General features: G+C 32.1%; 4 protein-coding genes across 6 annotated transcripts; 3 read left to right on the top strand and 1 right to left on the bottom strand.

Annotated features, from left to right (window-relative positions):
• The first annotated feature begins 18,122 nt into the window (after nt 1-18,122).
• Nucleotides 18,123-19,825, top strand: LOC108991505 (protein FAR1-RELATED SEQUENCE 5-like). The gene is made up of 3 exons (XM_018965777.2): nt 18,123-18,763; nt 18,881-19,197; nt 19,641-19,825. The coding sequence occupies exons 1-3, from the start codon at nt 18,123-18,125 to the stop codon at nt 19,823-19,825; spliced, it is 1,143 nt and encodes a 380-aa protein (XP_018821322.2).
• A 16,953-nt stretch (nt 19,826-36,778) lies between these two features.
• LOC108991500 lies at nt 36,779-38,126 on the top strand. The gene is made up of 2 exons (XM_035684369.1): nt 36,779-37,141; nt 37,317-38,126. Exons 1-2 carry the CDS (start codon nt 36,779-36,781, stop codon nt 38,124-38,126), a joined length of 1,173 nt encoding a protein of 390 aa, XP_035540262.1.
• A 13,086-nt stretch (nt 38,127-51,212) lies between these two features.
• LOC108991659 (proteasome subunit beta type-7-B-like) lies at nt 51,213-55,385 on the top strand. Of its 3 annotated transcripts, none has more exons than XM_018966009.2 (9): nt 51,213-52,411; nt 52,646-52,808; nt 53,474-53,615; nt 53,771-53,867; nt 53,970-54,039; nt 54,133-54,237; nt 54,535-54,633; nt 54,747-54,834; nt 55,133-55,385. In XM_018966009.2, exons 2-9 carry the CDS (start codon nt 52,665-52,667, stop codon nt 55,168-55,170), a joined length of 783 nt encoding a protein of 260 aa, XP_018821554.2. In that variant the 5' UTR covers nt 51,213-52,411; nt 52,646-52,664; the 3' UTR covers nt 55,171-55,385. The 3 variants fall into 3 exon arrangements, with proteins under 3 accessions (XP_018821554.2, XP_018821546.1, XP_018821543.1); XM_018966001.2 differs by having other exon boundaries at nt 51,214-51,618; nt 55,159-55,385; XM_018965998.2 differs by having other exon boundaries at nt 51,214-52,411; nt 55,159-55,385.
• A 329-nt stretch (nt 55,386-55,714) lies between these two features.
• Nucleotides 55,715-58,920, bottom strand: LOC108991649 (glycosyl hydrolase 5 family protein-like). The gene is made up of 4 exons (XM_018965977.2): nt 58,405-58,920; nt 57,178-57,425; nt 56,536-57,056; nt 55,715-56,396 (listed from the first exon to the last, which is right to left on the bottom strand). The coding sequence occupies exons 1-4, from the start codon at nt 58,825-58,827 to the stop codon at nt 55,951-55,953; spliced, it is 1,638 nt and encodes a 545-aa protein (XP_018821522.1). The 5' UTR covers nt 58,828-58,920; the 3' UTR covers nt 55,715-55,950.
• Nucleotides 58,921-72,089: the final 13,169 nt, after the last annotated feature.

The following is a 72,089-nucleotide window of genomic DNA, read 5'->3' as shown; positions in this document are numbered from 1 at the left end:
TTCTAATTGACTCTTGTAAAGAAAATCTTCTGTAAGTTGTGGTTGGTTTGTTTGAAAATTCAGATGATGCCCTTGTGTTTGTTTCTTACTTGTTGGTTTGTTTGGAGTTACGATGCCCTTGTGTTTGTTTCTTTTTTCAAGTCTATTGTTTACTACTCTTTCTAGAGTAATTTTGATACAGATGCTTGGTTCTGCTGCCTGATGAGATATATTCAGAAACTAACTTCTTCAAACATAATATCCCTCAAAAAGTTGTCCCCTTAGAATATAGTTGTCAATAATAATGTTAATTATTGAAGTCTGATGCAATAGTTGTTAATTAATCATCACTGAATTAATCATCACTGAATTAATAATCATCACTGATGCAGCAACTTTGGCTACTTGTGATATGATATAGAGTAATTAATGGACTGTATTGGCTACTTGTGATCTGATATGGAGTAATTAGTTGACTGTATTGGCTATTTGTGAACTTTTTTGGGATAATTTGTGGACTGTTTTAGCTCATTTGTGGAGTGTTATGGGATAATTTGTAGACTGTATTGGGTATTTGTGATCTGTTTTGGATAATTTATGGACTGTTTTAGCAATTTTTGAACTGTTTTGAGGTAATTAGTGGACTGCTTTGGCAATTTGTGGATTATTTTAGAATTTTCTGGACTGTTTTGGATAATTTATGGACTGTTTTAGCAATTAGTGAACTATTTTGAGGTAATTAGTGGACTGCTCTGGCAATTTGTGGACTGTTTTGGATATTTGTGATCTGTTTTGGATAATTTATAGACTGTTTTAGCAATTTGTGAACTGTTTTGAGGTAATTAGTGGATTGCTTTGGCAATTTGTGGACTGTTTTGGGTATTTGTGATCTGTTTTGGATAATTTATGGACTGTTTTAGCAATTTGTGAATTGTTTTGAGGTAATTAATGGACTGCTTTGGCAATTTGTGGATTGTTTTGTGGACTGTTTTAGCAATTTGTGAACTGTTTTGGATAATTTATGAACTATTTTGGCATGTTTTTTGGATTCAACCACAATTCTAAATGTAAATGTTGGGTAGAAGAAATGTTGGTATGTTTGTATATGTGATTGTTGGGTGAATGGTTGACAAAATATATTTAGTGAATAATTAGGTTGAGAGAAAAAATAGTTGAAAAATAATGATTTTATTTATTAATAAAGTTATTAATTAATATATCAAATGTATTTGTAAAATATAAAAAAAAATATATTATTAAAATATATAATATTTTATTATTATTTAGATTTTAAGATAGCTAGTCCAATGTGGACTAATCTAACTACAAGTCCATATTATAGCCAAAATCTAACATTCAATTAAATTTTAGACTTGACAATGATTAGGCCATTACCAATGCTCTAATGTTTGGTGAACATCTTAGTAGAGAGATAACAGAAATATAATCACGTGATGTCACATTTATTGAGAATGATTTTTCCAATATTGGTGAAGTAAAGAATGATCTTGAACTTTCTAAGTTGCAAGAACTTGAGGGAGTTACACTATCTTTTAGAGAGGGTGGAGAATTATCACATTCTAGAATCGCAAAAGATAGTGGGAGTGAATTGGCTCCTAGTGTGAGTGTACCACTAGAAAGTAACTTGCAAGAGTCTCAGTTACGTAGAAGCGAACGTAGAACCATTTCTCATTGTCATTTTGAGATTGAAGGGGAATCTTTCATGTGTGCTCCGTGTGACTTTGGTGAACCTTTTTCTTATAAGGAAACACTAAGTTCACCTGCTTCAAATAAATGGTTAGCTGCTATGAGATATGAGATGAGTTATATGTCAAAGAACCAAAGTTGGGAGTCAGTTGACCTTCCAATTGGGCTCAAATCTATTGGAAACAAATGAATTTTAGAAATTAAGCACCAGATAGATGAATCAATTGACAAGTATAAGGCCCGACTTGTGGCGAATGGTCATACCCAAAAAGAGGGTATAGATCATGAATAAATATTCTCTCATGTAGTGAAATTTACTTTCATTCGTCTCATTCTAGCTATAATTGCACATCTAAATTTGGAACTTTTCCAAATGAATATGAAAACTGCATTTCTCAATAAAGAACTAGATGAGGAGATCTATATGGATTAACTTGTTGGTTTTGAGGTTGAGGGACAAGAGTGCAAAGTATGCCAACTGAAACGTTCCATTACTTCAATTGGCTTTGAGATGCTAGAAGAAGACCATTGTGTGTATGTCAAACGTACAAGGAAGAGTTTTCTAATTTTGTATTTGTACATGAATGACATCTTATTAGTTGAAAATAATATGGAAATAATTGTCACCACAAAAGAGTGGTTGTCCTCTACTTTTAAGATGAAGGACATGAGTGAAGCAAAGTATGTGCTGGGAGTTAAAATTTTAAGAGATCGATTCGGGAAGCTTATTATTTTTTTTTAAGAGACTTACATTAAAAAAATTCTAGAACGATTTCGTATTCACAACTCCAAACCCATAGGCACTCCAATTGAGAATGGTTATACTTTGAGTCTAGAACATTACCGTAAGAATGGAATGATGAGGAAAAAAAAATAACCAGAATTCCTTATGCAAGTACAATTGGAAGTTATGTTGTGTATATGACCTAACATTTGTTTTGCAGTTGGATTGGTTAGTCATTATCAGAGTAACCTAGGATCTGTTCATTGGCAAGCAGTTAAAAGGATTTTTCGATACCTTTGTGGGACAGCAGATCTCGTTCTTTGCTATCAAAGTAGAGATAAGAGACTGAAGGGCTATAACAATGTTGATTGAGCTAGTGACAAATATGAGAAAAAATCCACGACAGGTTATGCTTTTATGCTTAGTGGAGAGCCATTTCTTGGTCAAGAAACAATCATGCGTTGCCTTGTCCACGATGGAGTCAGTGCACACTACTTGTTCATCAGTTGTACAAGAGGTTGTTTGGTTGAGAAGAATTTTTCAGCACCAAGAGGTTACGACTATTGTAGATGAAACTGTTAAGATATACAATGATAGTATGACAATTTTGACATATGCCAAGGATCTCAAATACCATGACAGAACCAAACACATAGATATTTGTTTTCACTACATTCGAGATGCTGTTGCGCGAAGAGAGGTGATCCTACAACATATCTCTACTAACAAGATAGTAGTTAATCCTCTTACTAAGGCTACTAGTAGAAATATTTTCCAAACTCATGCTAGAAGTTTGGGACTTCATCGGATTTGATATATATTGTATTGAGGATAACTTATACTTTATTATACATTTGATATTGTTAGTATCTATTGCAGTGAGATTATTGTGTTTATCTCATATTATTAATTAATTGATACTAAGTGAAAAGCACACATTATAAAGATGTCACCAGGCAAAGATCAGTCCACTCACATAGATGATCATCTTGGCACTTGAATAGCGAGCAAAATACGACAAATTGATTACTTTTGGAGCTTGGAAAGCGAGCTAGTAAATATTTTAATGCTTTCGGAGAATTTAAGATAAATTTAAAGAATGTTGCCTTAGTTTGGCTAAAATTAGACTTACAAGAATCGTATATAAAGTATTTGCACAATTTCATGAAGCCTAATTAAAGTGGAATGTGATATCTTAGGTAGGTGCTAGATGAGTGATTGTGCTAAGAAACTCAAATTAGAGTGCATTTGTGGTGACTAAACTAAGATTCCTATGGTGTTCGAACGTGACAAACCCAATTAAGTGGGAGTTTCACCGTAACATACATTTCATACTATATGTACTATAGACGACCATATGAGGGAGTGATTGGATGGGTCCCTGCTCCATTACTATATGAGTCCTACTGGATCAACAAATGATCTATTTCTATGTCATTGAGTCTTAAACTATGTCATGAGATGAAAACTTGATGTTGATACTTTAACATGTTTTCTTAGGGCCACAAATGATACGGTCTCGCGGAGCATGTCTAGGAGAGCAGTCAAGTCTAATTGAATTGACATAATTAGTGTCTATGGAAGATTGTTTAGATTCCTACTTATTATTTTATGTCTCATAGCCCAGGCGATTATGTCGTTTTGACTCGATATAATCATGAGCATATTATATAATGTGAGGTCAAAAATAAATTGCTTTGAGTTATAAACTCGTGAGGGATTAAGGACACTTGACATAGTGAGATCAAATAGTTTGGGGCATAGATGAGATATTATGAGTGATGTACTATATTAGTATGATAGTGACTTAATATAGTACTCCTACCATTTGCTTTCTCATCAAGTCGCATGCTTCATTTTCTGTATGAGAGATAATTGGTTGAGAGATCATGAGGAGATTGTTAATGAGCATGGCACCTATTTTGAAAAAGTGGGAGATATTAGTAGTGGGTAACTCCATCATCTATGTTGCGTTCACGTGGGTGGAGAGGTTATTAATTAAATCTCATTCACTACCACTTAACTTCAAGGAAGTTAATTAACCGCCCACGAGAAAACTCTTTAAATAAGAGTTTTACGTACATTAAATGAAGAAGAGTGAAAAAGTGAACATACAAAAGAAAAACTCTCATCTCTCTCTACATTTTCCTAAAGAAACCATATAAATCTCTTGATTTTGAAGTGTTAAATTTTTTAAGAGATTCTAGTAGTATCCTAAGCGACATAGAGGTGCAAACAACAATGTGATATGGGTTGTAAGACAAGCAAAGATCCGAGTTTGTGGAAATTTCACTTTTTGAGGTAATTCGAATTAACCTTATTTAACAATGTACAATGTGTCTAAGCTATTTCGAATAATAATTAAAATAAACGTCAAAATTTCCATTTACAAGTTTCGGTACTTAGAGCACCTAAAATCTAAATATATATTTACACGACAAATAGTCCAACAAAATTTACAAGTAACTAAAAATATGGTTTCAACTAAAATTCTCTTTACAATCAAAAGTTATCATCGTAAAGCAACAAAATATAAACTGATGACCATCAAGCCACTAGACCTCAAACTCGTTTAATCTCGAAATTTGTTGATATTGGAGAACTCCATTCATCAACAACAATATGCCTGATACACACCCACAAGAAGCTAGGCATTCTTATTGGTTTGGCAAAGACTTAACCCCCTTTAAAGTAGAGCAGTACGAACTTCTCAAAATTCAATGATGAGAGAGAGAGAGAGGTGAGAGATCAGGTAAAGAGAGATCAAGGGGGGATTGGTTTACGCCCCACGCATCCATGATGCTTCTCTTGAGGTTTGATTCTTTCATGCAAAGAGCTTTCACAAATTTTATTATTTTTTTAGTGTAATACTTGTTCGTTGATCTACAGTTTGGGATCTCTTCATATGATAAATCTTCTTGAATTTGCAATGATTCATATATAATCCAACATATATGAAAGATCAAAAATATATTTTAACTTAGAAACACATAAAACATCGATCATGTATCCTAAAAAGAGCGACGCTAGTGCAACTTGATAAGCAACTTGACCGACCTTTTACAAAATCTCAAACGATTTAACGTAAATGATAACCCAACTTTTCTTGCTTGCCAAGTCTTATAATACACTTTATTGATGTAACTCGTAGAAATACTTTTATCTTTGATCTCAAACTTCTTCATTTTCCTCCATACGTCTATACAGCTCTTTTGTCTATTTTAAAATCTATCATGCTAGCTCTCAGCATATCCTTTAGGACTTGAAAAGTCCTTTTCAATTGTCCATGATCTATAGTTGTGCTAAAAGTCAAGTTTTATACCTAAGGCTCGTTGTAATTTATCCCAAAAGTTTGAGGTAAAATGTAGATCTCTATTAAAAATTATAGTTATTCATACACTATTTAACCTCATAACCACTTCTTAGGGTGGATGGCTGGTCACCTAGACCCACTATGCCAGCTCCAACTACTTGTCTCGTTAGAACATTCTCATTGGTTTGACCAAATTCATATTTAAAATTTAGTTAATATCATACTTTTTTACATATGCTTATTCCATTTAAATTCAATATCTACATTAGATTAGTCATTTACTCTCTATATAATAATAAAATATTATTAATTTAATAATTTTTTTATTTAATTTATTTGTATCACATTTTATAATTCTACCAATTTAATATTAATAATAATTATATTCTAATTAAATTAAATTACTATTTATTACATTTATTAAAAATTAAATTAACATTAAATATTAATAATTATTATTATATTATATTTAAAATAATATTAATATTTATCAAATTTATTAAATATTAAATTAATATTAAATATTAATATTAATAATAATTAGATTATAATTAACTTATCATTATAATTAACTTAATAATTAATATTCTAATTAATATTAACTAATTAATTTATTTTTATCACATTTTATATTTAATAATAATAAATCGAACCAAATTTCTTAATTACAAAAAATATCTACATATTTTGTAAGAGAAGTGAGAATTGAATATTTTAATGTTTGGCTAACCTACTGTTCACCAACAAATTTGGAGAATCACTGTAGCAGAAGTCTAAAATTTTATAGAGATGCCCAATCCAATGTGGTGATTTTTTTGTATATATTGGCTAAAGTTTAGCTATCATTGGACTTTGGCCAAGCTAGTGAGAATACTCTAAGAGCACTCTCATTAGATTAGTCAAAGTTAAAGAACAGTTTTGATGAATGTAAGAGAATTTTGACTTTTGACTATTTCATTCATATAAATCTCCACATTGGAATAGCTATTTTTTCATTATATAATAATAAAATAATATAAGATGAATTTTATTTTAATTATTCACATTAAATCTTCACATTAGATTATATATTTATTCATTATATGGTAATGAATAATTAATAATTTCAAAAATATTTAATTTTTTTAATTATTAATTTATTTAATTTTATCTTATTTTACTATTCTACTTATTATATGTTAGTTAATAATCATGTTCTTATTAAATTAATATATCACTAAGTCAAATTAATATATTAATTATGATAAAATATGTGATAGAAAGAAAGGAAGAGATAAATAATTAATAAAATATGTATTTGATGTATGTACAGTAACCTTCAAATTTGGAAAAACTTTTGAAAATCACTAAAACTAAATTCCAAATATTTGGAATTTGACTAATCCAATGTGAATATATTTTACTCTTTAATAGCTAAATACTCATTAGATTTAAGAGCATCATCATTGGCTTGGCCAAATGAGGAGATTAACTAAAATTTAAATAATTCGTATAAAAAAGACTCTACATTGGATTGGTCATCTCTAAAATAATTTAGATTTCTACTATAGTGATTGGTCAAATATAGAGAATCACAATTGGTTCACCAAATATTAAAATAATAATTTTTCACTTCAACTAGAATATTAAATTATTATTAATATTAAATTGGTAAAATTATAAAATGTGATATAAATAAATTAAATAAAAAATTATTATATAGAGAATGAATGGCTAATCTAATGTGGAGATTGAATTTAAATAAAATAAATAAATATAAAAAAGTGTGATATTGACTAAATTTTAAAGATAGATTTAATCAATCTAATAAAGATGCTCTAAGGGACAACATGCAACTAGGTGCGTGCGCGAGCGGATATATACTATATAAATTAAAACCCAAGCGAGTGGGTAGCAAGTAGGCTACCCATCCACATGAGTTTTTCATTCGCTTGGGAATGTATTCTAAAATAAAATCCTAGAATTCTTCATATTTCTCACAAATTTTTAACGGTCAACCCCCTTCCCTCTCCTTTTCGTATCCTCTTCTTGTTCATGTCTCACCCAAGCCCATGACCTCGATGGCCCGTCTGTGGGCTAGATGAATGTTTATTGCACTCTTTGGATCTTTGTATTCTTTTTTGTTCTATCTATGTAATAGTTTTATAGATATATAAAACTAATAGTAGTAAAATAGTAGTAAAATAGTATATTCAACTTTTTTGTTCTATGTATTCTTTTTTGCTCATTTGGTGAGTGAGATGATATGAAAATTTTACAAATAGTAGTAAAATAATTTATAAATAGTAATGAGATAGTTTGAGTTAAGTATTTTTTAGATTTTGGAAAAGGATATAGAAAATATTGAATAAAAAATCTTCTAAAGTTAAAATATTATTAAAATATTATTTTATAATATTATTTTTGTTTGAGGATTTAAAAAAGTTGAATTATTTTTTATTTTTTGTTTGAAAGTTTGGAAAAATTGTAATGATTAGTTTGAAAATTTTGTATTTAAATTATGTTAGAGAATGAGATGAGATAAGATAAAATTGAGAATTTGGGATAAGATTATTTCCAAACCAGCCCTAGTGCTCGTTTGGATACTTAGAATATTTCAGAATTCTATAAATAATAGTGAAATTATCTGTAAATAGTATTGAAATAGTTTCAATTAAGATATTTTATTGGGTTATTGGAAAAGCACACAAAAAAATTGAATAAAAATATCATAAAGTAAAAAAATTGATTGAATATAATTTTTATTTTTATTTTGAAGTTTGAAAAAATTGTATTGATTTTTGTATTTTGTTTTAAAGTTTATAAAAGTTGTAATGATTAGATGAAAAGATTGAAAATATGAAAATATGAAAATTTGAAAATGAAAGTATTTTGTGTTTAAGTGATGTTTGAGAAGGAAATTATGAGAAGTTTTGAAAATTTCTCATTTCATTATCTAAATAAGATCTTTAACTTTGTATTTGCAGGTTTTGGTGTTGGCTATGCTGATTTGGGGTTGGGAGGTCTGAATGGTGTAGGCTAGAGGCTGGACAATGGGCAAGCAAGGGAAAAGTGGAGGGATTACGTGAATAGGACTGTTCATCCGGGTTCCGGCCCGGGAATCCGGGTATACCCTGACCGGAACCCGAATTTCAAACCCGAGCCGAAACCCAAACCAGGTTAGCCTGGGTTAGACCCTAGCCGAAACTCGTATGAATCCAAATTTTAAACCCGGAACCCAGGTTTACAATTCGATACCCTTTTTTTTTTTTCTTACTTTGAATGTTTTGATATTTTTTTTATTGTATATTTGTATAACATCATGTCATCATCAACCCTCACATCTTCAAGAGGCTTGGCTATGATGATTGCGTTGTCAATGACGGCAAGCCCTTGCTCTATGGTTCTATCCTCGCTTTCCAGTATGCCAATACCTTCCCCTACCCACTTTCCGCCTCCACTGTTGTCTACGTTTAACTCATGTACATGCAATTATTTATAGTTTTTGAGTTTTTTTTTCTCTCATAAACTCACTACATATATAATAGTTGTTGATGATACTCATGGATACACTCGGACACCCAGTTTTGCTTGTGTGGTTTTGGTTGGGGTTTATACGTTTGTTTGTTGGTTTAAAAAACATTCAAATTGAAGGAGGAAAAAAAATCGGGTTTCGGGTTTAAAACCTGGAATCCAGATTGGGTGTACTCGGGTTCCGACCAGGATGAACAGTCCTATACGTGAAAGGAAAATATTTTAACCACACAGGAATTACACAAAAGTAAACCTACAAATTGATGTGGCTTGATGTGATACGTCAGATTGTAAAGTTACTTTTTATTATAAAATAGATCTAACGAATTTCATGAAATTACGTAAATTTTTGAATTTATTTTATATAATCTTTTTGTATTTATAGCACTTCTCTACGTGAAAGTGTAAGAAGATTGTTTTTTGTTTAATTTTTTTTAAGACATGGACCGGATCGAGCCTTGAGAGAGTGGGTTGGGCTATTACAAATAAAGTAGATGTAAAAAGGTTTATGTCTGACGGTGATAGTGCCAATAAAATCTCCAACTTTCTGTTCTAATATTTGAATAAGGATGAGTCAATGTTTTATCAAAGAATGTGGAGGTGAGAGACAAATAGACTGATGATATGTCAGTATCTTCGCATGAATTGTAATTTTAAACACTTTTGTGTTTGGATGTTGAAGTGAGTTGAGTTGAATTGAGTTGAGATGATAAAATATTATTAGAATATTATTTTTTAATATTATTATTATTTTGATATTTGAAAAAGTTGAATTGTTTATTATATTTTGTGTTGGAATTTAAAAAAGTTATAATGATGAGTTGAGATGAATTGAGAGGAATTTGATAACCAAACGAAACCTAAAACCAACTTAACAAAGTCGTAACTTGATTGGAAAAAACAACCTCATCAATCTGTCCTTAAAAATGAACATTATAAAACCTAAGCATTTATATCATTTAAATATGCTAATACTTGTTCTTAATTTGTTTTAATAAGGTTTAAAATAACTAGAAACTCATCAATATATTTAGTGAAGATTTGACCCAATCGACTATTTTAACTTGCGTTGGAAAGATGGTTGATCGTCCGATAATTAAGAGTTCTGCTACACAATTTCTACCACACTCTATATTTTATATTTTTTTTATATTTTTAATTTTTTTTTTTGAGTTTATTTTTTTTAATTATTTCAAATTTTCTATTCATTATTCATATAATAAGTATTTGATAAAAGAAAAAAATTAAAAATTAAAAAAAATGTAGAATATAAAGTGTGAAGAAATTGTGAAGATTTATTCAAAATTGAAATATTGTTTCGTCTGTCAAAATTATAAAGAAAAACAAAGTGATAGCTATTGTCACCCATAGTGTATGGAGCAAATGTATTACTCCAATAAACAATGGAAAGAAATCATTATTAACGTGTCCTATAAACTAAATGAAATGTCTATAAATCACTTAGTTCAATTCATTTAGAAAATAAGAAAATCTAATTAACAAGAATATTTAGGGCATGTTAATATAAGAATTTTCAAAATCTCTCGTAATTTTATTATCAAATATTAATTAAATATAGAATACTTTTCAATTTTAAATTTTAAAATTTTTTATCTTATTATTACCTAATCATTATTTTAATATAAAAATCAATACAACTTTTATAAATTTCAAAATAAAACATAAAAATTAATACAACTTTTGCAAACTTCAAAATAGAAATAATATTTTACATTCAAACAATTTTATAATTTTATCTATTCACTTTTACGAATTTCAATATAATACTTATTTTTAAATATATTTTTCTCAGATTTTTTTTTTCAAAATCTAATAAAACATTTTTATTGAAATTATTTCACTACTATTTACAAGATTTTTAAATATTTTAAGAATCCAAACATACCTAAATGCACTTAGTTTGTATAAATTCGACTCGAGTTGCAAAAGTTTATACAAGTTTTCTTATTTTCTTAATGAAAAAATATTTTAGTACTCGCGACTAAGGGTGCAAATCGGTTGGTTCGGTCTGGTCCCATCATTTTTTTGGACCGGATCGGACCGAACACCCACAGGGACTGAACCGGACCGGCAGCTATCGGTCCGTTCGGTTCGGCTTAATTTTTTTTAATCAATTAATAAAAAAAATTATTTAAAATACTAAATTAAAATTAAGTGACTTATTAATGTGGATTACGTAAATAACTTAATAAAAAATATTTTATATGGTCAATGAAAATTACATTATTAATTTATATTATTACTATATAATTAGCTAATTGATATTATATATTAGTTAATTGATAGAATATAAAAGTTAATAACATATTTAAAATTTTATATTGAAAATGGTGATAGGGTAGATAAAAATTACATAATAAATTGTGTAATTATTATATAAATAATATATATAATATATTTTTTATTTTTATTTTTCACTCGATCCGGTTCGGGGTGAAAAACCTTGGACTAGGACCAGAGCAAAACTTTTTGGCCTTCTAAAATATGGATCGAGACCGACCGGTCTCAATCTCAGTCTGGCCCGATCCAGACCGAAACAATCAATTCGATCGATTTCTCCAATCCGGACCATCCGTTTATCACCCCTACTTGCGACTTCAAATATGGCGAGCTGCATGCACATATGTCTTGCACATGCCATCCTCACTAGTTTAAATGTAAAAGAGCAGATTCAACAATATATATATATATATATATATATTTATATATATATCTGCCTAGATCTTAAAAGTGCCTATAACATCTACAGTAATGAACAATTTCAAATACTAATTCAGCGTCGTCTTCTTCTTCTGTCGTTCATTTCCTTTCTATTTCTTTCATTTCGGTCACATTTTTACATCTTAATTGAATGTTAAACGTCTGGCTAGCTTTTCTTCTGACAGTCCAAAATATCTAGCCTTGATAGAAAGGATGGAATGCAAAATATTTTCTACAATCTGCAGAAGTTTCATACTCAAGTGAAGGAAGAAATATTTCTTGCCGTGTTGTTTGAGAGTTTTCTTCTCACCGTTTGGTTTGCAAAAATTTCTATTTTCATTTCTGCATCTTGTTTTTCATCTTCTCTTTCTCGCATATTTATTTTCTTTCTACAGCTCAATCGGATTTTCTTTCTTCGGCTCAACAACATAGGTGTATTTCTTCTTCTTCTTCGTTTCCCTTCTTCCCCGTATGATTTCTTTCTTCATTTCAGATGTATTTTTGCATCTCTGTTTTGTTTCTTCTGTGTTTCTTTTTGGTTTGACGAGAGGAAGAGAGAGTTGCCGTGTGCATCTGAATGGTAGTGTGCGACGGAGAGGGAAAGAGAAGTTCGTGGTGGCCGGGTTTGGTAGAGATTGTCGCCGGTGTGAAGTGGTGGAGGTGTGGTGGCGTGGGTGGCCGCCTACGGCTGTGCTGGTTGAGAGAAATGGGAGAAACCCATTTCGGATGGGTTTCCGTGGGGGACAGATAGGGCTGCGCATGGTGGACATCGGCGGTGGCTGGATTGGTCGCCGGCGTGAGGGGGAGTCACCTGTGGTGGTCGTGACGGTAGGTGGCCGCGTACGGCGGCGTCGGTTGAGAGAAATGGGAGAAACCTATTTCGGATGGGTTTCCGCGGGGGAGACCTAGGGCTGCGCGTGGAGGACATCGATGGTGCCTCTGTTGGTCGTCGGCGTTAGAGGGACTCCCCGATGGTGGCGGTGACATTGGCCGGCGCACGGCGGCGCTGGGCTGGGCTGAAGGAGAACGGACGTGAGGAAGATTCATGCCACAGAGAGAGACAACGTGAGGAAAAAAAATAAAAAATAAAATCATTATAAATTCACTACAAAAAATAATATATTTTCAAAAATATCTATTTATTTGTTATTAATAAATATAGTCAATTCTTTTTTTTTTGCATAAAACTAAATATATAATATAATGTAAATAGGAATGTTTAGATAAAAAATAGCTCTAGATGGAAAAGTCAGTAATATCCCTAATAACATCAGTATTATAGTAAAAATCATTATAAATTCACTACAAAAAAAATAATATATGTTGAAAAATATCTAATTATTTGTTATTAATAAATAATAGTCAATTCTTTTTTTTTTTTTTTTTTGTATAAAACTGAATATATAATATAATGTAGGTAGGAATGTTTTGATAGAAAATACCTCTAGATGGAAAAGTCAGTAATGTCCCCTAACAACATCAATATCATAGTAAAAATCATTATAAATTCACTACAAAAAAATAATCTATGTTGAAAAATATCTAATTATTTGTTATAAATAAATAATAGTCAATTCTTTTTTTTTTTTGCATAAAACTGAATATATAATATAATGTAAGCAGGAATGTTTAGATAGAAAATAGCTCTAGATGGAAAATTCAGTAATGTCCCTAATAACATCAGTATCATAGTAGACAAATAAATATAAAATAATTATCTGCATGTCAACTATTTTGAAACAAATAAAATTTCCAGCATGCTCATCTTAAATGGATTCATTTCCAATAGCCAAAAAAAAAAAAAACATAATGACGTCAAACCCAATGTATTTAACCATCAGTAGATAATGTGCAAGGATTGGTAGAATTACTCTATGGTATCAAAAATTATTAATTATAAGCTATTGTATATTTAATATGAATAATGCAAAAAAATAATTTAAAGCACACATAAGTGTTCAAAAAGCATACGTCAGAATGAATTGTAACACTTTCAATTCTTCAGGTATGTTTCGGTTACTACCAAAAGAGAGATAATAATAAAATAATAAATAAGATAATATTGGACTGGGCTTTTGGGTGGACTTGGACTTTTAGCTCGTACAAGATGGCTTGGCTTCTTGTATGTATCAGTGTCACTGGTGTTGGACTTGGATCTGCCCACAAGAGAGTTTATCAATCCCAATTAATATATATGTTGAAGAACATTGACAGTAACTTGAAGGTAGATTCAAGATAGATTGGAAACTATTATTTACTTTTAGAAAATAAAATGGTATATATTAATGTCTTTGTGTGGTATAATTTTTAATTTTTCAATTTAGTTCCAATCTTTCTTTCTTTTTTTTTTTAAAAAAAAAAGAAAAGAACCAAATATAAAAGAAAATGACCATGAGTGTGGTACTAGTGTAAAACTTTTTCGAGAAAAAAAAAAAGGCTCGAAGGAAAGGGGTAGTTGCTGATCAGCAGGTTAAATTTGTCGTTAGGATAGCTTAAATAAATATGTATTCTTGATTTTTTTTAATTATTTTTAACATTTGTATTTTTTTTAAAAATACACAAGAAATGCATTAAAAAAAAACATAATACACCATTCGGTATCAAATGTTGGTAGGAATACCACTCCCCTTAAGAACATATTTGGGTAATGAAATGAGATGAAAATTGGGTGAATAATAATGAAATGGTTTGTAAATAGAGTGGAAAATATTTGCGTTAAAATTTTTTATTAGATTTTGAAAAATAAGAAAGAAATAGTTGAATAAAAATATTATAAAGTTAAAAAATTATTTGAATAAATATGATTTTTATTTTGAAATTTGAAAAAATTGTATTTTATATTTAAATAGTATTTAAAAAAATAATTAAAAAATGTTGAGATTTTCTTATCTCGTCTAACTTTCCTAACAAGCCCAAAAACAAAATGAGCTGAAATCAGGGGCTAAAACAAAAAAAGAAAGCCCAAGCCTAAGCAATAAAAAAGGGGCTTTCTTAGTTGAGACAGGGTTAGAGTGGGTTGTGAACAAAGTGAAATAGTATAGAATAATGTACGTCAAACTGGCCTACGTTTATGTTTATTCAATTATTGGTTTTAAAATACATTACTCTTCTATTATCAAAATTTCTTATTTCTATTGATAAGTGATGTTAATATGATTAATTATTTAATGATTCAAATGAACATATAGTAGTATATATATAAGAGTCTGCAGACAAAATATAACATTCTAAAAAATTTCAAAATTTGTTGCTCCCTCTTATTTGTTTAAATAGTTGATTTGGTTGTGAGTTTTTTATTTATACATTCTTCGTCTGCAATTCATACTATAAAAGTCATATAATTTTTGTTGGTGGTGCATTTCTAATTATTATTCTCCATTTTTTGCTGCTTGGTTGAGTTTGTTGAGTTGGTTGGATTTCTTTCGTCTATTTCTAATAGTACCAAGGTAACCAACAATGCTCTAAATGTATATATTTCAATGGTTGTTTTTTGCTTGTTCAAACATATATTTTGATTGAAAATGTTTATGACCTTGCATCATCATGAGCATATAGTGATGTATATATAAAAGTCTACAAATAAAATATAACATTCTCATGGATTTCAAAATTTATTGTTTCCTTCTGTTCGTTTAAAGAGTTGATTTCATTGTAAGTTTTTGGTTTTGACCTTCTTCGTCTTGAATTCATACTAAAAAATTCATAGTTTTTATATTTGTTGGTAGTACATTCTTAATTTTCATTCTCCATTCTTTTTAGCTTGGTTAAATTTGCCAAGTTAGTTAGAGTTCTTTCGTCTACTTCCAATAGCTTCAATGTAACTAACAATGCTCGAAATATATTTATTTCAATTGTTGGTTTTATTCTGTTGGAACATATATTTAGATTGAAAAGGTTTTTGACCTTGTATCATTATGAGTTTTTCTTCTATCCAGTTGTCAACAAGAATTGCTTCATTGCATGTATAAATGAAAAGTGGTAAGCTTACATTGATATATCAGTACAAATTTATCATCATATAATTAATTAGTTCTTTTCTATTCTTATAACTTTAGTCCTTGTTTAAAATATTTCCCAAGGTGTTGGAAAACCGTCTAGGATAAACAATTTGTATAGGGCTCTTTCTTTAGAAGAAGAAGAACATATATACAAACAGAAACGCTGCTGAACGGTGTCACCTATAATTGGGGATTAACGGAAACCAATAGGAAGTTGACACGTAGGCATTCCTCAGGTGTTATTGTGGAGCTGCACGCAGGGTGTGAACGCACGGATTCAGCCCCAAATCCGATTTTCTCTCTCTCTCCCGAATTCGATTTTCTCTCTCTCTCTCCCCCGAATCCGAACTTCTCTCGCGCTCTCTCTCTCTCCTCTGAATCTGATTTTCTCTCTCCTTCGGTATTTTCTTCTCTCCTTCGATCAACTATCCCTCTCTCCTTCGATCGACACTCCCTCTCTCATTCGATCGACTGAACCCGAAATCAACTCTCTCTCAACAACAAAATCGCGCGACTCTCTCTCTCTCTTCTTCCCTCTCTCTCCTTCGATCTCGCACGGTAATTTCTTCTCTCCCTCGGTCGGTTCTCTCTCTCCTTCCCTCTCGCTCCTTCGAGTCACTCCGATCCATCGATCTCCCTCAAGAAAACACTCACACTGTAGCACTCCGAAAGGTACTGTTTTTTCCCTTTTTTTTTTTTATTTTTTATTTTTAATCCAGAATGTTTTATTTGTAATCCCTAAATTCTAATAGTGTGTGTTTTGTTTTGTTGTAGGATTTTCAGGACATTTCGGTGTTAATTTCTCACTGTCTGCACAAAACAAGCAATTCACATGGTCAGTATTTTTTTGCAATTGCATTTCACATGTCAGTGTTTCTTTACAATTGCATGTCATTTTCCAAACTAATAGTAGAAAACTTGAGATAAGTAAGTTGATTTGTGCAGACTTAGTGTGTTGGTAATGCTTGTTTTGGTTGTGCATTTTTTTTCTAAGGCAATTATGTGAATTTGTATAGTTGAATTGTAATTTGATAATATTGGAAATTTTTTAGTGATTGAATTCTATACTGATGATATTGTTTTATGTTGGTATGAAGGATTTTGGGTGGAGTTCGGATAGTGATGATGTTGAAATACTTACGAGTACAAATTGTCCACAGGGTGTATATGAAACTATTGAAGATGAAACTGTAGAAGATCAATGTAATGTGAATGTGGGAGATTGTGTGAATTTGGGAGACCTTGATGATAATAGAGTGAATGTGGAAAATGGAGATGGAGATGGAGATGGAGTCAATTTCATTTCCACTTCTAGTAGTGGAGTTTTAGAACCGTTCATTGGGAAAGAATTTGATGAAGTTGAGGACGCTCAAGCATTTTACAAGGCGTATGCAAGACGAAAAGGTTTTGCAATGAGGACCAACCATACGCAATTATCGAGGGGGGAAAAAAATTAATTGGAGTTCACTATGTTTGTACAAGGGAGGGATTTAGGCGTGAAAGTCTCAAACAAAAAGAAAGACAAATTCCCGAAACTGCTGAAACAAAGATTGGGTGTAAAACTACTATGTGTATAAAAAAGGATGGTGATCGGTGGAAAGTATGCAAATTCGTGCCTGAACACAATCATGAGCTACTCACACCAAGAAGTACGAGTATGCTTCGTGGACATAGAGGAGTGACACGTGTGCAAAAAAATCTCATTCTCACTTTGAATGAGTCTGGTGTACCGACAAGGAAGATAATGTCGGTATTAAGCAAAGAAGCAGGTGGTGATTTTAAAATTGGTTGTATTGGAAAGGATGTAGAAAATTTTTTGGGAAATAAAAGAATAAAGTTGTTTGAAGAGGGAGATGCACAGAGGTTGTATGCATACTTTCTTGATCGACAGTGTAAAGAACCTGGGTTTGTGTACTCTATGCAGGTTGATGAGAATGGGTGTATGGGAAGCTGTTTTTGGGCAGATGTAAGATCAAGGTCTGCATATCAATATTTTGGAGATGTTGTCACGTTTGATGCGACGTACTTGACAAATATTTATAAGATGCTATTTGTGCCGTTCTCAGGAGTTAATCATCATCACCAAACCATAATGTTTGGTTGTGCGTTATTAGTCAATGAGACAGCTGAATCATATGTTTGGTTGCTAAGAACATAGCAAGAAGCAATGCTTGGGCGTGCCCCTTCAACTATTATTACTGATGATGACAAAGCTATGGCTAAGGCCATTGCAGAGGTACTCCCAAATACAACTCACCGGTTATGCTTGTGGCATATTTTACAAAAATTTCCAGAACATTTGGCACAAGTCTATAACAAGTTTCCAGACTTTCAAAAAGAGTTCCATCATTGTATCCATGATACAATAACAGTTGATGAGTTTGAGGAGGAATGGGTTACCATACTAGTGAAGTATGGTCTAGTAGGTAATGATTGGCTGCAAAATCTTTACAACCGACGAGAGAAGTGGGTTCCAGCTTATTTGCGAACCACATTTTGTGCCGGTATGTCAACCACACAAAGGAGCGAGAGCATGAATAAATTTTTCAAGGATTACGTGCGATCAAGCACGATGGTGAGTGACTTTGTGCATCAGTACGAGAAAGCATTAGATGCACGCTATTTTAAGGAGAAAGAGAAGGATGTAAGAACAAAATCGAGTAGGCCGGTTTTGAAAACATGTTGGGGAATTGAAGAAGAAGCAGTCAAAGTGTATACAAGGAAGTCCTTCAGTATCTTTCAAGCTGAGCTATTCAATTGCCAACGGTACAAAGCAACAAAAGTTCAGACTGAGGGTGAAAGTAAGATGTATGAGGTGGCACCTAAGGGCAATGACAAACGTATTTATTATGTGAGTGTGGACTGTAGATCATCAACAGCAATATGTATATGTCATATGTTTGAGTTTCTGGGTATTCTTTGTAGGCATATCCTATGTGTCTTCATGAAGAAATCAAATTTAGATTGTTTGCCACCTAACTATGTTCTTGAAAGATGGACCATAAACGCTAAGAGTCGAGCTATCCGTGAAATATCAAATTATGAGGGCCATATTTCAAATGGAGAAGATCAGATAATGCGAAAAAGTCATTTGATGATGCAGTTTTATGACATTGCAGAACTTGGCTCACAATCAAGGTTTCAAATGGAACATCTTTCTCTTGCCTTGGACAAGGTACACAAGGAGTTGCTTTTGATGGATACCATGGGAGAACAAAATCTAGAAGCCGGAGACATGTCATGTAATGAATCCCCTGCATTAAGATCACAAGTAATATCAAATTTCTCACAAACTTTACAAGATCCTCAACGGGTGCCAACGAAAGGAAGACTAAAATCTTTGCGAGCAAACAATCCGAGAGAGACAGCATTAGTTAAGAAAAGGCGTTGTAGCATTTGTAAGATTGAGGGTCATACCAAGAACAATTGTCCTTCGTTGGGGTATAGTACAACAGATCCTTTTTTTCTTGTGTTTTAATTTAATAACTTCATTTTTATCAAATTTTTTATCTTTCATGTAGGGATGCTGGAATTACGACATTGCACAACATGTCACAAAGGGTGGATCTTGAAAGGGAAACATGAGGTAGGTGTTAAACTTGGGCGTGCAACTTCTTTGTATGGTACATGCTACTCTAATTACGTGCAAAACTGACTTTTTATTTTATTTTTTATTATGTCACAGGCTATGGAAAGATATCGATTCACCAACCCCATTCCTCTGGAAATTCAACCACTGGTGGTGGCTTATTGGCCAGTGTTGCTGTTGCTGCTGTTGGACTTACATATCAATCCGTTAATGATGTGTTATTTTATCTGAATTTTTTCATAGGAGACTCCCAAATATTGCATAATACTCCTGTAGTTTGAAGTGTGTTGGGTTTCAATTGCATGTATTGAATTAGTTTGAAGTGTGTTGGGTTTCATGGTTTGGAAAGAACGATTTAGTTTGTTTTGGCAAACTTGTATCACTGTTAATTATCCAAGGACATGATACTAGTTTGTTTTGGAAAGAACCGATATAGCTTATTGTGCCTAAAAATATGTTTCTTTCTTTTTAAATGTATTATTTTCGGTCTTTGATCAATAGCAGGTATCAAAGTTATTTTTAAATATTCTCAAAGTTATGTAAACATGTATATATATATATATATATATATTGTTTTAGTTGAACAATATATATATGTATTATTTTCGGTCTTGGCTCACTGGTATTACTTATCTTTCTTCTTTGGGCCCCTTTTAACACTGAATGCATTGAAAGTTATTGAAAGTTACAAATTAATGCTAGTGTCTGGACGGTCCAAACTGGTATTATAAGTAGTATCTTAGTCGGTCCAAACTGGTCGTTGCATTGAAAGTTACAAGTTACAAATTAATAAAACTTTACAACAATTACAACACAAGTTAATAATCCTTAATACATGATTACCGTTCAAAAGTTAAAGCAATTACAACACAAAGCAAAACAATACAAAGCCATGACAATAATAAAAATTTTAATGTTTCATTGTACTTCTTTTCCATAGCATTGAATTTTTTTTCTTCAGCGATCCTATGTTCTTGATTGATTCTGTCGTTCCTTCTCTGAGCTAACTCCAATGTCATTTTGCAACAACTGTTTTGTTCCATTTCAAAATCAAGCCATTGAAAAAATCCGCATTGTTTGTCCATCTTATATTTTGGACAATTGAAAAACCGTTTACCAAAAGTAGTATCTTTCGCAGAAATCCTTAACTTTGATGGGAGACCACAGTGACAAAGTGGTCTCTCCAACCAACCTTCATCCATTCTTCTTGTAGTCGAAGAACTTGAACTAGAACTGCTATTAAACTTGAAAGGCAAGAACAACGAGCTCAAAAAACAATTAATAACACAGTCTTGATTATATTACAGAGTATCATCATTGTACTAATTTTCTAAGATGCAATATTTTGTATCCTTATATTACATACAAAATCTCAAGCACGTACTGTAGCAGAATATATTACAGAGTATCATCAGTGTAAGATCGGTTTGTAGCAGAATATAAATTGGGCAGGAAGGGCATCGTTGACAGACTTTTTTGTGTTGAATATGAGATGATGATTTCACTGCCAAAGAGATTCAAAATTGGGGTATGAGTTGCTGTGCTATAAGAAGCTTGGTATATAGGCAACTCGAAATTTATCTCTCCACTGGCAGCTGGAAACTATGGATTAAAACTCGGGATGCCATTGATAAAATCATATTTGAATTGAATAATTGGACGAAGCATATCCTATGTGATTGCTAGTCAGGACATGCTCTCAAATTTTCTGAGGTTTGTGAGATATTAAACTTAAATCCATTTAAACTCAGTTTCTATCATACAAACTCAGTTTCTATCACAATTTCACTAACATTTAAACTCAGTTTCACCAACATATATACTCTTAAATATTTATTCACCAACATTTAAACTCAGTTTCACCAACATATATACTCTTAAATATTTATTCACCAACATTTAAACTCAGTTTCTATCATACAAACTCAGTTTCTATCACAATTTCACCAACATTTAAACTCAGTTTCTATCACAATTTCACCAACATTTAAACTCAGTTTCACCAACATATATACTCTTAAATATTTATTCACCAACATTTAAACTCAGTTTCACCAACATATATACTCTTAAATATTTATTCACAACATTTAAACTCAGTTTCTATCATACAAACTCAGTTTCTATCACAATTTCACCAACATTTAAACTCAGTTTCACCAACATATATACTCTTAAATATTTATTCACCAACATTTAAACTCAGTTTCTATCATACAAACTCAGTTTCTATCACAATTTCACCAACATTTAAACTCAGTTTCTATCACAATTTCACCAACATTTAAACTCAGTTTCACCAACATATATACTCTTAAATATTTATTCACCAACATTTAAACTCAGTTTCTATCATACAAACTCAGTTTCTATCACAATTTCACCAACATTTAAACTCATTTTCTATCACAATTTCACCAACATTTAAACTCAGTTTCACCAACATATATACTCTTAAATATTTATTCACCAACATTTAAACTCAGTTTCACCAACATATATACTCTTAAATATTCTGTATATAGAAATATGCAAACTCAGTTTCTATCGGAATTTGCTTCAAAATATTGCACAACGGTACCTTCATTCTCACTGAATAGTAGGGGTTCTATCCAACTCATATTTCTATCCAAATCTACCATCAAAATCTATCCAACTAAATTTCTATCCAAATCTAATATCAAAATCTATCCAACTAAAGCACTTGATTCCAGCTACGTACCTTCATTATTCAGTGCAGTCGAGGGAGGGTTAGGGTTTTGAAGTTTTTTCAAGCAAGCAATGTAAAATCCTACAAAATTAAAATTTCAAAAATTAGGAATTTCAGAAAAATAAAATCATGAGAAAACATGAACAACAAAATCTAAAATATAATTACCAAAAAATCTGAGTTTTGTTTTCGGATCGAGAGACTCACCGTGACCCAAAGTTTGGGTTTCTGTATCTCGAGAATCTGGGTGGCTTCTACGTTCTTCAGTGAGGGCTTGGTGGCTTTCTTTCGGAGATTTGATATGGAGGGAAGTGAGAGACTCCACAGATTTTGAGGACCATGCCTTTCGGATGGCACTTTTGGAGATGGAGAGAGAGAGAGAGAGAGCAAAATCAAGAGGGAGCACTTTCGATGATGAACTAATAAAACACAGAGAGAGATCGCAGAGAGAGAACAAGCAGATTCTTCGGCTGTTATTGTGGAGATCTCGATTCGGAGAGTGGCGACTTGTTTCTCCTTCGACAGAGTGAGAGAGTAGAGCGAGGGCTTCCTTCGACAGAGTGAGAGAGCAGAGAGAGGGCTTCCTCAGAGTCGAAAGGCACGTGGGGAAGAGTAATCTGCTGTTTACGGTGCGGTATTAGTTCATGAGCTCCAATAGGTGTCAGTGGGTTATTGGTTTCCGTTAAACTCAGTTTGTAGGTCTCACAGGTGTGAAGTTATTCTCATATCCAAAATATTGCAAAATTATGTTCAAGCAAAAAATAGATCATACAATTGGGTGCAGATTTAGATCAACTCTAAAAATAGCGTCACAAAAACTTAAGTGTTCTCTCCATAGATGCTGTGAATGAGGAGAACACACCACCCACTACAAAAAAAGTAAGAATTGCCGGCGTTTAGATTACCGGCGGTTGTTTATGCGCCGGTAAAAATATAATATTGCCGGCGCTTATTGTTTACGCCGGTAAATAATTGAATTTATCGGCGTTTATATTTTTACGCCGGTAATAATATATAGCTTCGGCGGCGTTTACAAAAACGTCGAAAATATATCAATTTTACGCCGATAAATTAGTGGTTTCCCGGCATTTATATTTTTACGCCGGTAATAATATAGCTTTGGCGGCATTTAAAAAAACGCCGAAAAGTGATCAAATTTACACCGGTAAATTATTTAGTTTTCTGGCGTTTATATTGTTACATCAGAAATAATATATAGCTTTTTCGGTGTTTAACAAAACGCCGACAATTGATCAATTTTACGCCGGTAAATTATTAAGTTTTTCGGCGTTTATATTGTTTAAAAAAAGGCCTATAATTGATCAATTTTACGCTGGTAATAATATATAGCTTTGACGGCATTTAAAAATATTCCAACAATTGATCAACAGACTTCAATAATAATTTTTCTTTATAAATCACTGATTGATCGTTCAAAGAATGGGTTATGAACCAAACTAGTAAAAGACATCTTACTAAGAATCACAATTTCCAAAAAGAGTAGTAAAATTCTTTATCAACAAAAATAAAAAAGTAGTAAAATTAATGCATAATCCACCACTTCACCTAACACCTTGACTTCAAAATTTTTACAATCTGTTTCAATTCCAACTTAGCAAAATGGAGCAAACGTCGATATATGACATAACCATAAATATTACCTCAATACATAGCCTCCAAACTTTACTTTCAGTAACAAAAAAAACAATTATGTAATATTTAGTCGTTTAAAAAACAAACTGTAATTTGAATTAGTTTGTCTTCCAAACTTACTTGAACCTATAGTTTGTTTAAACTTATTACTATTTAAATTAGTAGTTTCTAATTAGAATAATCCATATTATTCTCATAGACCTTATCATTAAATTATCTTCTTCTACACTATATGTTTATATTTTAGAACAATTAAATACAGGGCAAACGTGCCACGCACGTAACTTTACCGCTAGTATATCTGCCTATATTACTTAAAAGCATCTATAAGTATACTGTTCATTACTGTTCATCAACAATAATGAACAGTAAATCAGTTTTTTTTTTTCATATCCTATTACTATTCATCAATAATATGATAAACAGTAATGAATCGTAAAGAGTTTTTTTTTTTTTTTTTGTGTCCGTGTGAATGCCAATGTGCGGCGTAATACCGCAATCGTGCGTAGGGAATGAGAGAGAGGAAGAAAGAAAAAGTGGAAAAAAAATGTTGATTTTTGAGTTTTAAATGAATAAGAAAGAAGCTGTTTTTTTTTCTTTGCATGTTTTTTTCGCATATCTTATTACTGTTTATTATATCATACATTAAAAATCAACTTTAATTTATAAAATACTAATTTTTTATCATTAAATAAATGATGAAATTTAACTATACATTGTTAAGAGAAAAAAACTATCTAATTAATTTGAATTTTTAATATAATTTAAATTTCATAATAAATGATGAACATAAATAAATAATAATTTTATTCTTATACATTAGACTATTTTAATATTCGAAATTACACTTTATTTTTTTCTTCAATTTGACAGATGTGGCAAACATGCTTTTTTTTTATCAATTAGAAAATCTTACGCCATACAGGATTTTACACAAGTACCACTAATTTCAAAATAACCAAGTTTGATCAAATGGTAAAAATTTAAATACTGATTTAAATTAATTTAAAATAGATAATTAACATATAAATATCATATCATAAATAAATTATCAAATTTAATTTATAAAATATTAATATTTCATCATTAAATAAATGATCAAATTTTGTTAAATATTTTTAAAAAAGTATAACTATATAAATAATTAGAGTTTTAACATAATTTAAATATGATAATATTCTTAATTAACTAAAAAGAACTACTACAATTAACGAAAAAGTAGTCCGAAAATATGTCATGAATGTATATTTCATTTTTTTATTTTTATTTTCTATTTTTTCATGTATTTTTTTAATCATCATAAATATTTTTAAAAAAATAAAAAATTTACAATATCATTAAAAAAATATTCCCTCGATCACTAGATAAAAAAAAATAAAAAAGAAAATTAGGCAAACGTTCTTGGACGTTGCCTACTGCTAGTATATATCTTCCTATTACTTAAAAGAGCCTAAATAGTTACTGTTTATTACTGTTCATCAACACTAATAAACAGTAAAGACGCATCTTTTCTTTTTTTTTGAATGGTTTTTTTCGCATATCTTTTACTGTTAATGTTACTGTTCATAAACAGTAATTATGAACAGTAAATAGTTTTTTTGTTTTTTTTTTTTTTTTCTTCTGTTTCTTTTAAGGTTTATCCGTGTGAATGCCAATGTGCGACGTAATACCACAATCGTGCGTGAGGAATGAGAGAGAGGGAGAAAGGAAAAGTAGGAAAAAATTCTGGTTTTTAGGTTTTAAATTCCAATCCTTCATCTTTAATCTTCAGATTTAATCTAACGGTAGAAGTTTAAATATTGATTTAAACTAACATAAAATAGATAATTAAAATTTAAATATTATATCATACACTTAAAATTAACTTCAATTTATAAAATACTAATTTTTCATCATTAAATAAAAGAAAAAGTTTTACTGAATATTTTTAAAAGAATAATATTATATCATATACTAAAAATCAACTTTAATTTATAAAATACTAATTTTTCATCATTAAATAAATGATAAAATTTTATTGTACTTTTTTAAGAGAAAAAAACTACCTAATTAATTTGAATTTTTAATATAATTTAAATTTCATAATAAATGATGAACATAAATAAATAATAATTTTATTCTTATACATTAGACTATTTTAATATTTGAAATTATATTTTATTTTTTTCTTCAATTTGACAAATGTGGCAAACGTGCTTTTTTTTATCAATTAAAAAATCTTACGCCATATATGATTTTACACAAGTATCACTAATTTCAATGTAACCATGCACATTCTAGGATTTAAATTTGATCAAATGGTAAAAATTTAAAGACTGATTTAAATTAATTTAAAATAGATAATTAACATACAAATATCATATCATAAATAAATTATCAAATTTAATGTATAAAATACTAATATTTCATTATTAAATAAATGATGAAATTTTGTTAAATATTTTTAAAAAGTATGATTATATAAATAATTAGAGTTTTAACATAATTTAAATATAATAATATTCTTAATTAACTAAAAAGAACTGCTACAACGAAGAAGTAGCCTGAAAATATGTCCTGAATGTGTATTTCACTTTTTTATTTTTCTTTTCTTTTTTTTCATGTATTTTTTTAATCATCATAAATATTTTTAAAAAAATAAAAAATTTACAACATCATGAAAAAAATCTTTCCTCAATCACTAGATAAAAAAAGATAAAAAAGAAAATTAGGCAAACGTTCTTGGATGTTGCCTACTGCTAGTATATATCTGCCTATTACTTAAAAGAGCCTAAACAGTTACTGTTCATTATTGTTCATCAACAGTAATAAACAGTAAAGACGCCTCTTTTTTTTTCGAATAGTTTTTTTTGCATATCTTTTACTATTAATGTTACTGTTCATAAACAGTAATTATGAACAGTAAATAGTTTTTTTTTTTTTTTTTTTTTAGGGTTTATCCGTGTGAATGCCAATGTGCGACGTAATACCACAATCGTGCGTAGGGAATGAGAGAGAGGAAGAAAGCAAAAGTGAAAAAAATATTAATTTTTGAGTTTTAAATGATCAATAAAGAAGCTGTTTTTTTTTTTTTACATATTTTTTTCGCATATCCTATTACTGTTTATTATATCATACATTAAAAATCAAATTTAATTTATAAAATACTAATTTTTTATTATTAAATAAATGATGAAATTTTACTGTACATTTTTAAGAGAAAAAAACTATCTAATTAATTTGAATTTTTAATATAATATAATTTTTTTTTTTTTGTCCGTGTGAATGCCAATGTGCGACATAATACCGCAATCATGCGTAGGGAATGAGAGAGAGGAAGAAAGAAAAAGTGGAAAAAATATTGATTTTTGAGTTTTAAATGATTAATAAAGAAGCTATTTTTTTTTCTTCGCATGTTTTTTTCACATATCATATTACTGTTTATTATATCATACACTAAAAATCAACTTTAATTTATAAAATATTAATTTTTTATCATTAAATAAATGATGAAATTTTTCAATACATTTTTAAGAGAAAAAAATTATCTAATTAATTTGAATTTTTAATATAATTTAAATTTCATAATAAATAATGAATATAAATAAATAATAATTTTATTCTTATACATTATACTATTTTAATATTTGAAATTATACTTTATTTTTTTCTTCAATTTGACAGATATGGCAAATGTGCTTTTTTTTATCAATTAGAAAATCTTACGCCATACAGGATTTTACACAAGTACCACTAATTTCAAAATAACCAAGCCATTTATAAAATATTAATATTTCATCATTAAATAAATAATGAAATTTTGTTAAATATTTTTAAAAAAGTATAACTATATAAATAATTAGGGTTTTAACATAATTTAAATATGATAATATTTTTAATTAACTAAAGAGAACTGCTACAACTAATAAAAAAGCAACCTGAAAATATGTCATGAATATGTATTTCATTTTTTTATTTTTCTTTTCTTTTTTTCATGTATTTTTTTAATCATCATAAACATTTTTAAAAAAATAAAAAATTTACAACATCATTGGATCAGGAGGGAATTGACAATCTATCTCTTCCCAAACAAAATTATTGAGTTCGAGGAAGAGATTAATAGATTCTTAGGTTTTCAGAAACTTTTATATATTTTTTAAAATATTATTTAAATATAAAATATTTTTTAATTTGTTAATCTAATTATTACAATTTTCTTAAATATAAATTTTTTAAATTTTAAAACAAAAACTACATTAAAAAATTATATTTCAATAATATTTTAACTTTTATAATATTTTTATTTTAACTTTTTTTCTCTCATTTTCTAAAATCAAATAAAACATCTTAATCCAAATAATTTTATATATTACTATTCACAAACCATGTCACCACTATTAATACATCGATCCAAATCATATCTAAGGATATGATGTTTACATTTGTTTTTTTTTTAAGGACGAGGCTGCTGCTGGTACATTAAAAATTTTAAGATTTAAATCCAACCCTTCATTTTACCACTTCTCATTTTTTTTTCTTCGGTTGGATTGCTTCGATTTATGCAGTGAAGTACTATCACTATCACAAAAATTCTCCATATCTCTTTTCACTTATTAAGTGCAGAAATTGAGTTCATAAAAAATTTTCTATATATTACTTATTTTACTTATGATTACGTTTTTTCTTTTTAACTCAAAACATATTTATATTTTATAAAATAAATTATTTTTCAACCGGGCAAATGTGCCTCACACATTGCCCAACCGCTAGTATATCTTCCTAATACTTAAAAGCGTGTATAAGATGAACAGTAGTGAATAGTGCCGTCCAGCACTTTCTTTTCTTCTCCTTGCTTCTTCTCGTTGCCTTCTGTGAAATTCCTTTATTCTCAATTCGATTTTTACTCTTCTCCGTTCAGTTAGCATTTTCTCGTTCAACACATAAAATATCTCACCTTTACATACAACAGATGGATTTCATCATTTCCAGATTCACATTTACAGAACAATTTACAAACTCAACTCAAGGAAGAAAAAAAATTTCCCGTGCTCTTCAGATTTGTTCTCGCCGTTGGTACGCAATTCTCTACAGATTTACAAACTCATCTCTACCTTCTGCATTTTTTTTTTTCTTTTTCTCGCATGTTTTTTTTCTTTGTACACCTCAAATGGGTTTCTGGGTGGAAATCAGTGTGCGACGGAGAGGGAAACAGAACCTCGTGGTGGCTGGGTCTCCTAGAGGTTGTCGTCGGTGTCAACTGGTGGAGCTGCGGTGGCCTCGGTGGCTGCCTACGGCCACAGATTCGGTGAAACAAATGGGTGAAACCCATTTCGGTTCACTTTCCGTGGGGGAGAGGAAGGGCTGCGCGTGGGGGACTTCCACGGCGGCTGGGTTGGTCACCGCCTTGAGGGGGACTCCTCGGTGGCGGTCGTGAGCTTCGGTGGCCACGTACGGCGGCGTAAGATGGCACAAATGGGTCGAAACCCATTTCGGTTCCATTTCCGTAGGGGAGAGGGAGGGCTGCGCGTGGGGGACTTCAACGGTGGCTGGGTTGGTCGCCGCCTTCAGGGGGACTCCTCGGTGGCGGTCGTGAGCTTCAGTGGCCGCGCACGGCGGCGCGAGATTACATAAATGGGAGAAACCCATTTTCTTTCTCTTTCCGCGGGGGAGAACCATGGCTGCACGTGGGGAACGATGGAGGTGGCAGCGATGCTCGTCGGCGTGAGGGGAACACGCCGGTGGTGGCGGTGATCATGGCCGGGGCTCGGCGGCGCCGGGCTGCGCTGGAGGAGAAATGGCCGTGCGGGAGAATCGGCTAGAAGAGAGAGAAAAATTAGCAAAAAATATTTTTTTCCTACAAATTTACTTAAAAAAATATATATATGTTCCTGTAATTTACAATTTCTGATCTGAAAAATATTAAATATTAGTAAATTCTTTTTTTTTTTTTTTACAGCTTTGCTTTTATCTTTACTAGAATATTACATTGATGAATTTTTTACATAGGTTGAGCTCCGTGAAGTTGAAAGTCGAAACAAGATATTCCAACAACTAGCTATTATAAAAAGTGTCGAAAGTATGAATCCTTTAACTTTTTAGTTCTATATTGTGAATTAATAACTCAAATAATATTTTTTGCTTCTCTGATTTTAGCACCTTTTAAGTCATTTATTTAATGTCATTTATTTAATAATTATTTTGCATGAACTTTGAGCTGTTTTAATTTATAATTTCGAATTAATTTAAAAATAATACTACATTTTAAGAAGACTTTTCCTGAAATCTTGCACTGTAGATTATTTAAAGTCTTTTAGAAATATAGCAACTTTTATATAAAAGAGAATCTATTACATTTATCTTTAAAAAAAAAAAATTACCTCATCTCACATTTACATCTAAACATATTCTAAGATAAATCATATAAAAATAATACTATATTTTATTTAATAAAATAAAATTGCTTAAAACATTCACTAACAATATTTTATTTAATTAATTCCACCTGTCTTAATTCACTCTAAATTATAAGTTTGTTTCTTTTATAATTCCAAAATAAACAAAATACATTTACCATTTGAAAAACTACATCAATATTTACAGTTTAGTTATATAATTATACGTAATCATTTATTGAAATATTGAAAATTTTAAAAATTGAAATTTGAATTAAATAATTTGATAAAATAGAGTACATAATCAATAAAAATAATATTATATATAAACTTATACTCTAAAAGATGCTTGAAAAATAAAATGAAATAAAAATTTTGTGAATATTAATAAGAAAGTTTGTAAATAATAGAAATGTAATTTTGGATTAAATAATTATTAAATTTTAAAAAATAAGACATAACAGTTGAATAAAAAATATTATAAAATTAAAATATTTTTAAATTATAATTCAGTAATTATACCTCTTTTACTACTATTTTAGTACTAAATAATTTTTTTTCTTTTCTTATTTATATTTGAATTAAAAACCTCATAATTTATTCTTATTGCATAACATGTTCCACTCAATGATTTCATTTGCCCTGTACAGTTATTTTACTTCAACTACATAATACCATTCCAAAATTTTCAACACTTTCTGTATACTTGATTCAATTTTTTTTTTTTATAGGTAAAATTAATAAAACGGTAAGATTCAATTTAAAGCATACCTTCCGGTAAAAAGAAATATGAGCAGGTTGCCAAATGAGGCAGCTTTGTATAATCCTTCTATACGTTGTATCACCATCCAACGTGCCCAAACGTATTGACCACCAACGGGGGCAACACAATACCAAATCTTCTGAGCCACAGTCAGTCCCCATCCTTCCACACCTGTTCTGACCCAAGCCCGTGATAGCCATGTAGTAATAGAAATGCTGGAGACGGTGATTTATAAGCCCAACAGATAACATATGGACTGCCCAACATTTTACTTTGTTTATATTGGAACAGACAATAACATAGCTTGGTAACACAACTGGCCGCATAGTTTGGATCTATTCAATGTTCTCTCCATAAATGCTATGAATGAGGAGAACACACCACTTTGAATCCATAACCCGGACACTTTACTTTCAGTAACAAAAGAAACACTTATATAATATTTAGTTCTTTCAGACTTTACTTTCAGTAACAAAAGAAACAATTATATAATATTTAGTCGTTTTAGACTTTACTTTCAGTAACGAAAAAAATAATTATGTAATATTCACTTTCCAGACTTACTTAAACGTATAGTTTGTTTAAATCTATTATTAGAGACCTTAAACAATTATAGTTTGCTTAAATAATTAGTTATATTATCTTCATAGACCTTATCATTAAATTCTCTTCTTCTACACTAGATGTTTATATTTTAGAATAATCTAATACAGGGCAAATGTGCATCGCACGTAAATTCACTGCTAGTATATCTTCCTATTCTTAAAAGCGTGTATAAGATGAACAGTAGTGAATAGTAACAGTAACAGCATTTTCTTTTTCTCGTTGCTTCTTCCGATTCCATTCTGATATTCAGTTCAGATTTTAGTCATCTTCCTCGTTCAGTTAGCATGTAAAATATCTAATCTTCTCTACATATATCTAATCTTCTCTACACTTAGATCTCAAATTTACAGAACATTTCTCAAACTCAACTCAACGAAGAAAAAATTTTCACGTACTCTTCAGATTTGTTCCAGCCGTTGGTATGCATTTCTCATCTAATCTCACCTCTAACTTCTCCATTTTGTTTTTTTTTTTTTTCCTGTTTCTCGCATATTTTTTTCTTCTTTCTCCGTGTGCGTTTCTGTGGGGGAGACGGAGAGCTGCGCGTGGGGGACTCCGAAGGTGGGTGCGATGGTCGCCGCCTTGAAGGCGACTCCTCGGTGGTGGTCGTGAGGTTCGGTGGTCACGTACGGCGGCGTAACGTGAAACAAATGGGTGAAATCCATTTCCGTTCGGTCTCCGTGGGGGAGATGAAGGGCTGCGCGTGGCCCACTTCGAAGGTGGCTGGGATGGTCGCCGCCTTGAGGGGGACTCCTCCGTCGTGGTCGTGACCGTCAGTGTCGGCGTACGGCGGCGGAAACTCAAAAAAAACAAAGAAACCCATTTCGGTTCTCCTTCCACGGAGGAGATCTATGGCTGCGCGTGGGGAAGATTGAAACTGCCAGGGATGCTCGCCGGCGTGAGGAGAACACGCCGATGTTGGCCGTGACGATAGCCGGGACTCGGCGGCGCCGGGCAGCGCTGGAGGAGAACCAGCCGTGCTCCGGAATCGCCTAGGAGAGAGAGAGAGTTTACGAAAAAATAATTGTGTCAAATACGTTGAATAACTATTTATAGGTCCTATTATTCTACAATTTGCCATCCGAAAATGTTCAATAATATTAATTTTTTTTTCTTTTCTTCACAACTATACTTTTGTTTTTACTATAATATTACATTGTTGAATTTTTTACATAGGTTGAACTCCGTGAAGTTGAAAGTGGAAACAAGATATCCCAACAACAAGCTACTTATAAAAGTATCAAAAGTATGGATCCTTTAACTTTTTAATTTCATACTGTAAATTAATAACTGAAATAATTTATTTTGCTTCATTGATTTTAGAATTTTTTAAGTCAATTATTTAATGTCATTTATTCAATATTTATTCTGCATAAACTTTGAACTGTTTCAAATTATAATTTCGAATTAGTTTAAAAATTATTTGAAGGTTTTTACACTATATATTAATTATATGACATAATTTAATTTAAAAAATAAATTTTTAAAATTTAAATCTCATGTATTCAAGATAATATAACTAGCAGCAAAAATTATATTAAAAATTGTAACACAGTCAATTACATTAATAAAATGTACAAATAAAACATAAAAGTGGCTACATATAGAATTTTTATATAGGAAAACTTTATCAACAAATTTATTTCTATATGTAAATACTTATATCAATATTTATAGTTTTACCTATATAATTATACAGAATCAATTATCGAAATATTAAAAATTTTAAAAATTGAAATTTAAATTAAAGATTTTGATAAAATAGAGTATGTACTTATTAAAAATAAAATTGTATATAAACTTATACTCTAAAAGATGCTTGAAAAATAAAAGAAAATAATAATTTGTGAATATTCAATGATAAATTATCTCGGCTATATGCAACAATAATAAACAGTACCACAATAATAAATGAATTTTACTACACAACTTCTTTCACATTTTACATTTTATATTTTTTTAAATTTTTTAAATTTTTAATATTTTTTTTAAAATTTTTTTTGAGTTTATTCTTTTTAAATTATTTCAAATTTTCTATTTATTATTCATATAATAAATATTTGATAAAAAAATAATAAAAATTAAAAATAATATAGAGTGTAGAGTGTTAGAAGGTTTTGAAGATTTTTTTATAATAAATACTACTAACCAGTATAAATAGTAATTAACAGTGCTATCGTATGTGATACAATAATAAACAGTACTGAACATTACTCGTGAACAATAATAAACAATTACAGTAATAAACAGTTCTAAACAGTAAAATAAATGATAGAATTTTATTAAATATTTAAAAAAATTAAAATCATGTAAATAATTAAAGTTTTTAATATAATTTAAATCTCATAATATTTTTAATTAACTAAAATCATTTTATCTAAATGATTTTCTATCATTATAATATCTTTAGAATTTTCAAAATAGAAGAGATTTACTTTAATAATGAAAAATGTGAGAATAATATAAAAATAAAATATTCTGAATTTTTTCAATGCTCCTTAGGTCATTGCATATTATGGTTGAATTTTACACAATTCATATATTTTGCTAAGAAAATTATTGTTAAAATATTCAAAATCTTTTAGTTTTCATATTATTCAAATTACTGTAACACTTTGTTATCATAATAATGCTTGTTAAAATTTATTTTCCTTTTCCTGTACATTAAATTATTAACTAATTAATTTTTTTTTAAAAAAAATATTATTTTTTAAATACATTATTTTTAATTAAACAAATGGGCAAACGTGCTTCGTTAAATTTTAAACTTGCAAACAAAATATAACATTCTCATGAATTTCAAAATTTGTTGTTTCCTTTTATTTGTTTAAATATTTAATTTAATTGTAAGTTTTTTATTTCTACTTTCTTCATCTGCAATTCATGCTATAACAGTTATAAAATTTCTATATCTATTAGTGGTTTATTTCTAATTTTCATTATCCATTTTTTACAGCTTCGTTAAATTTGCTGAGTTGATTGAGTTTTTTTAGTCTTTTTTCAAGACTACCAGGGTAACCGACGATGTTATAAATATATCTTTTTCAATATGTGGTATTATTCTATTGGAATACATACTTAGATTAAAAAAGTTTTTGAATTTGCATCATTATGAGTTTCTCTTTTATCCAGTTATCAACAAGAGTTATTTCATTCCAAGTATAAATGAAAAGTGGTAAGCTTATATTAATAAATTAGTACAAATTTATCATTATATGATTAATTAGTTCTTTGAAATTCTTATAATTTTGATTCTTGTTTAAAATGATTCCCAAGGTACTACAAAACATCCTAAGATAAACAATTTATATGAGGCTCTTTCTTTAGAAGAAAGAGAACATATACGACAAAAAAAGAAAGAAAGATATCTACAACAAAGGAATTCTACGAATGATACTACTCAACATGAAGAACAATTTTTCTCCCAACCAATCGTTCACGATGAAACAAATGTGTTGGGAGATCATATAGAATCCATACACAATAATGAAGAAGTCAGGCCATATTGTACAAAAAGACAACGCACTTTTCGTGCCGAAGCTGGAACCAGTGATATATCCTCCGTTGAACAATTCGAATATAGTTCTAATATTGGTAGTTCTGGAGCACTCTATCAGGAAATAAACACAGTTGAAATTACGTCAACAAAATCTCTCTTTCGGGATAAGAAAGATGTATAAAATTAAATCGTATTTCTTTTCATTTTTTTTCTTTCTTATATACAATTTCATTCAATGATACCACCATTGGAAACTATAGCAACTTTAAAAATTTACCTCATTTTTATGATTCATTTTTCCTCCATAGGAAATCAACATCAACAATCAGCTGGTCATAGGAAAATATTACAAACAGTGTCATTTGAGGCAACTCTCTTACCATCAGTACCATTCTGTAGATTCTGTGAAGCAAAAAGATTTCAACATGAAACGAAAGGTTTTTGTTGTGTCGATGGAACAATCTCTTTAACTACAAATGATGTTCCAGAACAACTTTACCATTTGTTTACTTCTAACACAGTTGAATCAACCAACTTCCTTACGTATGTTCGCACACACAACAACAAATTTGCTTTCACATCATTTGGAGTTAAATTTGATAGAGATTTGTGTAGAAGGAACAGAGGTATTTACACATTTCGAGCTCAAGGTCAAATTTATCATTACATTAATGACTTAGTTCCTTTGGATGGACATCATTCATATCTACAACTATATTTTTATGATACCGAACATGAATTGGACAATCGTGTTTATGACATTGGAAGATTGGATTCATCAACTGTTGCTCAACTTATGGATATTTTTCATGTTAATCCATACTTAACATTCTTTCGAACTCTTGGAGATCTGCCCAATTTAGAAAATCACAAAATTCATATTAGATCAGATGTGGGTTTGGATCAGCGTGTTTTTAACACTCCGTCAGCTTCTCAAGTAGCAGTCATTTGGATTGAAGATGATGATTCAGAACATTTGAAAGGACGAAATATTGTGGTATTCAATCATGCAGGTGGAAGTCATATAGTCCAATACTATTTTGCTGTTATGATCCACTGCAATATCCATTGTTATTTCCATTTGGTGATACTGGTTGGCACCAAGGAATATTAAGAATAAAGAAAGGTGATAGACTACCACAACAAGTAACAAGAGCATCAGTCGACCCTCAACAATCAGTATCAGCAGAACAACTGCTTATAAAGGAACAAGAAGGTTAAAATAATTATTATTCTTTTAACTTTTAATTGTTCTAATATAACAATGTTATATTTCTAATTTATTAAATTTATTATCTTACAGTGCTGAAAAAAAATAGAAAACAACAGGTTGTCTCATGTCGCGAGTACTATTGCTACAAACTTCAAATTAGGAAAAATACAAAATCTAATTTACTATTCTCGGGCCGTTTACTGCAGCAGTTTGTTGTTGATATGTACGTAAAAATTGAGACGTCAAGATTGGATTATTTTCGTAATAAGCAACAAGAGATTCGATCTGAAGTATATCAAGGAATAGTTGACAGTCTATCAATTGGACAAAACAATGCTTCTAAAGTTGGTAAACGCATCATTCTGCCTTCTTCTTTTATTGGAGGTCCAAGAGATATGCGCAAAATATATATAGAAGCAATGGCTTTAGTCCAACGCTTTGGAAAACCGGACATCTTTTTAACCATGACAAGCAACCCAAGTTGGAAAGAAATCTTAGATGAATTGGGTTCACAAGAAGAAGCACAAAATCGTCCTGATTTGATTGCACGTATCTTTAGAGCAAAATTAGAAGAACTGAAGGATGAATTATTCAAACGGGAGATATTTGGGAAAGTTTCAGCATATGTATACGTCATTGAACATCAAAAAAGAGGATTACCACATGCACATTTCTTGATCATACTACAAAGAGATTGGAAAATCTATGCTCCAGAATCTTTTGATGAAATTGTATCAGCAGAAATACCTGACAGAGAAAGAAATCTACATTTGCACAAGACAGTAAAAAGACATATGATGCATGGCCCCTGTGGAGTACTGAATCCGAACAATGTGTGTATGAAAGCAAATGACAGTTGTAAAAACCACTTTCCAAAAGGTTTTGTACCTAACACAACCGTTGGAATCGATTGTTTCCCACAGTACAAACGTTGTGATAATGGAATGACTGTCAAAGTCAGAGGATAAAGATTTAGATAACCGTTGGGTTGTTCCACATAATCCATATCTCCTCGCAAAATTTGATTGTCACTTGAATGTAGAAATTTGCTCAACAATCAAAGCAGTCAAATACCTTTATAAGTACATTTATAAAGGTCATGATCGTGTTGCTTTCAACTTGATTCCTGGACAAAACATCCAAGATATAGATGAAATCCAACAATTTCAATCAGCCAGATGGATTGCTCCACCAGAAGCTATGTGGAGAATATACGGTTTTATTCTTAATGAAATGCATCCATCAGTTTACAGTTTACATCTACATCTAGAAGATCAACATCTGGTAGCTTTTCATGCACATGACAACCTTAACAATGTTCTGAGATCTGATTTTACGGCAAAATCAATGTTGACTGAATTCTTTTCAACAAATCAAGCTAATGAAAATGCACGAAAACTACTGTACAAAGAATTTCCTGAAACTTTTGTTTGGAACCAGCAACACAAAATATGGACTCCAAGAAAGAAGAAAACTGTTATAGGCCGCATTGTTACAGCAAGTCCATTCGAAGGTGAAAGGTATTACTTACGGATATTGTTAAATCATATAAGAGGCCCTTTATCATTTGACCACATCAAAACAGTTGGCAATGTCACTGCACCAACCTTTCGTGAAGCAGCTACATTACATGGTTTGTTACAAAGAGACACCAGTTTGCAAGATTGTATGCAAGAGGCTTCCTTATACCAAATACCACACAGTTTAAGACGGTTATTTGCAACAATTTTAGTATACTGTAATCCAACAAATCCTAGAGAACTTTAGGAATATTTTGAATAAGATATGTCAAGTAATTTCCAAACAAGTGTTGCAACATCAGCAGATATTAGGACAAAAGTCTTACGAAGCATCTCTTCTACACTTGAATCGATGGGAAAAGACATAAACATGTTTCATTTAATAGAACATGATGTCTCTTTTGATCAGAACGAAACTAAAGCTAGAGAAATAAATGATGAATTTGCAGTTCTAATACCAGAAGAAGATCTTATGGCTTCGATGAGTCTTAATTCTGAACAACAACACGCATATGAATCAATTTTGCAGAAAGTCCTTCTAAATGAATCTGCTGCATTTTTCATTGATGGTCCGGGCGGAACAGGGAAAACATTCTTATATAAAGCACTTCTCGCTACAGTAAGATCAAGAAACTTAATTGCTCTTGCAACTGCATCGTCCGGTGTTGCTGCATCTATTTTACCTGGAGGTCGAACAGCCCATTCACGCTTCAAAATTCCATTAGATCTTGACAAAAATAGTACTTGTTGTGTAAGCAAACAATGTGCTCTTGCCAAATTGTTACGTCTTGCAAAACTAATCATATGGGATGAAGCACTTATGTCTAGAAAAGAATGTATGCAAGCATTGGATAAAATGTTACGAGACATAACTGATTCAAGATTACCATTTGGTGGAAAAATTATCGTATTCGGCAGAGATTTTCGTTAAGTCTTACCTGTGATTCGTAAAGGCACAAGACAAGAAGAAGTTAATGCCAGTTTAGCATCGTCATATTTGTGGTCTACTTTAACTAAGATTAGGTTGAGTGAAAATATGCGAGCAAGATTCGATCCAAACTTCTCAAATTATTTACTTCAGGTCGGAAATGGAACAACACCAATCACAATTGAGAATAAGATCAAAATTCTCAATGAAATGCTCATTCCTTACAAAAATGATGTGGAGTCTTTAGATGATCTGATCGATGCAGTCTTCCAAGATATTGGCAGCTATTCAGAAAATTTATCCGAAATGACAAATCGAGCTATCTTGACACCAAAGAACAACTCTGTCGACGAGATAAATACAATACTTATTCAAAGATTTCCTGGTACAGTTACACAATACTATAACTTCGATGAAACGATTGATACATCAGAACAAGGAATCATGGAGGATTTTTTAAATACGTTGACACCAAATGGACTTCCACCTCATGAGCTGTTACTAAAAACAAATTGTCCTATCATGTTACTCAGAAATGTCAATCCTTCAGAAGGTTTATGCAATGGAACATGTCTTATTTGTCGCAACTTTGAACGAAATATCATTGATGCTGAAATTGCAGTTGGTCACCACACCGGAAAAAGAGTTTTCATACCAAGGATTCCTTTCTTGCCAAATGTAGACGATAATAGTGGTTTTCCATTCAAAAGAACACAAATTTCCTATCAGATTAAGTTTTGCGATGACAATAAATAAAGCACAAGGACAGACATTAGATTTTGTTGGTGTATACTTGCCTCAACCTGTATTTTGTCATGGCCAACTCTATGTAGTACTATCAAGAGCCAAGACTTCTGCTTTAGTAAAAGTTCTTATAAGACCAGTATCAACTCAAGATTGTGAAGAAGCTGAAACAAATAATATTGTTTATAAAGAATTACTAACACTAGCATATCCATCATAAACTTCTGTAAGTAATCAAATTTCAATATATACCTCTCAATTGAATACAATTTGTTTTTCCATTATGTAATTTTCAGAACTTCCTATTTTTCTTTTATTGAAATTGTCTTATTTAAATTCAATTGTTTAAACTAATATTTTTTTTCTCTCCATTCATAAGTAGGCTTCAACATGCGGACTATCTATACATCAATCAAAGACATTACTCCAAGTACAAGAAATTGGAGCATCAAGATGATTGTGTCAGACAAATCTCCCAAACGTACTGCACAACATTCGCCGACAAAATATCAAAATCTGACATTGATAGACCCTGAGGTAACACATTGATATCATTATCATTCTTGCAAAAATATACTTAATATTTATATTATATTCTTTCACATGATATATCCAAAATAAATATGTTTTCCCCTTACAACATAGATTCATTCTAACTATATTATCAAATTAAATCTTATATATATTTAATAAATACTATTTTACAATCAATAGAATACAAATAACTATTCATTTATACAATATTATGCAGGGCAACCGACTACAAGCAACAATTTTCGGTAAAGATATTGACCTACGTAATGACATGTTACACATCTTCCGGTCTTACTACATCAGTAATGCTTATGTTAAGCCTTTAGATCCTAGGCATAGAATTGAAGCGCATGAATACCAGTGGATCTTAAATTCAAGAACAATCATCGAAAACATTCCAGATGACGAAGTGGAATTACAACCACCAGAATATGATATTATCCCATTCACCAATCTGCATAACTACAAAGACACTGGAACTGAAATAGGTAAATATTACATCGATATATTTAACGTACATCTTAATACTGTTATTCAGTTTTCACAAAAATTTTTTTTAACATAATTGGACAGCTATTCTGGCGATCGCAATATACATGAAACCTCCTAGAGAAATTACCTCAATACATGGGCCAACAAAAATTCAAGAAATATATGTTATCGACCAGAGGTAAAAAAGATTTCTCAACTATATATGTGATATTAATAAATTCTTTAATTAACTTATTTTCAATACTATTTCATCATGCTACACATTTAAATACTTTCTCCTAAATTTTACAGCCTAATGCCCATATGGTTGACTATGTGAAGTCGATTTGTGGATGGTGAATGCCGAACAATCTCTGATATTATTGAAGCTAAGCCAACTCTACTTGCAACACGTATAAAAGTTGGTTCATACAATGGTATATTACACAACTTATAATATCAGCATTTATTAAAAATAGAATGTTATTATCTACTAATAAATATCTTTTCTTTATAATATAGGTCTCTCTCTTTCGTCTCAACCAACAAGTGTATTTACCTTAAATCCTGTCATCCCTGCTGCAACTCCATTATGTCAATGGTAATTCTTTCTTACTTTATTATATATATATACAATTTGTACCTACTATATCTTTTCCTCCATGATTTCTCTCATTCATTTTAAATTATTCTAAAAATATTTAGGACAATGCTAAACCATGCACTGCTTGAAGAAATCGTCGAAAAAAATCTACATCACACAACGGCATCAGCATCGGCATCAAATGTTGACATGAAAAACATAATTAAGCTTGATGATCTTGCTGGTTTTCTTAAATCATTACAGCCAATGACGGTACATTTCTAACCTTATCTTAAGGCTACATATTATTTACAACCACTAAAAATATATATCTGTTGCAAAATTAATGCTGAAAGCAAAATTTTGGATTAAAGCAACTATTTGTGTGGTTGATCTCCATCAAATATTCTTCTACATGTCCTGCATTGGGTGTAAAAAGGGGACTGGATATGAACAAAATGAAAAATTTCAATGTTATCATTGCAAATACATGAGTAATGCACAACCACAGTATACATCTTATATTCATATTTTACATCGTAAATGTTCCTTTAATCAATTTTAAATTATATTCAAATTATTGCTTAATCATTCAGACTAAAAAATATAGTTTGTTTATATAGCTGTCGAGCTTACATCGACGTTGACGATGGTAATGGACGACTAGGAGCTGTCATGTTCGGTAAAATCGCAGAAGAAGCTCTAGGTTGCACAGCAATCGAACTAATGGAACATACAGGAGAGGTAACCAACTTATTCATATTCCAATTTATATTTTAAAAATATTTAATTTTAGATATTCAAATAGGAAGTTACTAAAAATATCTTTTACATTATATTTATTCACCATACATGAACATTTACCGTATATCCAAAATATTGTAAAATTATGTTCAACAAAAAAATGGATCATACAATTGGGTGCAGATTTAGATCAACTCCAAAAACAACGTCACAAAAACTTCAACGTTCTCTCCATAAATGCTGTGAATGAGGAGAACACACCACTTTGAATCCATTATGTAATATTTAGTTGTTTCAGACTTTACTTTCAGTAGCAAAAGAAACAATTATGTAATATTTAGTCGTTTTAGACTCTACTTTTAGTAACCAAAAAAACAATTATGTAATATTCACTTTCCTGACTTGCTTAAACATATAGTCTGTCTAAATCTATTATCAGAGACTTTAAACAATTATAGTTTACTTAAACAATTAATTATATTATCTTCATAGACCTTATCATTAAATTCTCTTATTCTACACTAGATGTTTATATTTTAGAATAACCTAATACAGGGCAAACGTGCATCGCACGTAAATACACTGCTAGTATATATATATATCTTTCTTATTCTTAAAAGCACGTATAAAGATGAACAGTAGTGAACAGTGGCACCGTTTTGTTTTTCCCGTTGGCTTTTCTCGTTCCCTTCTGAAATTCAGTTCGAATTTCAGTCTTCCCCTTCCTCTTCCTCTTCGTTCGGTTAGCACCATTTACACACTAAAAATATCTAATCCTTACATACATGTAAAATATCTAATCTTCACATATAAGAGATGAAATATCTGATCTAATCTACACACAATTCACATTTACAGAACAATTCCCAAACTCAACTCGAGGAAGAAAAAATTTTCCCGTGCTCCTGAGATTTCTTCTCGCCGTTGGTACGCCGTTCACTTCTAATTTCACCTCTAACTTTGTTTTTCTCTTTTCTGGTTCTCGAATATATTTTTCTGTTTGTCCGTGTGCCTTTGAGTGAGGGAGATGGAGGGAGACGAAGGGCTGCGCGTGGGGGACTCCGAAGGTGGGTGCGATTGTCGCCGCCTTGAGGGGAACTCCTCGGTGGTCGCCGTGAGCTTCGGTGGCGACGTACGGCGGCGCGAGATGAAACAAATGGGTGAAACCCATTTTCGTTCGGTTTCCGTGGGGGAGACGGAGGGCTGCGCGTGGCGGCCTTCGAAGGTGGGTGGGATGATCGCCACCTTGAGGGGGACTCCTCGGTGGTGGTCGTGCCCTTCGGTGGCCGCGTACGGCGGCAGAAAACCACATAAATGGGAGAAACCCATTTCGGTTCTCTTTCCACGGAGGAGAAGCATGGCTGCGCGTGGGGAACATTGGTGGTGCCGGGGATGCTCATCGGCGTGAGGGGAACACGCCGGTGTAGGCGGGGATGATGGCCGGCGCTCGCCGGCAACGGGCTGCGCTGGAGGAGAGGAGCCGAGCTCCGGAATCGCGTAGGAGAGAGAGAAACTGTTTTGAAATAAAATGTTTTCCAAATCAAATGAAATATTAACTATTTATATGTTGTATTATTTACAATTTTCCATCTGAAAATATTAAATAATAGTAATTTTTTTTTTTCTTTACAACTCTACTTTTGTTCTTACTAGAATTTTATATTGTTGAATTTTTTATATAGGTTGAGCTCCATGAAATTGAAAGTGGAAACAAAATATCTCAACAACTAGCTGCTCATAAAAATATCAAAAGTATGGATCTTTTAACTTTTTAGTTTCATACTGTGAACTAATAACTGAAATAGTTTATTTTGCTTCTCTGATTTTAGAATCTTTTAAATTAATTATTTAATATCATTTATTCAATATTTATTCTGTTTGAATTTTGAGCTGTATTAAATTATAATTTCAAATTAAATGTTATTCCAACATATTTAAATGTTATATCTTATTAGTTACAGATGCATGTTTATAGAAAAAAAAAATTTAAAATTGTTATAAAATTACTCATAAAATTCTACCGACAAATTTAGTTCTATATGTAAATACTTACATCAATATTTACAGTTTTACCCATATAATTATACATAATCAATTAGTAAAATATTAAAATTTTTAAAAATCGAAAATTTAATTAAATAATTTGATAAAATAGAGTATACATTCAATAAAATCAATATTGTGCATAAACTTATATTTTAAAATATGCTTCAAGAACAAAATGAAATAAAAATTTTATAATAAATATTATACATATAATAAATATTTGATAAAAAAATAATAAAAATTAAAAATAATATGGAGTGTAGAGTGTTAGAAGGTAATGAAGATTTTTTTATAATAAATACTACTAACCAGTATAAATAGTAATTAACAGTCCTATAGTATGTGATACAATAATAAACAGTACTGAACATTACTCGTGAACAATAATAAACAATTACAGTAATAAATAGTTCTAAACAGTAAAATAAATGATAGAATTTTATTAAATATTTTAAAAAATTAAAATCATATAAATAATTAGAGTTTTTAATATAATTTAAATCTCATAATATTTTTAATTAACTAAAATCATTTTATCTAAATGATTTTCTATCATTATAATATCTTTAGAATTTTCAAAATAAAAGAGATTTACTTTAATAATGAAAAATGTGAGAATAATATAAAAATAAAATATTCTGAATTTTTTCAATGCTCCTTGGGTCATTGAATATTATGATTGAATTTTACAACTTGTATTTTAAAATATGCTTCAAGAACAAAATGAAATAAAAATTTTATGAATATTAATAATAAAGTTTGTAAATAATAGAGATGTACTTTCCAATTAAATAATTATTAGATTTTAAAAAATGAAATATAACAGTTGAATAAAAATTATTATAAAATTGAAATATTTTCAAATTATAATTTTTTAATCATACCTCTTCTGCTATTATTTTACTACTAAACAATTTGTTTTCCTTTTACTATTTATATTTGAATTAAAATTTAAAAATTGTTATAAAATTACTCATAAAATTCTACCGACAAATTTAGTTCTATATGTAAATACTTACATTAATATTTACAGTTTTACCCATATAATTATACGAAATCAATTAGTAAAATATTGAAATTTTAAAAAATCCAAAATTTATTTAAATAATTTGATAAAATAGAGTACACATTCAATAAAAATAATATTGTGCACAAACTTGTATTTCTTCAAGAACAAAATGAAATAAAAATTTTATGAATATTAATAATAAAGTTTGTAAATAATAGAGATATACTTTCTGATTAAATAATTATTAGATTTTAAAAAATGAAAGTTTAGTAGTGGTATTAATGAAAGTTTTTATATATATAAACTTGAGACAAGAAATTCTACCGACAAATTTAGTTCTATATGTAAATACTTACATCAATATTTACAGTTTTAACCATATAATTATACATAATCAATCAGTAAATTATTGAAATTTTTAAAAATCGAAAATTTAATTAAATATTTTAATAAAATAGAGTACACATTCAATAAAATTAATATTGTGCATAAACTTGTATTTTAAAATATGCTTCAAGAACATAATGAAATACAAATTTTATGAATATTAATAATAAAGTTTGTTAAAACATTTTTAAATTATAATTATGTAATTATACTTCTTTTACTATTATTTTACTACTAAGCAAATTTTTTTTCCTTTTGCTATTTATATCTAAATTAAAAACCTCATAATTTATTCTGATTACATATTATATAATAAAACTAATTGAGTTAATCAATATAATCATATAATTTAATTACATTTCGACATAATCAAATGTTATATCTTATTAGTTATATATGCATGTTTATAAAAAAAAAAAAAATTTTAAAATTGCTATAAAATTGCTCATAAAATTTTACCAACAAATTAAATTCTATATGTAAATACTTACATCAATATTTATAGTTTTACCCATATAATTATACATAATCTATTACTAAAATGTTGAAATTATTAAAAATCGAAAATTTAATTAAAGAATTTGATAAAAACTTGAGACAAGAAATATATATAAAAACTTGCAAACAAAATATAACATTTTCATGAATTTCAAAATTTGTTGTTTCCTTTTATTTGTTTAAATATTTAATTTAATTGTAAGTTTTTTATTTCTACTTCCTTCATCTGCAATTCATGCTATAACAATTATATAATTTCTATATCTATTGGTTGTTTATTTCTAATTTTCATTATCTCTTTTTTACAGCTTCGTTAAATTTGCTGAGTTGACTTAGTTTTTTTAGTCTTTTTTCAAGACTACCAAGGTAACCAACGATGTTATAAATATATCTTTTTCAATAGGTTGTTTTATTCTGTTGGAATACATACTTAGATTAAAAAAAATTTTCAATTTGCATCATTATGAGTTTCTTCTTTATCCAGTTATCGACAAGAATTATTTCATTCCATATATAAATGAAAAGTGGTAAGCTTATATTAATAAATTAGTACAAATTTATCATTATATGATTAATTAATTCTTTGATATTCTTATAACTTTGATTCTTGTTTAAAATGATTCCCAAGGTACTACAAAACATCCTAAGATAAACAATTTATATGAGGCTCTTTCTTTAGAAGAAAGAGAACATATACGACAAAAAAAGAAAGAAAAATATCTACAACAAAGGAATTCTACGAATGATACTACTCAACATGAAGAACAATTTTTCTCCCAACCAATCGTTGACGATGAAACAAATGTGTTGGGAGATCATATAGAATCCATACACAATAATGAAGAAGTCAGGCCATATTGTACAAAAAGACAACGCACTTTTCGTGCCGAAGCTGAAACCAGTGATATATCCTCCGTTGAACAGTTCGAATATAGTTCTAATATTGGTAGTTCTGGAGCACTCTATCAGGAAATAAACACAGTTGAAATTACATCAACAAAATCTCTTTTCCTTCTTTTCCTTTCTTATATACAACTTCATTCAATGATACCACCATTTGAAACTATAGCAACTTTAAACATTTACCTCATTTTTATGATTCATCTTTCCTCCATAGGAAATCAACATCAACAATCAGCTGGTCATAGGAAAATATTACAAACAGTGCCATTTGAGGCAACTCTCTTACCATCAGTACCATTCTGTAAATTTTGTGAAGCAAAAAGATTTCAACATGAAACAAAAGGTTTTTGTTGTGCCGATGGAACAATCTCTTTAACTACAAATGATGTTCCAGAACAACTTTACCATTTGTTTACTTCCAACACAGTTGAATCAACCAACTTTCTTACGTATGTTCGCACATACAACAACAAATTTGCTCTTGCCAAATTGTTACATCTTGCAAAGCTAATCATATGGGATGAAGCACCTATGTCTAGAAAAGAATGTATGCAAGCATTGGATAAAATGTTACGAGACATAACTGATTCAAGATTACCATTTGGTGGAAAAATTATCGTATTCGGTGGAGATTTTCGTCAAGTCTTACCTGTGATTCGTAAAGGCACAAGACAAGAAGAAGTTAATGCCAGTTTAGCATCGTCATATTTATGGTCTACTTTAACTAAGATTAGGTTGAGTGAAAATATGCGAGCAAGATTCGATCCAAACTTCTCAAATTATTTACTTCAGGTCGGAAATGGAACAACACCAATCACAATTGAGAATAAGATCAAAATTCCCAATGAAATGCTCATTCCTTACAGAAATGATGTGGAGTCTTTAGATGATCTGATCAATGCAGTCTTCCAAGATATTGGCAGCTATTCAGAAAATTTATCCGAAATGACAAATCGAGCTATCTTGACACCAAAGAACAACTCTGTCGATGAGATAAATACAATACTTATTCAAAGATTTCCTGGTACAGTTACACAATACTATAGCTTCGATGAAACGATTGATACATCAGAACAAGGAATCATGGAGGATTTTTTAAATACATTGACACCAAATGGACTTCCACCTCATGAGCTGTTATTAAAAAAAAATTGTCCCATCATGTTACTCAGAAATGTCAATCCTTCAGAAGGTTTATGCAATGGAACACGTCTTATTTGTCGCAACTTTGAACGAAATATCATTGATGCTGAAATTGCAGTTGGTCACCACACCGGAAAAAGAGTTTTCATACCAAGGATTCCTTTCTTGCCAAATGCAGACGACAATAGTGGTTTTCCATTCAAAAGAACACAATTTCCTATCAGATTAAGTTTTGCAATGACAATAAATAAAGCACAAGGACAGACATTAGATTTTGTTGGTGTATACTTGCCTCAACCTGTATTTTGTCATGGCCAACTCTATGTAGCACTATCAAGAGCCAAGACTTCTGCTTCAGTAAAAGTTCTTATAAGACCAGTATCAACTCAAGATTGTGAAGAAGCTGAAACAAATAATATTGTTTATAAAGAATTACTAACACTAGCATATCCATCATAAACTTCTGTAAGTAATCAAATTTCAATATATACCTCTCAATTGAATACAATTTGTTTTTCCATTATGTAATTTTCAGAACTTCCTGTTTTTCTATTATTGAAATTTTCTTATTTAAATTCAATTGTTTAAACTAATATTTTTTTTCTCTTCATTTATAAGTAGGCTTCAACATGCGGACTATCTATACATCAATCAAAGACATTACTCCAAGTACAAGAAATTGGAGCATCAAGATGATTGTGTCAGACAAATCTCCCAAACGTACTGCACAACATTCACCGACAAAATATCAAAATCTGACATTGATAGACCCTGAGGTAACACATTGATATCATTATCATTCTTGCAAAAATATACTTAATATTTATATTATATTCCTTCACATGATATATCCAAAATAAATATGTTTTCCCCTTACAACATAGATTCATTCTAATTATATTCTCAGATTAAATCTTATATATATTTAATAAATACTATTTTACAATCAATAGAATACAAATAACTATTCATTTATACAATATTATGCAGGGCAACCGACTACAAGCAACAATTTTCGGCAAAGATATAGACCTACGTAATGACATGTTGCACATCTTCCGGTCTTACTACATCAGTAATGTTTATGTTAAGCCTTTAGATCCCAGGCATAGAATTGAAGCGCATGAATACCAGTGGATCTTAAATTCAAGAACAATCATCGAAAACATTCCAGATGACGAAGTGGAATTACAACCACCAGAATATGATATTATCCCATTCACCAATCTGCATGACTACAAAGACACTGGAACTGAAATAGGTAAATATCACATCGATATATTTAACGTACATCTTGATACTCTTATTCAGTTTTCACAAATTGTTTTTTAACATAATTGGACAGCTATTCTGGCCATCGCAATATACATGAAACCTCCTAGAGAAATTACCTCAATACATGGGCCAACAAAAATTCAAGAAATATATGTTATCGACCAGAGGTAAAAAAGATTTGTCAACTATATACGTGATATTAATAAATTCTTTAATTAACTTATTTTCAATACTATTTCATCATGCTACACTTTTAAATACTTTCTCCTAAATTTTACAGCCTAACGCCCATATGATTGACTATGTGGAGTCGATTTGTGGATGGTGAATGCCGAACAATCTCTGATATTATTGAAGCTAAGCCAACTCTACTCGCAACACGTATAAAAGTTGGTTCATACAATGGTATATAACACAACTTATAATATCAGCATCTATTAAAAATAGAATGTTATTATCTACTAACAAATATCTTTTCTTTATAATATAGGTCTCTCTCTTTCGTCTCAACCAACAAGTGTATTTACCTTAAATCCTGTCATCCCTGCTGCAACTCCATTATGTCAATGGTAATTCTTTCTTACTTTATTATATATATATATACAATTTGTACCTACTATATCTTTTCCTCCATGATTTCTCTCATTCATTTTAAATTATTCTAAAAATATTTAGGACAATGCTAAACCATGCACTGCTTGAAGAAATCGTCGAAAAAAATCTACATCACACAACGGCATCAGCATCAGCATCGGCATCAAATGTTGACATGAAAGACATAATTAAACTTGATGATCTTGCTGGTTTTCTAAAATCATTACAGCCAATGACGGTACATTTCTAACCTCATCTTAAGGCTACATATTATTTATAACCATTAAAAATATATATCTGTTGCAAAATTAATGCAGAAAGTAAAATTTTGGATTAAAGCAACTATTTGTGTGGTTGATCTCCATCAAATATTCTTCTACATGTCCTGCATTGGGTGTAAAAAGGGGACTGGATATGAACAAAATGAAAAATTTCAATGTTATCATTGCAAATACATGAGTAATGCACAACCACGGTATACATCTTATATTCATATTTTACGTCGTAAATGTTCCTTTAATCAATTTTATATTATATTCAAATTATTGCTTAATCATTCAGACTTAAAAATATAGTTTGTTTATATAGCTGTCGAGCTTACATCGACGTTGACGATGGTAATGGACGACTAGGAGCTGTCATGTTCGGTAAAATCGCAAAAGAAGCTCTAGGTTGCACAGCAATCGAACTAATGGAACATACAGGAGAGGTAACCAACTTATTCATATTCCAATTTATATTTTAAAAATATTTAATTTTAAATATTCAAATAGGAAGTTATTAAAAATATCTTTTACATTATATTTATTCACCATACAGGAACATTTACCGTATATCCAAAATATTGCAAAATTATGTTCAACAAAAAAATGGATCATACAATTGGGTGCAGATTTAGATCAACTCCAAAAACAACGTCACAAAAACTTCAACGTTCTCTCCATAAATGCTGTGAATGAGGAGAACAATGCTGTGAATGAGGAGAACACACCACTTTGAATCCATTATGTAATATTTAGTTGTTTCAGACTTTACTTTCAGTAGCAAAAGAAACAATTATGTAATATTTAGTTGTTTTAAACTCTACTTTCAGTAACCAAAAAAACAATTATGTAATATTCACTTTCCTGACTTGCTTGAACATATAGTCTGTCTAAATCTATTATCAGAGACTTTAAACAATTATAGTTTACTTAAACAATTAATTATGTTATCTTCATAGACCTTATCATTAAATTTTCTTATTCTATACTAGATGTTTATATTTTAGAATAACCTAATACAGGACAAACGTGCATCGCACGTAGATACACTGCTAGTATATATATATATATATATCTATCCCTTGTATCTTAAAAGGATGAACAGGAATGAATAGTCTTTGATACTTTTTGAGCCACTTATGCCCTGTGTGACCTCCTGTAATTACGGTAGAGCCACTGACGATTCTATTTACTGTTCTTTGGAGTACAGCCATTGGAGAAAGAGTCCCAGAATTCATGGAATGCGGGTTTCGGTCTCAGTGTGAGCGATCGGAGATCGGCGTTTTCGCGCCAAGCTTCATTTGACCAAGCGCGGGAGCCTCACATGCCGGGTTCGATCAATCTGAATGACCCGGCAAAGCCTCTGCTGTCTTGGAGCGTTTCGAGCATAGACATTATGACTGGGCTCTTATACTCTTTAGATGAAAGCAATAAGTATTCTGGTGAAGGAAACGGATCGGCCCAGAAATTCTCGTTGTTGTTGTTTGTATTTTCGATTTTGCAGATCATGAGGTCCGGAAATAGGTACATGAAGAGATTGTTCGTGATGATTTCACTTAACGTGGCATATGTATTCAACCGCAGAGTTAGTTATCGGGCTGTTTAGGGGCCGTGTAGGTGAGAACGCCTTTTTGCCTTCGTATTGCGATTTCTATATGATTATTCTGCGTTCCCTGGCAGATTATTTACACACTCGATACGTGTATATCATGTTCCTATAAGCTATGATTTTCCTTTTGTCTGAAACCCCAGTTAGAAGACATAGGAGAAGTAAAATAAAAACACAATTTGGGTTCTTCTTCGGAGTATGAGGCTTCCCCGTCAAGCACCTGTTAGCGCAGCTCTTTTTTTTTTTTTTTGGGAACGGTACGAGCAGACCACTTAAGCAGATACCTAGACTTCCATTTTGAACTACCAAGCAAGGTAGTTGTATAGGCGGAATTGAGTATCCGTCATCGTAATCAGAACAAACTGAAGGAAGGAGACATGCAGCACCAGATTAGCTTTCAAAGAGAAAGCAAGAACCACTGAAAGACCACTCCAAAAGGGACGAAGTGACTCTCTAATTGGAGAAGATTTGATAAAGCGACCAATGGCTAGCCGGATAAGATCTTTATTTGATTAGGACCGGCAGGGTGGATGGAAAGCCTTACTACTTGAGGGGTGAAACCGTGAAGGAAATAGAAAGAAAGTAGATGGCTTGCTAGCTTTCCCACTAAGATAATCCGCTATCCCCGCTTTTTTATTTTTTTTTGTTATACAAAGCATGTATATATTTTACAACAACTTTTTTTTTTTTATTCCACTTTCCACTTTCTTCCTCTCCAAGCTTACTCTGTTAAATTAACTTCGGAGGCTATGGATTCTCTCATTCAGAAACTTTCTTCTGCTTTGCCCATATATCTCTCAGGTACTCTTCAATTCCTTATAGCTTCCATGACACCTTGAACACAGCATTTAAATTATGGAATGTATCTGATTTTAGTTCCTAGTTGAGCATAGAAAAGCATAAAATCAGGGCTCTCTCTGTTAAATTCTCGTTTTTATTTTACTTTTTCCTGTTTTCTTTTCAGGGATTAAACCCTAGCTATGGTGTTTCATTTTACAGTGATTATATAAGAGTTTATCTTTATTGGATGAGTAGGTTTTTTGTGGAATTCAAAATGGCTCAGGCAGCTGTGGAGGTTCCTCCTAAGGGTGGATTCAGTTTCGATTTGTGTAGACGCAATGAAATGCTTTCTAACAAAGGTGTACCACCTCCATCTCTTCGAAAAACTGGGACAACTATTGTTGGGTTAATTTTTCAGGTATGTTGCGTATGGTTTGCAGCAGTGTTTGGCCTTTAAATCAGTTTGTTTGTTGCCTTTTGATTCTAGATTTACTCCATCTCTGGCTACGACCATTGTAATTAGCAATTTATGCAAAGAAGAATCGCGTCGCTTTTTTAGCTAAATTTGATGCGGATCTCATATGCTCATATGATTTACAGGGCAGAATATGTAATTAATTACATAACCTGTGTAAATATGGATTTTGTTGTGGATTTGGGAACTTTTCGGTATATGCTCCCAGTTCAATTTTGTTAGATTGGTATGCTTGAATTATTATTATTTTTTTTTTTACATGTAAAAGTAATATTTTATTGATAGTAAAAGGCATAACCCAAGTTTATAGGGAGTATACATTGAACATGCCTAATCCTTATGTTTTTTAACGTAGTTTTCACAAATTTGTTTACCAGCCTCCAATGTGTAACTATGATGCTGGTTGATACTAATGACCTTATCATTTTCTGTTTAAGGAAGGGGGTTTGGCGGTGTGGCTGTGCCTGTACTTATCAGATATTCTTTTGTAGTTAACTTCTTATTGGGCCTTTTCTGTAGGTCCTTTTGTTTTTCAGATTTCCTTGCATTTCCTGCGGAGTTCAAGTATTTTTCAGCTTTCTAATCTAGTTTTCTCCATTTGTACCTAGGATGGTGTTATTCTAGGGGCAGGCACAAGAGCCACCGAAGGACCTATAGTTTGTGACAAAAATTGTGAGAAAATTCATTATATGGCGCCCAATATTTATTGCTGTGGAGCAGGAACTGCTGCTGATACAGAGGCTGTAACAGGTTTATTTATTTATTTATATATTGGACTCGAATGTTCCTTAAGAATTTAACCTGGCATGTAGTTGTTTATTATGCTTCTGCTACATGCTTATATCTATTTCTATCTTTTGAGACTTTGTGGTTATACTCTGTTTTTGTGATGCTGATCTTTGTAGACATGGTCAGTTCACAACTGCAGCTGCATCGATATCACACTGGTCGAGAATCAAGGGTTGTCACTGCTCTTAGTCTTTTGAAATCTCACCATTTCAAGTAAGCTCATTTTGTGTTGATAATGTCGCTTGCAATGTAACAATATAATCGTTATTCAACATGACAACTTAATCAGGCCTAACTGCTTGGTTACTTGTTCAGCTACCAAGGTTACGTTCAAGCTGCTTTGGTGCTTGGTGGAGTTGATGCTAATGGTCCACATTTGCACACTGTGAGTTGGGTTCCATTTCTGAACATCTGAACTCCTATTGTTTCTTGTTGCACATGATACTTACATTAGCAGGTGAATTATTTTTGTTGCCAGATCTACCCTCATGGATCCACAGACACTTTGCCATTTGCTACAATGGGTTCTGGTTCCCTTGCTGCAATGGCTGTTTTCGAGTCGAAGTATCATGAAGGCTTAAGAGTAAGCTACTATCTAGTCTCTACTATATGGTTTAAGTGCTTTTAACTTGAACTTTAGCCTATCCAATTTTCAATGGAGTTAAGTCAGAGTTTTCTTTTCTTTTTTCCTTTTTCTTTTTCCTTTTTATGTCACCATCACATCAAACTATGTGATTTAATCTGGTTTGGAAAGATTCTTGTATTATTTTAGCTGAAGTTGTGCTTAAAGAGAAAAGTTTATGCCGTCACTAGTTACTGGATATTACATATTTGCATGTTTCCATAGCTAATGATTTTCCGAAAAAAAAAAAATCTGTAGAAGGAAGAAGGAATAAATTTGGTGTGTGAGGCTATTTGCTCTGGCATTTTCAACGACGAAGGAAGTGGAAGCAATGTAGATGTTTGCGTAATAACTAAGGTTTGTGATTCGTTTGTGGTTCTTCACTTCATACCATTGAACATAAGTTTACTTTTTGGATGCATTTTTTTCTTCTCCTCATACATATAATTTTGATTATGCTTGTGGTTTAGGGTCACAAAGAGTACCTGAGAAACCACCAGTCGCCAAATCCTCGCACATATGTCACTTCCAAAGGATTTTCATTTCCCAAGAAGACTGGTTAGTAATTCTATTCTAAACGTTTATTTTCTCTGGGTCAATTTGTAGAAGTAAATTGACATGTAGTTTATGCTATTATCTTTTAATGAATGACGGATGAGATGCAAGTATGGTTTGCAACTATGACAATTGTACCTAATTATTTAAATGATAACCAACTTCTCCCTGATTCTTCTTAGATAGATTTCACTCTATTTGTTTTCACCTTTCTTTAGTGGGGCTGCGTTAGGCAAGGACCATAATTACCCCCTGTATTTTGCGTGCAAATTTATGCATACGTTGGGCTATTGATGCTCAGGTACCATTGGCTTTTCATGGTTGCAGAAGTTCTATTGACAAGGGTTACGTCATTGCAAGAAAAGGTGGAAGTGGTCGAAGGAGGAGATGCAATGGAAGAATGAGATCTGTGGTTGAACTCCATGTTGCAATTTGAATGAATTTCTTTCCCACTTCTTGCTTCTAAATCACTTCATGTAGTTCTAATCTGGGTCTATAGTTAATTTCAAACTCTTTTTCTATTATTTTTTGCTGATTTATTAAGCTCGACATCAGTCAACCTTTGGGTCCTAATTTTCAGGACATGCCTTAAATTATTAAAAATTATATCTTAGCTTGTAAAACATGATTATTTGGAGAATTGTTTTATTCTTTCTCAGCTTTGGAGCACCCCATTATCAATGCAGAATTAATTAACTTGGTTAGCATAGAAGATGCGAGGACTAGATGCCATCTGCTAGATTTTGCTTCTGTTTTAGTTATTGTTTCTTTCTTTCTTCCTTCCTTTTTTTTTTGGCTGAATTTCTAGATTTTGTATGAACCACCAACGTCAGCCCTGGTTTAGAGGGAAAATAATCAGCTGCATTAGAATATGAGCCAATAATTCACTTGCAGAAACTAGCAGAACAGACAATCTGCTCCAGTGTTAGTTTCGTCATGGGTATAGATTTATTTTTTTATTTTGTTTTTCCGGGTACAGAAATTTCCAGCGGGACTAATAGTTATGGGCGTATTGAGGAGTTTGTCTAGTTGCTCTCCTTCTCTTGACTGCTGCTCTCATGCTGATCTGAAAAATATCCCTATGTAATACTTACCTAAGCAGAGCCAAGATCGACTTTATCAGAATGATTCTTTAGAATTTGAACTTCTTGTGCTGTCAACAAGCTTGAACCACTGGCTTCCTGGATCACACATGTTGTCTCTGCTTATGCATTTGCAAGTAGTTGTGACTATGTTGTTATTGCTGGAGTCTACATCTAGGCAAACGGTAGTACCATTGCCAACCTTTGATGAGAGATGCATCTGAGAATCCGAGATGATTTCCCATTTCGACCCAGAAACGGTGCAAATTACTCCAAGTGTTGCTGGATCATCCAATTCTTGTGCTTTTAAGCAGTAAAGTGTTCCCATTAGTTTCAAAGTCTTCTGGGATGTGTAGCTCCAGGCTTCAGAGTCGGTGCAGGGACCCAACCTGAGTGGTTCCAGGAGGGATTTTCCTAGGACACAGAGACCCGTTAATGGATGGAAAATTACTTTGTGTCGATCAGTTTCTGCTAGGCCTGGCCCTGCAAGTCAAAAATTGAGTGCAATCCTGGGACACGTCATTCCAAGTCTATTGACTAATGTGGAATATATATATATATATATATATATATATATATATATATATACCTTGAAAAGGAGGATTACATTAAACCATTGTACCTTGAAAAGGAGATTGCAGAGTAGAGATTCTTTTCATGAAGCTTGGATTTCTGGTATCACACCAATTCCAATCAAGCACCCCATAGTACTCACTCGACCCAATGACTCCCTCTCTCAAATAATAACTCCCAGCAAGCGTCCAGAGTGCCCAATCCAGGTCATGTTCTGCAGCCATGGCCATGAAGCAATTGAAGTACCTGTTGTCGTTCACATCTGTTCCTCTCATGTCTATCCCAAACTCACTCACGAACAATGGCCAGCCCTGCTCCAGCAAGAACCCCGATAATCTCATCATGTTATTCACCACTCTCCCACACACTTGATTCGGGTTCCCAGATTCCCATGCCTTCCCATCCGTAAACGCGTACCAATGCATCTCATATACTAGCTTCCCAGTGAATGTGATGTTCACTGGTTGATTGCGGAGGAACGACAAGTCCTTGTCATAGTTCAGACCGGAGAGAATGACCAGAACATCCGGGTTTGCTGAATGCACTGCTTCTGCTCCTTTCTGCATGTACCTAGTTCATTTCATTAAGAAAACTGAAATTTTGATATGTACAGCACAACAAAGAACTGAATGAAAAGAAACAAATCACATCGTGTACCATTAATGAAGATGAGAATGTAGTATAGTACTACCTGTACCAATCATTAACGTTCTGTCTGGCGCCTCGGAGCTCATTCCTCAAGCTCATCCCAACCACATTGGCCACGCCGTTGAAGATTGTGGCCATCCGAGTTAGCCCCTTAACCCAGAGGTCAGGGTTGAAATACTCGTCTCCAAAGAAGCCATTGCGATCAGAGCCGCTGCAACACCAACCTGGCTTGCTTATGTGATTGTCCAATATGACCATCACGTTGTTAGCTCCCAGGCCAGACACCACCGCCTGAGATACAAACATTTGGACCAATATTATAAGAATATTATTTATATATATAGACAGATCCCTTCATCCATGAGAAGTGCTTCAGCTCCAAAAAGATCGTATAAAAATAAACTCACAAACTAATATAACTTCATATGATACATTAGATCTAGCTACTTTACAACAAAATAAAAGTAATTTTACAATCTAACATATCACATCAAGCTACGTCAGTTTGTAGATTTACTTTTGCAGAATCTTTTTGTATCTAAAGCATTTCTCTTCGTGTAATTATGGGAGATTACCATCACACACAGATAGGGATATCTCAGCCCATGAAAGTTGAAAGATATTATGATAATATTTTGAAGTGTTAAGCAAATACAAATGGGTTTATAATATTTGTATCACTCAGAAGAAAGTTAAGAGATCATTGTCATGGGCAACTGGGCATCGCCATCAGCCTAATTGTCATTGTTATCATACTTATTGTCGTCACTTTCTATTAAATCTATAGCTTATAGCATTTATTCTATGCTTAAAGAAACGCAAGTGCATGGGATCAGTTTATTGCTTAACCTGTATCCTAATGGAAAGTGACAAACATTAAAAACACCAAAATGCAGACAGTATCTCATTATCCTCTTTATTTGATGAGGATATCGAACATTAATTAGGAGGGAGGGGGGAGATTAGGGTATCAACTGGACAGTTTCAAATGCCTACGTGGCAGCATTCTGTTGGTTACTATGACTACAAACTTACAAAGACTACATACACTTAATCTGAGCTCATCGTGCAGTAAACCAAACCCGTGAAGAACCCAACCGAGCTCCCATGTTTGTCCTAATCTCTGAAACGTACATATCATAAACAAAAGCTAACAATGTCCTCCCTTCATGATTTGTTTTTCTTGCATTCGTTTTCTTCTTTGAATGTTGTACTGGCAAGAGAATAAATTTCGGAAAGAAGAATATATATATGGGTATTTTGTTGTAACCTGATATGCTTGTATGAGAGAAAGATCAACGATGGAGGGGTTGTTCGCTTGGATTCCGGCAATGGATTCAGAAAGCCCAAGATTCTGAAAGGACTGCCGCACAGTGAGAGAAGCCAGAGAGTCATTGGTGGCCAAGAAAAGAGGCCAAGTGAGCCTGACACAATTGAATCCCATGGACTTAATCCTCTTGGAGATGGCATCCACGGGCTGCTTACTAAGGCCCTCAGCCACCACGACTTCCATGTGTGAAACCCAGTTCACGCATGCCAACTTCACTCTTTGCCCTTCTCCGTCGACGATCCACCGTGAATTGGTGTATAATGGCAAGGCCATGGCAGGCTTGCTTTGGAGAATGACAGTGGGGAAGATTATAGGAACCCATAGAAGAGAGAGCTGGAAGGAGAAGAAGAAGAACCTCCCCATATTAATGTTTCGACTATGGAGGAGTAGGGAAGGTGGAGAACTGGTACACCTATTTATATGATGGTCTGGGCCATGTCTAACTACTTCTTGTATATAATGGGGGAAAAAAAAGAACAGTTTTCGGAATCCTCTCTTTTTATTATCACCATGCCACCATCTTTCTACCGTTCATAAGTTGCATTCAATATATATATTCACGTGTAGAGAACTCCCACAACCTAACCTTAAAAAGGTACATTTGTCATGTTCGAATTTATTTTTGAGGGAGTTCCAATTTTTACATATGAGTAATGCCACATATAGTCGTAAAGTGAACAAATGATGTACAGTCACTTTCAAGTTCATTATTAAAAAATTAATCTTTTTTTATATGGATCTCATATTTATTTATTTATTTTTAAATGATTACACGACGCTTGTACACTCACGACTACAACTATTATTTCTTTTTATTTATACGTTCCATGTGAAAAAAAATGTGGCATCTAATTGCATACACACGAGGGGATACCATGCTCTTTGCTCTTTGAAAGATGGATCATTTAGGTTCGTAGAAATAATTTTTTAAGTAACAATATCGAGTTCATTTTAAGGGTAAATTATATTGTTGATCAAACGATGTTTATAAGTGGGATTTTGAATCAGTTCTTATGAAAAACAAAAAAAAAGGAATAAAAGAATTTGAAAAAGTATTACTACTAAGATAATGTCATTATAACAAACTCATCCGCGTCCGTCCAACTTTTGTTAAATAATTGACCAGAAATGTTGAGGTATCATTTCCATGTATTAGGTGGATATTGGAGCTAGCTGGTTCATTAATTTCCATAATAAACTTGTGTTGGTGATCTGCACTAGTGGTAGATCGTTAAAAGGAAAAGAAGGGTTTATTGAACTCTTTTTGCCACGAAAACGCAACGCAATTTTGACTAACTTTGTACGTACCATGCATTAGTGATGACATTACCAATTGAGGTAGGGGTGGATGATGTGAGTGAGTTATTTTAAAGGGGTAGTGCTACTATGCCACCCATATTTGCCTATTGAGTGTGCTTCTAGTGCAAATTTCACTTTTTTTTTTTTGCTTTTTCTTTAAAAATGTTTTAAACATCTTTAAACATTTAAAAAAAATATCCATAAATTAAGGTTGCATTTAAATGTTGAGTTGAGTTCTTTATGAATAGTAGTGAGTTGAGATGTGAAGTGAGTTTTGTAGGATCTATCTAAGATAAGAATTGTGTTTAGATATTAAGATGAGTTTAGATGTATTTATGAAAAATTGAAAAAGGTTGTGAGTCTCACGTGTAAATAAGTGTTGAATTGAAAAATATTGTGAATCCCACGTGTAAATAAGTTTTGAGTTGAGATGAGTTTATTAATTTGAAAGTTGAGTATTTGAATGTTAGACTCAGTTTAAAATTAGACTGAATTAAATTGATCTCAATTGAATCTAACAACCAAACAGAGCCTTAGTAAAACAAAATTAAAAAATAAAAAATAAAATGTATGAACAGACAAATTGAGGGAGCAAACTTAGATAGTATAGTATCATTTTCCTACTTAAAAATGGAGTCATGACTTTGTGGATTGAGCGTGTTAAATGTGAAGTAACCATCATCGTTGTAGCCACGCCAAGTAATGGGGATATATATGTATATGTTTTGGCAGGCATGCATGTACTTGTGTAAGTTAAGCTGAAGAAAATGCTCCCGCCTTTCCCATTACTTTTACCAATCCTCTTACTTTGGTCGCAAGAGATAATGACCCTTTCTTTCAAATTTTTTGGTCTTTGCAAGACTTCCAAGGCAATGCACATTGGGCATAGCATTGCTTTTGTATTTATCATGTTCTTTATTTTCTTTTCCTTTTACCCTAAAAAAGACATATTAATTGATGGTCAAGGTGGGGGGTGAGGTATTGTAATGAAACCAGCACATTTATAACGGATACGTCTACAAGGAAAAAAAAAAAAAAAAAAAAAGTTAGAAAATTGAGAGAAGTTAATGCCCTGATTGGGAATTCCTTGGCTATATGACACGGTTTCAAGAAAATTAGGCCGCTCGCCACAAGGACGATTGATTCAGCAATCTAGAATGTTTTGGAATGCTTTAATTTGACGATAGTAATAGGCCGGTACCTCCTCACCACTCACCAGCAGAAATTACGTTTCTATAGGTTGCTATAATGTTAGCATCTAAAAAATCCGTTTTTATTTTCACCAAGGTAAATGAGTATGTTGACTATGGTTTTCAAAAAAAGAGTAATGTTATGGATATGTCTTAAATACACAAATTTTGTGCAATTTTTTTTTTTTTTTTGGTAAAAAAGTGAACTCCCCCATGAAAAATTGAATTTTTCACACTTTTTCATTGAGTCTATTTTCTTTTAATAAAAAAACTTCATGAAGCTTGTATATTTGAAACGTGTATATATTATTATTCTTAAAGGAAAGTACTAAGACTGTTAGACCAAAGGAAGCTTTGCCGATAATTGAAAAATACGAAGAGAAATGATTTGTACATGTAGAAGATCAAGTGATTTCAAATGAAATCATTACTGAAGATCAGGAGTATGATCTTTCCGAAACTCAAGCAGATTGATCCTGCTGTAATAGATTTGCTGCAATCCATCAATACCGAAATTCAAGTTGAAAGTTAGGAATGAGAAAGATACGATTCTGAGGCATTGATATTGTATAGCTGTACATAGTTTAAATTACAAATTTACATGTTGCTGATTTTTAGCAAATCAGTTTTAGATGCACTTATATATACTGCATGTATACCACAAGTGAAACATATGAAAAATAGAATTGTTTCAAACTTATTTATCTACTATTTTCTACTTGGTATCAGATTAGCCGTAAAAGACCAACGTCTAAGCCATGTCTTCCTCATCTCTAGTTTCTTCTACTACTACTAACCAAAACTCCCAATCTCCCTCTGTTATCTCCATGTCAAACCTGGTGACTATCAAATTAAGCCTTGAGAATTACATCCTTTGGAAGGCATAAATGGTGCCTTACTTTCGTGGCCAAGATTTGTTTGGATATCTTGATGGTACCATCTCTACACCTCCCAAAATCATCTTTGTTTCTCAACTCGAAAGCAATGCTATCTCTGACATACCAAACCCTACCTACTCTCATTGGATGCGCCAAGATAACCTTATTCTTAGTACACTAATGTCTTTACTCACTGAAGGTGTTCTTGCTCAAATAGTGAATCACACTATTTCATCTACTGTGTGGCGTGCACTTGATGAAACTTTCTCCTCACGATATCGTGCCAAAATTGTTCAAATTCACACTCAATTGGCCATGGCAACAAAAGGAAGTAAATCTGCCATTGGATATTTTCTTTTTATTAAGAAACTCACTGATGAATTAGCTGTTGCAGGACAACCACTAAATTATGAAGATGTTATCACCTATGTACTCACAGGCTTAGGCCACGAATATGATAGTTTCGTTGTCTCAGTCTTAGCTCGCACTGACACAGTCACCATTGAAGAAATTTATTCTCTTTTGCTCACAACAAAGGCTCATCTCTCTCGCCATCAACTCTCATCTCCAGTGCCACCAAGCTCTGTCAACGTTGCACAAAGGAAATATCTACAACCTGCTAGAGAAAGAGGTGGTCCTCGAGGAAGGGGGTGTGGAAATCGTGGTGGCTACAACAACAATTCTCGCACCAATGATTAAAACTCATTAATATGTCATGTTTGCAATAAACCTGGCCATTCAGCTCGAAAATGCTATCATCATTTTCGTCTTTTTTATCAGGATTCCAAACCAGAAAATAAGCAAGCAATGGTTGCTACCCTGGTTGGAAATTGGGAAACCAAATGACATGTTGATACTGGTGCAACACACCATGTGACTAATGATCTCAACAATCTGAATCTTCGAACTGATGATTATCAGGGTACTGGTCATGTTCAAGTAGGAAATGGGCAAGGTTTGCGAATCTCTAAAATTGGTTCTTCTAAACTTACCACTACCAACTCTACCTTTGTTCTTAACCAAATTCTTCAGGTTCCCCATATTCAGAAAAACTTGTTGTCCATTCAACAATTTTGTGTTGATAACAATGTTTATTTTGAATTTCATGATAATTTCTTTCTTGTGAAGGATTACTTGGGGAAGGTCCGTCATCAAGGTCACCTCAATAATGGACTCTATCAGTTTACCTCTTCATCTACATGTCCTCAAGCCCTCTCAACAGTTCGCACATCCCTTCGTGAATGGCATCGTCATCTTGGACATGCATCCACACCAATAAAACTCAAGTCTGATGTTGAATCTATATTTCTTCAATTTCAAACCTACATTGAAAAACACTTTGAAAGCAAAATTAAATCTGTCCAGTCAGACTGGGACAGTGAGTTTTATCGTTTAAACAACTATTTTAAGCAAACTAGAATCAATCACAGACTTGCTTGCCCATATACTCCTCAACATAATGGTTCAATTGAGAGAAAACATGACAAATAGTTGAAGTTGGTTTAAGCATGCTTGCTCACTCTAACTTACCTCTACTTTGAAGCTTTTCAAACAGCCACGCTCATCATTAATAGACTCCCAACCCCCATCTTAAAGCAAAAGTCACCATATGAAGTTCTATATAATCGTATGCCTCACTTTTCCTTTTTGCGTGTCTTTGGTTGCGCTTGTTGGCCTAACCTCCGATCTTATAATTCAAACAAACTCAACTTCCACTCCAAAACATGCATCTTCATTGGCTATAGTCTTTGTCATAATGGTTACAAGTGCCTTGATCTTTTCACTGGCAAAATTTATGTCTCAAGGCATGTCATTTTTTATGAAAATTTCTTCCCCTACGTCAACACACATACTTCTTCTTCATCTAATCCGCCATCTGTCTCTCTTCCTTCCAATATATGTGTCTCGTCTCCAACCAGTTTTACTGACGTGCAACCTAACCATATTTCTACTAGCACTGATGCACCTTGTTTATCTCCCACTACAGGTTCAGATAATGATATCAACGGTCTTACTACTACTGATCAGCCCCAAGTATCAGATTTACCCTCGGCTTTGCCTACAAATGCTATTGTTTCAACTCATGTGTCAAACACTCATTCAATGACAACAAGGTCCAAGATTAATATTCACAAGCCACGCAAGCAATTTGATGATTATGTTTGGCATCCCCTGCCTCGTGCATTACTGGCCCAAAGCTCTCCCAAGAACCAGGAGCCTAGTTATTTTACTGAAGCCTCAAAACCATCTCTATGGCGCGAGGCTATGAACAAAGAATTTAATGCATTGCTTCAAAGTGGTACTTGGTCTCTGGTTCCACCCTTAACAGATAAAAATCTTGTGGGCTGCCGCTGGGTTTATCAAATAAAAAAAAAAAAGTTGATGGGACTATAAAGCGTTACAAAGCTCGCCTAGTCCCCAAAGGCTTCCATCAACAAGAGGGAGTTGATTTTTTCGAAACCTTTAGCCCCGTTATTAAGCATGCTACAATTAGATTGATATTTTCAATTGCAATCACTCATGATTGGCCTATTCAACAAATTGATGTGGAAATGCATTCTTGCATGATGATTTGCATGAAGATGTGTTTATGACACAACCACAAGGTTACACTCATCCTCAATTTCCAAATTATGTTTGTAAGTTGAACAAGTCTCTATATGGTTTGTGGCAAGCTCCACGAGCTTGGTTTTCAAAGCTATCTGACAAGCTTAAGTCCCTCAATTTTCATGAAAGCAAAGCTGACACTTCATTATTTGTTCTCCAGTCCAAAACTACAACTATTTATGTTTTAATCTAAGTGGATGACATTTTAATTACTGGATCAAATTCGACTCTTATCACCAATGTCATTCACAGCTTCAAGAAGGACTTTGTTGTGAAAGAATTTGGACCTCTTAACTTTTTTCTTGGTGTAGAAGCACTAAGATGCAGTGATGGAATTTATCTTACAGAGAGAAAATACATTGTCGACTTGCTCAAGAAAAGCAACATGACTCAAGCTACACCTTGTAGCAGCCCTATGGCTTCAACCTGCCATCTCACTTCCACGTTTGTCCAACCTTGTGTTGATGCCAACCTCTATCGCAACTATGTTGGTAGCATGCAATGCGTTGCATTAACAAGACCAACTTGGCCTTTGCAATTCACAAAGTCAGCAAGTTCATGCATAATCCTCTTGAAACACATTGGCAAGTCGTAAAGCAAATTCTACGCTATCTTAAGTTTTTGGTTTCAACAGGATTACTCATCTCCAAAGCATCAAACTTTGAATTTCAAGCTTTTTTAAACTCAGATTGGGCAATCGATAGAGATGATAGACGATTTGTAGGCGCTTATTGCATCTATCAAGGTTCCAACTTGATCTACTAGAGCTGTAAACAACAACCAACAGTTGCTCGAAGTAGCACAGAGGCTGAGTATAAGGCTTTGGCCAATATTGCAACTGAGCTAATATGGCTAAAGTCCCTCATCCCTGAACTTGGCATCTCTATCAATCAGCCACCTGTTCTTTAGTGTGACAATATCGGTGCCACCTATCTAGCTTCGAATCCAGTGTTTCATGCAAGAACAAAACACATCAAGATCGATTTCACTTCGTTCAGGATCAAGTCTACGGTAAGGAACTCAAGGTTCAATTCATCTCCAGCCGTGACCAGTTAGATGATGCACTGACAAAACTATTGCCGCCAAAGCATTTTCAAACTGTCAAAACCAATCTGAATGTCCGTAATCTACCCTTCTGATTGAGGGGGCGTGTAGAAGATCAAGTGATTTCAAATGAAATCATTACTAAAGATCAAGAGCATGATCTTGCCAAAACTCAAGCGGATTTATCCTGCTATAACAGATTTGCTGCAATCTATCAATACCAAAATTCAAGCTGAAAGTCAGGAATGAGGAAGATTCGATTCATAGGCCTTGATATTGTATAGCTATACATAGTTTAAATTACAAATTTAAATGTTGCTGATTTTTAGCAAATCAGTTTTAGATGCACTTATATATACTGCATGTATACTGCAAGTGAAACATATGAAAAACAAAATTCTTTCAAACATTTGTATCTTCTATTTTTCTATAGTACAAATCCCAATTAGACAAGTCATGTGTAAGCTACGATTGTCAAAAAGTGTACCCCACATTGAAAAATTATAAAAAAAAAATTATTATTTTTTACAGAGGGTCTACAAGGGGCTTGTCTATTTGGAGCATATTATACCTAGCATTAGTACTCAAATACGAAAGACAGTACCAACACATCACACATGGGACTCATATAACATTTGTAGATGGTCATAATGAGCAGATTTTAAAGATCTACGACTAGTAGAAACTAATAAATTAGGGCATGTAGCTAGGGGTGAGCACCGATTTAGTCGACTTAGTCGGAGTTGGACTCTTCTAAATCCAACTCCAACTTCAATTTTTTCAAATTCAGAGTCGAAGCAGAGTTAGAGAGAAGTCAGATTTGGGCTTTCAAATTTTGGTGTTCTTTTTAGCTTCATATTTAGCTAATTTTAAAAAAAAATTTGCGGGCTTTCAAATTTCAATTCTCCAAAAAACTAAAAACTAAAACTAAAGTATTCGCTGCTAATTTAGTTTTATACTAATATCTATCTTATTTTTATAGTAGACTTATACTATAGTGTCTAATTACATGTTATCATAATATAGTACAACATATTATTTAGTTTTTAATTACATCTTATTATAACTTATTATAATAACATATTTATTATACTAGTGTCTAACTTATTTATAACTTATTTCTACAATAGACTTATTTCTTGTGTCTAATTACATGTTATTATACTTTAGTAAATTAGTATGTATTATTAAGGTTGATTTGGATTTAGAGATGAGATGAGATGGTTTTAAATGAAAGATGAAAATTGAAAAAATAAATATTGTTAGAATATTATTTTTTAATATTATTATTGTTTTGAAATTTGAAAAAGTTGAATTGTTTATTATATTTTGTATGAGAATTTAAAAAATTTGTAATAATGAGATTAGATGAGATGTGATGAGATGAGAGACTTTCTGAATCCAAACGAGGCCTAACTTATTATACTAGAATTATTTAAATATTAGTGCCTAACTTATTTTTATGCTTGATTATATATGTTAGTAATACTATGATATTTACATATACTACACTATCATGAGTATAAGTATATTATTTTAAAGCTACTAGTATATTGTTGAATTTAACTATATAAGTTCTAGTTATATAACTATATAACTATACTAGTATATATGATAAATATATATATAAATACATATTTTATAACATCTGTGCAATATCAGAGTCAGAGTCGGAGTCAGTCCATCGACACCTCCGACTTCTACTTCGATTGAAAAACTAAAAAAAAAAAATCGGACTCCGTCGAAGTGGAGTCAAATTTTTACTTGTATGTAGCTTGCTAGGCTTGGAAACGGATGGCTCGTAAGGCCCAGTGCGTGAGGCGACATGCATGTAAGAATGATGCACAACTTGTCTTGATGAAGATGGGTGGCCTTATAATTTGGTGGTGTGACACATGTATGTTACTATGAGATGTCTAAAATGAGATAAATTGGAATTTTTTTTTTAATTTTTAATTTTAAATTTCATCATGCAAAATCATACTAGCTTACTAAAGTAACATGTTTTAAATGATTTTATTTGAGGCAACCACTTAAAAATAGCCAATTTTTTTTTAAAGGAAGACGTTTTTATTCATCAAATCCTTTAGAGCAAGAAAAGAATACATGAGGCCCTAGAAATTCATCAAACCTTCTGAGGCCCTAAAAATTTCAGAAGAAGATCAACATTCCTTTCAATTATTTGCCACCATTGCTATGGACATCTTACGGTTTCTCAGAAATAAAAAAAAAACCCATAATCAGATTCCTGCATCACCTTCTCCATTTGCTTTTGTTGAGTCTGTATTATCTACCTTCCAGAAACACTTATCAGCCTAAACAGTTGAAAACAACCACAAGATAAGAATAGAAGAAAGACATCCAACAGGTTCTTTTCTCATTAGGTTTGATGTTGCAGTCAGACACCAATGAAGTATTTTATCTTCTATATGCTGGAATGACTCAGGTGAAATCATCTATGCAATCACTGACTTCATTTGCAGTGTGAACCCTAATCTTGGGGAAGCCAGAGCAGCATTGATGGCTATAGATTTTACTTGAAGGGGACTTAAGTATTACCATAGTTGCAATTTCTAATCCTACTGTGGCACATGACTAGATTTTGACCCCAATCATCAGTGACATCAAGCATCACCTCCTCTCTTTTAAAGTTTGGAAAGATAGGAAAATTCATCAATCCAATAATCGATGCGCATACAATTTGGAGCAATGGGTAGCGGCAATGCAAGCCTTTGGCAATATCCCTTTAATCCAATTACCACCTTCCTTTTTGTATTTTCATAGTGGAAAAGACCCACCTATTTCGTATGTATAATTAAATCACTTGAACTTTGGATGTATTTGGTTTTATCTATAAAAGTAGTACTCAACTTGATCAAAAAAAAAAAAGAAGGAAAGAATACATGAAGGACAATCATTCATATCCACTATTACTTCATATACATGTAAAGCGGATTTAGCTAAAGTATGAGCTACAATATTAGCCTCTCTTCTCACATGATGAGTAGCCCATCTTGAAAAGCTCAGCAGCTTTAACTTGATATCACTGATAATCATCCCAGTGCTAGACAGATTCTCCTCCTCTTTAGAGATATTTTCAATAACTTGTAGTGAATCACCCTCAAGAATTATATCACTAAGACCTAGCACTAGCTTACCAAACAGAGTAGCATGTAGAGCTCGAAGTGCTTTTGCCAATAAAGGATCAGGAAGTAATGATATTTTCATCCTCATAGTAGCCAAGACATTGCCTTTCCAGTTTCTGACTATAATTCCAATCCCAATAACATATTGGTTCCTGTCTATCGCAATATTCCAATTAATTTTGAAAGAGTGCAAGGGGGAGGTTCCCATTTTTTATTCATGTTACTAGAAGATGTTGGAGTGCTGCCCTTTTCGTATGAGCTTCCTTCATCTCCTTGAGAATCTCCTGAGATTGCTGAACTACAATAGTCGGATGGTTGGACTCTCTTTGAAAAACAAAATTATTCCTTCTTTGCCATACTCTCCTTACTACCATTGCTATCTCCTCCACAACTAACATCTCAAAACCAGAACATATGTCTTCAAAGAGTTCAAGAAAAGTCTTCTTCTAGAAGGCACTCTTTTGGATTTGTTTGGAATATTGGCCCCAAATATTAGGGATGTAACGGGTCCAGTCCTGTCCAGTTTTGGACAAAATTCAGGACTGAACCGGTATGCACCGATTTTGTATTTTCAAAAATCGATTACGTACCAGTTACTCTCCTAAACATGTACCTCCGATTTTACCAGTTCAATCTGGTTTTTCGATTTTAATAGTATTAATATTATGGCATAAAATGTAATTAATATACTAATATGCATTAGTATACTAATTAATTAAAGCAAAATATAATTAATATACTAATTTATATTAGTATACTAATGTATTATGTATTTATCAAAAGGAATATTTTGAGAATTTATTAGGCCATAAAATGTTATTAATATATATTTTTTATATTTAAAGCATGATCAAACAAATTTTTATGTTTAAAATAATTTTTATGTTATAAATTATAATAACATTATCTTATATATAGTTATAATTTATATTATTATATATAAAAAATATTATATATAATATTAAAAAAATTAATTAAAATATATAATATAGTGAACCGGTGAGGTCCGGTCCTAAAAAGTATAGAACCGGTCCGGTCCGATCTAGTCCAGTCCTAATAAGCATAGAACCGGAACCGGAACCGGACCTGTACCAGTTAGTTTTGGAACTAAGGGAACTGGTCCTAAATCAGACCAGTCCAAAATTGAACCGGTTCAGGCAGGTCCGGGCCTGTTTTCCGATTTCTCAGTTAATTTTTACACCCCTACCAAATATCTTATGATGTAGGACATGACCATAGTGCATGAACCACTAATTCCTCCATTTCAAAGCAAATAGAATAATTTGGACTTTCCACTACATTCTTTTTAAATTCTATCAGCTTGCTGCCCCAAATATCTTATGGGCAGACCATCTTGACAAGCTCTTCATAGAAAAATTCAACCAACTGGAGGTATGTTCAGCTTCCAGATAACTGACCACTCTGTACTTCGATTTCTAGAGCATGAAGGTTGGCCCTTAGAGTGTTCTTGCAGTTCTTTATGAAAGTGGTAGGCACTTCTCACTGTCAATTGACCATTAGAAGAACCATTCTAAATTAATTTGTTTGGTCTATTGGAACAGCTTATTGGTATCTTCAAAATAAGCTCAGCTTCCTCCATTGCGAAAATACTTGCAATAAGTGAAGTTCTCCAATGATTAGTATCATGATCAATAAGCTCATGTACTTTAGCATTTTCATCTAGACCCTTTTGAATTTTGAAAGTAGTTGGTTTAGGAATCCACTTGTCCCTCCATATGTGAACTTCTCTTCCATTTCCAATTCTCCATGATGTGTCATTCTCTAATAATGATCGTGCTGCAAGGATACTTCTCCAAATATATGAAGGTATGTTACCAATCTTAGCTTGAAAGAAATGAACCTTTGGGAAGTATTTCAGTTTTAAAGCTTGGGAAGCTAACGAATGAGGGTGTTTCATCTCCACCCTTACCTAACTAGCATAGCCAAGTTAAAATTCTTCAACTCTCTGAACCCCAGGCCTCCCACTGCCTTAGACATTCCTATTGTATTTCATGAGATCCAGTGTATTTTTATCTCATTTTCTTGTTGTCCCCACCAAAAATTCTGCATTACCTTATTAATCTCTCTAAGGAGATTGTAAGGGAGTTTAAAAACTCATATACTATATGTAGGTAACGTTTGCACAATTGATTTGAGGAGACTTTCTTTGCCTGCCTAAGAGAGGGTCTTGACTTTAAAATTGTTAATTCTATGTCTGAATTTATTCAAGATGCTTCCAAAAGACTTTGATCGAGCTCTTCCAACCAAGGCTGGCAAGCCAAGGTATTTCTCATAGGGCATGCTTGATCTAACTCTTGCAATACTCAAGGTGATTGCTTGTGTTTCTCTTGAGGTATTATTGCTGAATTGAATAGAGATATTCTCCTTATTAAGTCTTTGTTCATAAGTCTTTTCATAAATGTTTAAGATATAAATCAATCTGCTCCATTCAAGAGAATTAGCTCTGCAAAATAGTAAAATGTCATATGTTAAAAAAGATTTAATTAATGTGAATCTTGACTTTAACAAGTGGGACACCTGTGATAGAACCTGTCTTTTCTGCATTATTTAGTAGGGAGCTCAAGGCTTCAACACATAAGATAAATAGGTAAGGTGATAAAGGATCACCTTGCCTAATCCCTCTTGAAGGTTTGAAAGCAGGTTGAGGAAGGCCTTTAATCAGGTTAGAGTAAGATACTGAATCAACACACTTCATCAATAACTTGATCCACTCTTGTGCAAAGCCCATCTTGCTCATGATAGCTCTTAAGAATTCACATTCAATATGATCATATGCCTTACTCGTATCGAGTTTCAAAGCCATATAACCGATTCACCTAATAATTTGCTAGTCATAGTATGCATGGCTTCTTAAGTTACAATGATATTATCCGAGATTAATCTCACAGGGACAAAAGCAGACTAAAGAGGTGAAATAATATCTAGTAAGATTCTTTTCAGTCTATTAGCTAGAGTTTTTGAAATCATTTTGTAAAAAACATTGCAGAGACTGATAGGCCTGAAATCAGACACCTTTGTGGGAGATTTTATCTTGGGAATAAGAGCAATATGATTGTCATTAATATCAGTAACCAGCCCATCTGAGTTGAGAATAAACAAGGCAGCTTTACTAACCTCTTTTCCAATAGAATCCAGTGAGTCTAATAAGATGCAGGTGGGAACCCATCTGGACTTGGGGAGCTAAGTGGGTTCATTTGAAACACAGCCTCCTTCACATCTAGAGCAGTGAACTTCTTGGTCAAAAATATTTTCATATCTTCAGTTACTATAGAATTCATGGGGCTCAAACACTTTTCAATACCTTCTAGATGATCTATTGCAAAAAGATCCTGGAATAACTTTTGGAACTATGCACTAATTGTTTCTCAGTTGGTAGCCATATTACCACAATCATAAGAGATTTTGTTGATAGTATTAGTTTTCCTTCTCTGATTTGTGCA

This window comes from Juglans regia, chromosome 13 (assembly GCF_001411555.2).
Source record: "Juglans regia cultivar Chandler chromosome 13, Walnut 2.0, whole genome shotgun sequence".
In the NCBI taxonomy this organism is placed as follows: domain Eukaryota; kingdom Viridiplantae; phylum Streptophyta; class Magnoliopsida; order Fagales; family Juglandaceae; genus Juglans; species Juglans regia.
This window is presented reverse-complemented; position numbering and strand designations above follow the sequence as displayed.

What these genes read in the sequence shown, in the direction of transcription:
- LOC108991500 (XM_035684369.1), top strand. Translation starts at nt 36,779, where the DNA reads ATGGCTTTAGTCCAACGCTTTGGAAAACCGGACATCTTTTTAACCATG. An exon ending in ATCTACATTTGCACAAGACA is followed by an intron (nt 37,142 to 37,316) that starts GTAAAAAGACAT and finishes TGACTGTCAAAG; the next exon opens with TCAGAGGATAAAGATTTAGA.
- LOC108991659 (XM_018966001.2), top strand. Translation starts at nt 52,665, where the DNA reads ATGGCTCAGGCAGCTGTGGAGGTTCCTCCTAAGGGTGGATTCAGTTTC. An exon ending in TTGTTGGGTTAATTTTTCAG is followed by an intron (nt 52,809 to 53,473) that starts GTATGTTGCGTA and finishes ATTTGTACCTAG; the next exon opens with GATGGTGTTATTCTAGGGGC. An exon ending in TGATACAGAGGCTGTAACAG is followed by an intron (nt 53,616 to 53,770) that starts GTTTATTTATTT and finishes TGATCTTTGTAG; the next exon opens with ACATGGTCAGTTCACAACTG.
- LOC108991649 (XM_018965977.2), bottom strand. Translation starts at nt 58,827, where the DNA reads ATGGGGAGGTTCTTCTTCTTCTCCTTCCAGCTCTCTCTTCTATGGGTT. An exon ending in CTCTCATACAAGCATATCAG is followed by an intron (nt 57,426 to 58,404) that starts GTTACAACAAAA and finishes TTTGTATCTCAG; the next exon opens with GCGGTGGTGTCTGGCCTGGG. An exon ending in TCTGCAATCTCCTTTTCAAG is followed by an intron (nt 56,397 to 56,535) that starts GTACAATGGTTT and finishes TTTGACTTGCAG; the next exon opens with GGCCAGGCCTAGCAGAAACT.
- LOC108991505 (XM_018965777.2), top strand. Translation starts at nt 18,123, where the DNA reads ATGCTTGGGCGTGCCCCTTCAACTATTATTACTGATGATGACAAAGCT. An exon ending in ACTGAGGGTGAAAGTAAGAT is followed by an intron (nt 18,764 to 18,880) that starts GTATGAGGTGGC and finishes TATTCTTTGTAG; the next exon opens with GCATATCCTATGTGTCTTCA. An exon ending in AGAAGCCGGAGACATGTCAT is followed by an intron (nt 19,198 to 19,640) that starts GTAATGAATCCC and finishes ATTATGTCACAG; the next exon opens with GCTATGGAAAGATATCGATT.